This window comes from Somniosus microcephalus, chromosome 2 (genome assembly GCF_052327205.1).
Source record: "Somniosus microcephalus isolate GS21.2 chromosome 2, FLI_Smic_1.0, whole genome shotgun sequence".
Classification (NCBI taxonomy): Eukaryota; Metazoa; Chordata; class Chondrichthyes; order Squaliformes; family Somniosidae; genus Somniosus; species Somniosus microcephalus.
The window spans coordinates 6,028,694-6,095,373 of record NC_140988.1 but is presented as its reverse complement, the minus strand read 5'-3'; the positions used below and the strand labels follow the sequence as shown (position 1 = coordinate 6,095,373).

Sequence of the window (66,680 nt, the reverse complement as noted above, 5' to 3'; positions counted from 1 at the left end):
TGGGGAAAGAGCAGGGGGGGTGGGACTAATTGGAGAGCTCGTTCAAAGAGCCGGCACAGGCAGGATGGGCCGAATGGCCTCCTTCCGTGCTGTGTGATTCTATGCTAAAGACTTACATTATTTTCTTGAGGGAGACCGTATCAAAGTTATATCTGTTGTCATCAGCAATATCTTTTCCCCTGACTGCTGCCGATCTAGTCATGCTCTGTTCATTGCATCATATGACAGGAAGAGGCTCTGGTTCCTGCAGCACTGCGGTCCCTACCCGGGGCTGCAGGAGCAGCTGCTGCCAACCAGGCAAGCAGTGTGCACTGATTTGCCAGGTCGAAGCATCCTTTACCTATTGCTGGGGGGATTTTATCAACGCGTACCCTTGGCACCGAGCTTCCTCCGCAGTTAGTGACTATCAGCAATTTGGGCACAAAGCTGCTTGTGAACTGGGGTGTGGGGGGAGGGGAGAAAATGCACGGACCAATGGGGTCCGTGCCCAGGAGCCCCAGCCCAATATGGGGACCCTGGTTAAACTCACTATAAAGTCGAAAAATGGCACACAACCTCTGGAGCAGTTCCAGTTAAGCGCAGTACATGGCGCTCGCTGACTTACGTTGGCTCCCGGTTAAGCAATGAGATTTTAAAATTGTCATCCTTGTGTTCAAATCCCTCCCTATCTCTGTAACCTCCTCCAGCCCCACAACCCTCCGAGATATCTGCGCTCCCCCAATTCTGGCCTCTTGAGTGTCAGCCGTGGCTCAGTGGGCAGCACTCTCGCCTCTGGGTCAGAAGGTCGTGGGTTCTAAGTCCCACTCGAGAGACATGAGCACGAGATCTAGGCTGACACTCCCAGTGCAGTACTGAGGGAGTGCTGCACTGTCGGAGGTGCCGTCTTTCGAATGAGACGTTAAACCGAGGCCCCGTCTGCTCTTTCAGGTGGACGTAAAAGATCCCGCGGCACTATTTCAAAGACGAGCAGGGGAGTTCTCCCCGGTGTCCTGGCCAATGCTTATCCCTCAACTGACATCAGAAAAAAAAACAATATCTGGTCATTATCACATTGCTGTTTGTGGGAGCTTGCTGTGCACAAATTGGCTGCTGTATTTCCCACATTACAACAGTGACCACACTTCAAAAAGTACTTCATTGGCTGTAAAGCGCTTTGAGACGTCCAGTGGTCGTGAAAGGTGCTATAGAAATGCACGGCTTTCTTTTCTTGAGCAGCCCTGATTTTAATCGCTCCACCATTGGCGGCCGTGCCTTCAGCTGCCTGGGCCCTGAGCTCTGGAATTCCCTCCCTAAACCTCTCCGCCTCTCCCTCCTCCTTTAAGATGCTCCTCACCCCCACCCCTCTCTCCTCTTTTAAGACGCTCCTTAAAACCTACCTCTTTGACTAAGCTTTTGCTCACCTGCCCTAATATCTCCTTATGTGACTCGGTGTCAAATTTTGTTTGACAATCGCTCCTGTGAATCGCCTTGGGACCTTTTTACTATGTTAAAGGTGCTACAGTATATAAATGCAAGTTGTTGATGTTGTGATATGATCTGCTTTATTATGCAGTGCGTAAAATATTGTGGAGCCTTATGTCTTCACGTCTTTTATTACACTTTTGTGTTTTAATGAATTGACTAAGCTGAAGGGTATTAAACAATGAGCATTTATTGGAGAAGTTATGTTGGGGTGGGGGTGGGGAAGTACTGAGTGAGGCCACTTGCTGTTTCTAATCTACATTAATGATGGATTCAGAGACTCAGTGTATAGTGATCAAATTTGCAGAAGACAACAAACTAGATGGGGCAGTGGGACAAAATGTGTACGTGAGCCAATAAAATTTAAATCATGATGTGTGTACGGTGCTAGGAAGCAAAAATGAGCGACATGGAGATGCACTCCATGAATGGTGCTGAAGAAGCGAAGGATGAGGTTGAAAGAGACCTAGAGGTTTCAAGCAAACGCAACATGTCCAGCCAATGCAGAAGAGCATTTCAATAAACCCAATAGAATGCTGTACTACCTCAGGACATCCCAAAGCATTTTACAACCAATGAGGTACTTTTCAAAGTGTAGTCATTGTTGTAATGTAGGAAACACAGCAGCCAGTTTGCACACAGCAAGCTCCCACAAACAGCAATGTGATAATGACCAGATCGTTTGTCTTAGTGATGCTGGTTGAGAAAACTCCCCCTGCTCTTCTTCCAGTAGTGCTTATGGGATCTTTTACATAAACCTGAGAGGGCAGACGGGGCCTCGGTCTAGCGTCTCATCTGAAAGACGGCACCTCCGACAGTGCCGCGCTCCCTCAGTACTGCCCCTCCGACAGTGCGGCGCTCCCTCAGTACTGCCCCTCCGACAGTGCGGCGCTCCCTCAGTACTGCCCCTCCGACAGTGCGGCGCTCCCTCAGTACTGCCCCTCCGACAGTGCGGCGCTCCCTCAGTACTGCCCCTCCGACAGTGCGGCGCTCCCTCGGTACTGCACTGGGAGTGTCAGCCTGGGTTTTTGTGCTCGAGTCTCTGGAGTGGGACTCGAAGCCACTACCTTCTGACCCAGAGGCGAGAGCGCTGCCCACTGAGCCACAGCAGCTGTTTGAGCTCCCACCTTCTGTGGGGTGGGCTGAAGCCTCCCCAGAGTTGAGGTAGACTGCCACGTACTGATGTCGTGCGACAGGTAGCCACACAAGGTGGAAGTGGTCTCTGTTCACAGGTCAGTCAACTTCCTTCCTTCTCTGGTTCACAACGAGACTCTTCGAGTAAGCACATGACACTCGATGGTGGAGTATACGGAACAGACTTTATTCATATCCAGTAGAGGTGGTCGGCCTTACTGTAGCCAGTGGCTTTCGGTTTCTGGTTCTATCTTTCGAGCCCTCTTGAGACCTGTTGAAAACCATGTTCCTTTATAAACCATATTTTCCCTACATCAAAGGTACACGTCACAGATAAGACCTCATGACGTATCTGTTCCTGAATCCTTTAAAGAACGTCTATTCATGTAAACAATTGTAGTTGTTTACGCCAAAGCTACTTCCCTCAAACAAGACTTCCCGACCCAACTGTTCTCAAACACTTTGAAGAACAGGTTTTATGAACCATTATCTTTCCATACTATAGTTAATGGATCCCTCTACCTATAATTATCAACCTAGCCACTAAAGTTATACCTTGATCATTCATGGCTGACGTCGTTGCTGTCACTTATTCCCTCGCACAAGCATTTCTCGTAGAGAACACTCAGACACTAAAAGCAGGAGAATAGCCAGGCTTTCCTCTCACAACACTTCAAAGCCATCCTGTTTAACTTGGAAAGTTAATTGCTCCAAGATACAAATAAGTTTGACTATTAACACTTAATACCCCAAGATGTCCAACGCACATCTCTCCAGGATGTCCAATAGTCTCCTCCAGACTTTCAGTGAGGGTGTGGGATCTCCTTGGCAGTGCCATCCAACACCTGGTGTAATGGCATGTGTGACACAAGCGGTTTTCTTTTCAAGACTTGGGTTCCCCGAAGTCAACGTCTCTGTCCCGCTCAGCAGAGCTGGGGCAAGAACTGGCTCTCCAGCGAGCCGTCTCCTGGGCTTTCCAGCGAGCCGTCTCCTGGGCTCTCCAGCGAGCCGTCTCCTGGGCTCTCCAGCGAGCCTTCTCCTGGGTTGGCCTTGCCACCACTGTCCGCTCCTCTTTACTCATGCTGGGAGCTTCACCAAGTGCAGACTCCTCCAACTCATGCTCTATGACACCCGGGCATCCGTGCCTGCGCTTGGGAGGGCTGGAGCGTGTGACGGTGCATCCTCAGGAGAACTGTCCTCGACAACAACAACTTGTATTTATATAGCGCCTTTAATGGAGTAAAACATCCCAAGGTGCTTCACAGGAGCGATTATCAAACAAAATTTGACACCGAGCCACATGAGGAGATATTAGGACAGGTGACCAAAAGCTGGGTCAAAGTGGTCGGTTTTAAGGAGCATCTTAAAGGAGGAGAGAGAGGCGGAGAGGTTTAGGGAGGGAATTCCAGAGCTTGGGGCCCAGGCAGTTGAAGGCACGGCCGCCAATGGTGGAGCGATTAAAATCGGTGATGCTCAAGAGGCCGGAATTGGAGGAGTGCAGAGATCTTGGAGGGTTGTAGGGCTGGAGGAGGTTACAGAGATAGGGAGGGGGTGGGTTACATAGATAGGGAGGGGGGTTACAGAGATAGGAAGGGTTGTAGGGATGGAGGAGGTTACAGAGGTAGGGAGGAGGTTACAGAGATAGGGAGGAGGTTACAGAGATAGGGAGGAGGTTACAGAGATAGGGAGGAGGTTACAGAGGTAGGGAGGAGGTTACAGAGATAGGGAGGAGGTTACAGAGATAGGGAGGAGGTTACAGAGGTAGGGAGGAGGTTACAGAGGTAGGGAGGAGGTTACAGAGATAGGGAGGAGGTTACAGAGATAGGGAGGAGGTTACAGAGATAGGGAGGAGGTTACAGAGATAGGGAGGAAGTTACAGAGATAGGGAGGAGGTTACAGAGATAGGGAGGAGGTTACAGAGATAGGGAGGAGGTTACAGAGATAGGGAGGAGGTTACAGAGATAGGGAGGGGGGTTACAGAGACAGGGAGGGTTGTAGGGCTGGAGGAGGTTACAGAGATAGGGAGGTGGGTTACAGAGGTAGGGAGGGGGGTTACAGAGACAGGGAGGAGGTTACAGAGATAGGGAGGGGGGTTACAGAGATAGGGAGGAGGTTACAGAGATAGGGAGGGGTTTACGGAGACAGGGAGGGGGGTTACAGAGATAGAGAGGGGGTTTACAGAGATAGGGAGGGGGGTTACAGAGATAGGGAGGGGGGTTACGGAGACAGTGAGGGGGGTTACGGAGACAGTGAGGGGGTTACGGAGACAGTGAGGGGGGTCTTCCACCAGGTTTTGCTGCTGTGAGGGACTGAGAGGACAGAGCAAAGGCACAAGAGTGAACCAGGCACCGACAGGCTGGACGGTAACAGATGACAGGATTCACGATGCAACTAGAAGTTGTCAAGTTGGCTGAATGTGCAATTTTACAGGTAAATAAAGAAAGAACTTGCATTTAATTAGCGCCTTTCACAATCTCGTAGGACTATAGGAACATAGGAACAGAAGGAGGCCATTCAGCCCCTCGAGCCTGTTCCGCCATTCAATTAGATCACGGCTGATCTGTATCTTAACTCCATCTACCCGCCTTGGTTCCGTGGCCCTTAATACCCTTACCTTAAAAAAAAATCTAACAATCCCTGTTTTGAAATTTTCAATTGACGCCCCCAGCCTCAACAGCTTTTTGGGGGAGAGAGTTCCAGATTCCCACCACCCTTTGTGTGAAGAAGTGCTTCCTGACATCACCCCTGAACGGCCGGGCTCTAATTTTAAGGTTCTGCCCCCTTGTTCTGGACTCCCCCCACCAGAGGAAATAGTTTCTCTCTCTCGACCCGATCAACTCCTTTAATCATCTTAAACACCTCGATTAGATCACCCCTTAATCTTCTAAACTCGAGGGAATACAAGCCCAGTCTGTGCAGCCTGTCCTCAGAATTTAACCCTTTTATCCCTGGGATCATTCTAGACCTCAGGACGTCCCAAAGCACTTTATAGCCAATGAAGTACTTTTTGAAGTGCAGTCACTGTTGTAATGAGGTACATAAAGGGGTAGAATGAATAGACAGACACTTTGCTCAGATATGCCGCCAACCTCACCATCTCCAAAGCTCTGATCTCCAGAGCTTCTTATAGAGTCATAACGGCACAGAAGGAGGCCATTCGGCCCATCGAGTCGGTGCCGGCTCTCTGTAGAGCAATCCAGTCAGTCCCATTCCCCCGCTCTATCCCCGTAGCCCTGCAAGTTTATTTCCCTCAAGTGCCTATCCAGTCTCCCCTTGAAAACATGGAGTGTCTCCGCTTCCACCCCTTCCGTCGGCAGCGAGTTCCAGGTCCCCACCACTCGCTGCGTAAAAATGTTTTTCCTCACGTCCCCCCTGTATCTCTTGCCCAAAACCTGAAATCTGTGTCCCCTAGTCCTTGTACCATCAACTAGTGGGAACAGCCTTTCCCTGTCTAGCCTGTCCAAACCCGTCATAATCTTGTACACCTCAATCAAATCACCCCTCAACCTCCTTTGCTCTAATGAAAACAAATCCAGCTTCTCCAACCTGTCCTTGTAGCTAAGATCCCCCATCCCCGGAACCATTCTGGTAAATCTCCTCTGCACCCTCTCAAGGGCCTTCACATCCTTCCTAAAGTGTGGTGACCAGAACTGGACGCAATACTCCAGTTGTGGCCTAACCAGCGCTTTATAAAGGTTCAGCATAACTTCTCTACTTTTGTACTCAATACCTCTATTTATGAAGCCCAAGATCCCATATGCTTTGCTAACCACTCTCTCAATATGTCCTGCCACCTTCAGGGACCTATGCACATTAACTCCCAGGTCCCTCTGCCTCTGTACACTCTCTAAAACTGTGCCATTAAGTGTATATTGCCTCTCCCTGTTCCTTCTGCCAAAATGCATCACCTCACACTTCTCTGTATTAAACTCCATCTGTCACTTGTCTGCCCATTCTGCTAGCCTTTCTATGTCCTGTTGCAGTCGATTGGTATCATCATCACTGCTTGCCACACCCCCAAGTTTGGTGTCATCGGTAAATTTAGAAATTCTACTCTGTATTCCAATATCCAGGTCATTTATATATATATCAAAACAAGCAGTGGCCCCAGCACTGACCCTTGGGGAACACCACTGTCTACCATCCTCCAGTCTGAAAAACAACCATTTACCACAACTTGCTGTTTTCTGTCCTTAAGCCAATTCCTTATCTAAGCTGCCACTGACCCATCTATTCCAGGAGCCTCAATTTTGTTAACCAGCCTTCTATGTGGTACTTTGTCAAACGCCTTCCTAAAATCCATGTAGACAACATCCATTGCATTCCCTTCATCAATCCTCCCTGTTACTTCATCAAAAAATTCAATTGGATTAGTCAAACACGATCTGCCTTTTACAAATCCGTGTTGGCTCTCCTTAATTAGTTTAATCCTCTCCAAGTGCCTGTTAATTTTTTCCTTGATTATTGTTTCTAAAACTTTACCCACCACTGATGTTAAACTGACCGGCCTGTAGTTACTAGGATTGTCTGCACACCCTTTCTTGAACAATGGTGTAAGCTTCTTGCTCCACCTCGTTGTGGGCCATGATGTTGGGTATTCCTCTCCTGGTCTTAATCATGATGATTAAGATGTGTTGTGTGTGTTGTGTGTCATCTTCTCCTGCAGAAAGAGTTAGTGATTGGCTACTGAAAAGGAATGTGGAGATGGCAAAAGAACCAGAGGGGGAGATGAGGAGAAGTTTTTTTACACAGCGAGTTGTTGTGATCTGGAACGCGCTGCCTGAAAGGGCGGTGGAAGCAGATTCAATAGTAACTTTCAAAAAGGAATTGGATAAATACTTGAAAAGGAGAAATGTGCAGGGCTATGGGGAAAGAGCAGGGGGGAGTGGGACTAATTGGAGAGCTCGTTCAAAGAGCCGGCACAGGCACGATGGGCCGAATGGCCTCCTTCTGTGCTGTAAGATTCTATGCGTGGGGCTTCTGTGTGATGTGCATGTGTTGAGAGGTGGAGAGGAAGTAAGAGGCAAGCAGGATGGGGAGGTGTTGAATGAAAAGCAAGTAGCTAGCGTGTGAAGTGATTTCCTGGTTCTGCAATTGCTACCATGTGAGAAGAGGATGCTGAAGGCAGCAAGCAAACGGTGAGTGTGTGTTTGGAATGAGCACGAGAGGGGGTATAGTGCGTCCATATGATTGGTGTGATGCAGAGGAGGGAATTGTTCAGAGTGTGATGGAGGAGTAGAAGGACTGTTGCTAGGTGTTATTGTGAGAAATGGAGACATAGAGAGAGAGCTGTAGTGAACTAGAAAGTGTCAGCCGTTGCTCAGTGGGCAGCAGTCCCACCTCTGAGTCAGAAGGTTGTGGGTTCAAACTCCCACTCCAGAGACTTCGGCACATAATGGCCCAGTAATTCCTCTCCCAACGCGCGAGTACGGACGGGGTACTCACGCGTGTGCCCGGAGGAATTGCCGGTTTTCAGCATGCACAGCGCATGCGCTGAAAACCGGCATTTCCTGTCCTCTGACCCAAGGGGTTAAGAGGCAGAGCGCGCGCGACTGCACAGGCAGCGCGTGCGCAGTGAAATTCCTTTTTTTTTTTCCAGAGTTGCGCGCGTGTAAAGGCCACCGGTCTTTATGCGTGGAAAAACCAGACGTTAAGTATTTAGTTTTTCAGGTAAGTGGGCTTTTAGTACAATGTAGAAATTTTTTTTCCACAGGTTTGTTATTTTTAAAGAATTTACAAGATGGTAAGTTTAGTTTTAGACCCTATTTTTAATAAATTTATTTTTTTCAAAAAATTGATTAATTGTTTAAAACATTTTTTAAAACTTATTTATAGTTAATATAATCAGTGGGATGTTTTTTAAAATTTTATTTAAAGTTAAAGTAGTGTTTTGGCAGCCCATACTTTTCATGAGTTTGACAGCTCTTACTGTCAAACTCATGAATGAGTTTCCCCTCCCCTGATTGGCTGCACAGTGCTCACCTGATCCCAGCCAGCACATCGCACTAACTACGCCGCTGGATCAGGTAAGCACAGCGCGCCGACAGCTGAACCGGGCCAGTGACAGGAAATGCGAGCAGGCCCAGGCTTCAGATGTCGGCGCGCAGGGTGAGTGCAGATCGGGGGCTTGCACGCGCGGCAAGCCCCCGGTCCTAATTTCAGGGCCAATGTAGTCTGACACTCCAGTGCAGTACTGAGGGAGCGCAGCACTGTCAGAGGCCCCATCTACCCTCGCGGGTGGATGTAAAAGATCCCACGGCACTATTTCAAAGAAGAGCAGGAGAGTTCTCCCCGGTGTCCTGGGGCCAATATTTATCCCTCAACCAACATCACTTAAAACAGACGATCTGGTCATTATTACATTGCTGTTTGTGGGAGCTTGCTGTGCGCAAATTGGCTGCCGCATTTCCTACATTACAACAGTGACTACACTTCAAATAAAAAGTACTTCATTGGCTGTAAAGTGCTTTGGGATGTCCTGAGGTTGTGAAAGGCGCTACAGAAATGCAAGTCTTTCTTTATTTTCTTTTACTCTTGTCAGGTCATTGACCGGGTCCTGGAGGTGCTGCTCCCTGAAATGACCATCTCTGCCAGCTCTCGCCAAGCCTGGCGAATGTTGGTCTTGCCAATCTTCTGCCCATGTCTGGCGAACAGACCGATCCTCTTTGCCACTCGCCTCTTCCACTAAGCTCTCTCGGGAGGGGGGGGGTTGGGCATTGGAGAAGCAGGTGAGAGATCCCTACATTCCCGCAGTATCAACAGGCCTATTCTGGCTCAGTGAGAGCAACCTCCTTTTAAAAGGTGCATTCACGCTTTAATAACAGACCATTGGCGGGAGAAAACACACTCTGAGTTGGAATCCCGCCCCCCCCAGTGTATGGTGCAGGATCAATTCGAAATCTCAATGCTTATACTGTGGTGCCCTCTGGTGGTGTGACTCAGATGATCAATGCTTTGTGCGGCTGTAATGGGTTGAGCTCTGGCTGTGTGACATCAGTGATTAATTCAATAAAGTGTTTCCATGCCTCAGCTATGACTCATTTTAACCCTATTTATTTGAAACTAGAAAATGCAGACGTCTTAATGCATTCTTAATAATGTATCACACAGGCCAATTCCATCCAAAAATACGCCTCTGAAGTGTTTGCAATATGTCTGTCCCTATCTTTAATCCCCTTAGCTCCCTTTTGATCAGCTGATGACTGACTGACTAACCCTTGGCTCCGAAAGAAAAAAGAAAGACTTGCATTTCTATAGCGCCTTTCACGACCTCAGGACGTCCCAAAGCGCTTCACAGCCAATTAAGTTATTTTTGAAGTGTAGTCACTGTTGTAATGTAGGAAATGCGGCAGCCAATTTACGCACAGCAAGCTCCAACAAACAGCAATGTGATAATGACCAGATAATCTGATTTAGCGATGTTGGTTGAGGGACAAATATTGGCCAGGACACCGGGGAGAACTCCCCTGTCTACTACAAAATAGTGTCATGGGATCTTTTACTTCCACCTGAGAGAGCAGACGGGGCCTCGGTTTAACGTCTCATCTGAAAGACAGCACCTCCGACAGTGCAGCACTCCCTCAGCACTAGACTGGAGTGTCAGCCTAGATTTTTGTGCTCAAGTCTCTGGAGTGGGCCTTGAATCCACAACCTGCTGACTCCACTGGCTGACACAGTAGTAACACTCTTCCCCTCTACGAACATACAAAATTGGCGGACTTAAAATGACCAGCTGGTCCATCAAGCCTGCCCCGACACTCATGATGGCCGGAGCATCGTGACTGGACACTGCCCCCCCCCCCCCCTCTCACTCGCCCCCAAAACTCTTGGGAGAGGCAAAAAAACAGAGAAAAACCCCAGGGCCAATCAGAGGTAAAAATACAATGGAAAATTCCTCTCCAACCCCCTCGGGCGATGGAAACCAGTCCGGGAGATCGCACGGGACCGTGTGTTGTCTCTAAAGACACTGACCTTCTCTATGATGGGCTCTCGGCCCCAGTCAGGAACCGGCCCAGCTCCCTCTCGAAGGCCGAGAGTCAGCACCCACCGCACCAGCCCGCAACACATTCCAGAGGCTCGCTGCTCTCTGGGGAAAGAAGAACCGCCCAACAATCCAGTCTATTTTTCCACTCCAGAGACTTGTGCACATAATCTAGGCCGACACTCCAGTGCAGTACAGAGGAAGTGCTCCACGCTAGCAGGGGACATCAAACCGTGACAGTGTCACACTCCCTCAACACCCCGCTGATTGAACACATAAGAACATAAGAATTAGGAGCAGGATTCGGCCATTCAGCCCCTCGAGCCTGCTCCACCATTCAATAAGATCGTGGCTGATCTTCTACCTCATCTCCACTTTCCTGCCCGATCCCCATATCCCTTGGTTCCCTTAATATCCAAAAATCTATCGATCTCTGTCTTGAATATACTCAACGACTGAGCCTCCACAGCCCTCTGGGGTAGAGAATTCCAAAGATTCGCCACCCTCTGAGTGAAGAAGTTTCTCCTCATCTCAGTCCTAAATGGCCGACCCCTTATTCTGAGACTGTGACCCCTGGTTCTAGACTCCCCAGCCAGGGGGAAACATCCTCCCTGCATCCACCCCGTCAAGTCCTGTAAGGATTTTGTATGTTTCAACATGGTTTGGTCCATCAATTCAAGGATGTCAGCTATCAAATGATCTATTAAAGCGCGTAAAGCAACAATTTGATAATGAACAACAACAGCTTACATTTATATAGCGCCTTTAACGTAGTAGATTCACAGGAGCATAAATCAGGCAAAATTTGACACCGAGCCACATAAGGAGATATTAGGCCAGGTGACTAAAAGCTTGGTCAAAGAGGTCGGTTTTAAGGAGCGTCTTAAAGGAGGGGAGAGAGGCGGAGAGGTTTAGGGAGGGAATTCCAGAGCTCGGGGCCCAGGCAGCTGAAGGCACGGCCGCCAATGGCGGAGCAATGGAAATCGGGGATATGCAAGAGGCCAGAATTGGAGGAGCACAGAGATCTCGGGGGGGCGGGGGGGTTGTTGGGCTGGAGGAGATTACAGAGATAGGGAGTGGCGAGGCTATGGAGGGATTTGAAAACAAGGATGAGAATTTTGAAATCGAGGCGTTGCTTAACCGGGAGCCAATGTAGGTCAGCGAGCACTGGGGGTGATGGGTGAACCGGACTTGGTGTGAGGTAGGACACGGGGCAGCAGGGCTTTGGATGACCCCAAGTTTACGTAGGGTAGAACGTGGGAGGCCGGCCAGCAGTGTGATAGAATAGTCAAGTCTAGAGGTAACAAAGGCATGGATGAGGGGTTCAGCAGCGGATGAGCTGAGGCAAGGGTGGAGACGGGCAATATTACCGAGGTGGAAATAGACGGTCTTAATGATGGCGCAGATATGTGGTCGGAAGCTCCTCTCGGGGTCAAATATGACAGAAAGGTTGCGAACAGTCTGGTTCAGCCTCACTGAGCACACTGTGATACACCGAGGGCAGCAAGCCTCAGAAATCAGTCTTTTAATATTATTTCTTTAACCTGAAAAAAAACTGTGACTTTGTCTGAAACCTTCCTTATTTAATATTCATGAGATCATCAGGTGAAGTCATCTATGTCCAATTCAGTGCATTGTTCACAGAATCATAGAGCACTTAAGGTGGCCATTCGGCCCATCGTGCCTGTGCCGGCTCTTTGAAAGAGCTCTCCAATTAGTCCCACTCCCCCTGCTCTTTCCCCATAGCCCTCCACATTTCTCCCTTTCAAGTATTTATCCAATTTCCTTTTGAAAGTTCCTGTTGAATCTGCTTCCACCGCCCTTTCAGGCAGCACATTCCAGATCACAACAACTCGCTGCGTAAAAACAATTCTCCTCATCTCCCCCTCTGGTTCTTTTGCCAATTATTTTCAATCTGTGTCCTCTGGTTACTGACCCTCCTGCCATGGGAAACAGTTTCTTCTCATTTACTCTATCAAAACCCTTCATAATCTCCCCTTAACCTTCTCTGCTCCAAGGAGAACGACCCCAGCTTCTCTAGTCTCTCCGCATAATTGAAGTCCCTCATCCCTGGTAGCATTTCGGTAAATCTCCTCTGCACCCTCTCCAAGGCCTTGACATCCTTCCTAAAGTGTGGTGCCCAGAATTGGACACAATACTCCAGCTGAGGCCGAACTATTGATTTATAAAGGTTTAGCGTAACTTCCTCGCTTTTGTACTCTACGCCCCCTATTTATAAAGCCCAGGATCCTGCATACCTTATTTTAATAAAACAGCTTCATCAACTTGTCTGGCCACCTTCCAAGATTTGTGCATGTGAAATAGCTCTAATGTGCGATTATCTTAACTCCAACCCCCTTTTGCAAACCTGGATCAGAGCTGTGCAAAATGGCCCAAGTGCATTACGACATAAAGTGAGAACATGCTCAACAGGCTCTGTACAAATTATGCTGAGTTTCAAATTATTTTGGCATCTGTGAGGGAACAGCGCTAAACGTTGTCTAATTAAATTCACAGTGTAAGTCTTAATTAGCAGATGGGGACTAGTTGGCTGAGTTACAGTTGATTCCAGAGAAAGGTTTACCTAATGTAAGAGTATTCTAGTCTATGCAAACTGCTCCAGTCTACTAAAAACTGTTTGCAATCACTGCTGTATAATTTGTGATTAATGCTTTCATGTTCAATGAGTGAAGACTGAGTTGAAGCATTTCGAATAGCGTTCACCGATTCAGCAGAGGAGCGAGGGAGAAGAGCTTGACCTCAAGGCAGGAGGGAAATTAAAAAGGTCATAATCTCAAACAAATCAAAGCAGAGAATGTTAAGGGGAGATTTAACAGAGGTGTTCAAAATGATGAGAGGTTTTGCTAGAGTAGATAGGGAGAAACTGTTTCCCGTGGCAGGAGGGTCGATAACCAGAGGACACAGATTGAAGATAATTGGAAAAGAACCAGAGGGCAGAAGATCAGGAGAATTTCTTTCACGCAGTGAGTTGTTGTGATCTGGAACGCGCTGCCTGAAAGGGCGGTGGAAGCAGATTCAATAGTAACTTTCAAAATGGATTTGGATAAATACTTGAACTGGAAAAATGTGCAGGGCTCTGGGGAAAGAGCAGGGGGGAGTGAGACTAATTGGAGAGCTCTTTCAAAGAGCCGGCACAGGCACGATGGGCCGAATGGCTGGAGCAGCGATTGGATACATACTGGACCATTCGCGATGCTGAGGTTGGCACAGGCAGAGAGGGAGCGGGTGACCAACAGGCAAAGTAGCAGGCGCAGGCAGGTAGTGCAGGGGTCCCCTGTGGCCATCCCCCTCTCAAACAGATATACCGCTTTGGATACTGATGGGGGGGGATGGCTTATCAGAGGAAGGCAGCAGCAGCCAACTTCCTGGCACCGGGGGTGGTCCTGCTGCACAGAACGGGAGGAAAAGGACTGGGAGAGCGATAGTGATAAGGGACTCTATTGTAAGGGGAATAGACAGGCGTTTCTGCGGCAGCAAACGAGACTCCAGGATGGTGTGTTGCCTCCCTGGTGCAAGGGTCAAGGATGTCTCGGAGAAGCTGCAGAAATTTTGGAAAGGGAGGGTGAACAGCCAGTTGTCGTGGTGCATATAGGCACCAACGATATAGGTAAAGAATGGGATGAGGTCTTAAAAGCGGAATATAGGGAGTTAGGAGGTAAATTAAAAAATAGGACCTCAAAGGTAGTAATCTCAGGATTGCTACCAGTGCCACGTGCTAGTCAGAGTAGAAATAGAAGGATATTTCAAATGAATACATGGCTAGAGGAATGGTGCAAGGGGGAGGGATTCAAGTTCCTGGGACATTGGAACCGGTTCTGGGGGAGGTGGGACCGGTACAAACTGGACGGTCTGCACCTGGGCAGGACCGGGACCGATGTCCTTGGGGGAGTGTTTGCTAGTGCTGTGGGGGAAGGTTTAAACTAAAATGGCAGGGGGTTGGGAACCTGAGCAGGGAGACAAAGGAAAGGGAAACAAGGATAGAAGCAAAAGACAGGAAGGAGAATAACAAAGGTGGCAATCGGAGAAATCAAGGGTTTAAAACAAACATGGCCACAGTAAATAATAATTCTAAAAGGTCTAAGAGCGTTAAAAAAACAAGCCTGAAGGCTTTGTGTCTTAATGCAAGGAGCATTCGTAATAAGGTGGATGAATTAGCAGCGCAAATAGAGGTAAATGAATATGATATGATTGGAATTACGGAAACATGGCTCCAGGGGGACCAAGGCTGGGAACTCAACATCCAGGGGTATTCAATATTCAGGAAAGATAGGCAAAAAGGAAAAGGAGGTGGGGTAGCATTGCTGGTTAAAGAGGGGATTAACACAATTGTAAGGAAAGATATTAGCTCTGATGATGTGGAATCTGTATGGGTAGAACTGAGAAATACCAAAGGGCAGAAAACGTTAGTGGGAGTGGTGTTTAGACCCCCAAACAGTAATGCAGAGGTTGGGGATGGCATTAAAAGGGAAATTAGAGAAGTGTGCAATAAGGGCACAGCAGTCATCATGGGTGACTTTAATCTACATTATAGATTGGGCTAACCAAATTAGTAACAATACTGTGGAGGAGGAATTCCTGGAGTGTATACGGGATGGTTTCCTGGACCAATATGTCGAGGAGCCAACTAGGGATCAGGCCATCTTAGACTGGGTATTATGCAATGAGAAAGGATTAATTAGCAATCTTGTTGTGTGAGGCCCCTTGGGTCAGAGCGATCATAATATGATCGAATTCTTCATTAAGATGGAGAGGGAAGTAGTTGACTCAGAGACTAAGGTCCTGAATTTAAATAAAGGGAACTATGATGGTATGAGATGCGAGTTGGGTAGGATTGATTGGGTAATGTCACTCAAAGGGTTGACAGTGGATAGGCAATGGCAAACATTCAAAGATCACATGGATGAACTACAGAATTTGTTTATCTCGGTTTGGCATAAAAATAAATCAAAAAAGGTGACGCAACCGTGGCTAACAAGGGAAATTAGGGATAACATAAGATCCAAAGAGAGGGCATATAAATTGGCCAAAAAAAGCAGCAAACCTGAGGATTGGGAGCAGTTTAGGATTCAGCAAAGGAGGACAAAGGGATTAATTAAGAGGGGGAAGATAGATTATGAAAGTAAGTTTGCAGGGAACATAAAAACTGACTGTAAAAGCTTTTATAGATATGTGAAGAGAAAAAGATTGGTGAAGTCAAGCGTAGGTCCCTTGCAGTCAGAATCAGGGGAATTTATAATGGGGAACAAAGAAATGGCAGACCAATTAAATACATATTTTGGTTCTGTCTTCACAAAGAAGGACACAAATAACCTCCCAGAAATACCGCGGAACATAGGGACTAATGAGGGGGAGGAACTGAAAGAAATCAGTATTTGTAGGGAAATGGTGTTGGGGAAGTTGACGGGATTGAAGGCCGATAAATCCCCAGGGCCTGATAATCTACATCCTAGGGTACTTAAGGAAGTGGCCCTGGAGATAGTAGATGCATTGCTGGTCATCTTCCAGAACTCGATAGACTCTGGAACAGTACCCATGGATTGGAGGGTAGCTAATGTTACCCCACTATTCAAAAAAAGGTGGTAGAGAAAAAGTGGGGAATTATAGACCGGTAAGCCTGACATCGGTAGTGGGGAAAATGCTAGAGTCCATTATAAAAGATGTAACAGCAGAGCACTTGGAAAGCAGTGACAGGATCGGACAAAGTCAACATGGATTTACAAAAGGTAAATCGTGCTTGACTAATCTACTGGAATTTTTTGAGGATGTAACTGGTAAAATAGATAAGGGAGAACCAGTGGATGTGGTGTATTTGGACTTTCAGAAGGTCCCACATAAGAGATTAGCTTGTAAAATTAAGGCACATGGGATTGGGAGCAAGGTATTGACTTGGATAGAGAACTGGTTGGCAGATAGAAAGCAAAGAGTTGGAATAAACGCGTCGTTTTCCGAGTGGCAGGCAGTGACTAGTGGGGTACCGCAAGGATCGGTCCTAGGACCCCAGCTGTTCACAATATATATTAATGATCTGGACGAGGGAATTGGATGTAGTATCTCCAAATTCGCAGACGACACAAAGCTGGGTGGGAGGGTATGCTGTGAGGAGGATGTTGTGAAACTCCAGTACGATTTGGACAGGTTGGGTGATTGGGCAGAAACATGGCAAATGCACTATAATGTGGATAAATGTGAGGTTATCCACTTTGGTGGCAAAAACAGGAAGGCAGATTATTATTTGAATGACAATAGATTGGGAGAAGGGGAAGTGCAAAGAGACCTGGGTGTTCTTGTGCACCAGTCGCTGAAGGTAAGCATGCAGGTGCAACAGGCGGTTAAGAAGGCAAATGGTATGTTGGCCTTCGTAGCAAGAGGGTTTGAGTACAGGAACAAGGATGTCTTGCTGCAGTTGTACAGGGCCTTGGTGAGACCGCACCTTGAGTATTGTGTGCAGTTTTGGTCGCCTTATCTGAGGAAGGACGTTCTTGCCATGGAAGGAGTGCAGCGAAGATTCACCAGGCTAATAGCTGGGATGGCAGGAATGACGTACGAGGAGAGATTGGGTCGATTGGGCTTGTACTCACTGGAGTTTAGAAGATTGAGAGGGGATCTCATCGAAACCTATAAAATTCTGTCAGGCCTGGACAGACTAGATGCAGGAAGGATGTTCCCGATGGCCGGGGAGTCCAGAACCAGGGGTCATAGTCTAAGGATAAGGGGTAAGCCATTTAGGACTGAGATGAGGAGGAATTTCTTCACCCAGAGAGTGGTGAACCTGTGGAATTCTCTACCACAGAAGGCAGTGGAGGCCAATTCATTAAATATATTCAAGAAGGAGTTGGATATATTTCTTAAGGCTAAAGGGATCAAGGGATATGGGGAGAAGGCAGGAACGGGGTACTGAATTTGGATGATCAGCCATGATCTCATTGAATGGTGGAGCAGGCTCGAGGGGCCGAATGGCCTACTCCTGCTCCTATCTTCTATGTTTCTATGTTTCTGTGGTAAATGATTCTATCTACGCAAGTGCAAATGTCATTCACACCTCAAGTATATTATTTGACTAGAGGAGTTAAGCAAGTCCCCAGGGTTTTTTCATGGCGCTGAACCAAATAAATTCTTGAAGTGATTTACTTCGCTCATGGATTGCATATTAATCAAAATTTCAATCAATATATCTGAAACCATGGCATTACAATTGTCAAATACCCCACCGTCAACATCCTAAGGGGTCACCATTGACCAGAAACTTAACTGGACCAGCCACATAAATACTGTGGCAACAAGAGCGGGTCAGAGGCTGGGTATTCTGCAGCGAGTGTCTCACCTCCTGACTCCCCAAAGCCTTCCACCACCTACAAGGCACAAGTCAGGAGTGTGATGGAATACTCTCCACTTGCCTGGATGAGTGCAGCTCCAACAACACTCAAGAAGCTCGACACCATCCAGGACAAAGCAGCCCGCTTGATTGGCACCCCATCCACCACCTTAAACATTCACTCCCTCCACCACCGGCGCACCATGGCTGCAGTGTGTACCATCTACAAGATGCACTGCAGCAACTTGCCAAAGCTTCTTCGGCAGCACCTCCCAAACCCGCAACCTCTTCCACCTAGAAGGACAAGGGCAGCAGGCGCATGGGAACACCACCACCTCCAAGTTCCCCTCCAAGTCACACACCATCCTGACTTGGAAATATATCGGCCGTTCTCTCGTCTCTGGATCAAAATCCTGGAACTCCCTCCCTAACAGCACCGTGGGCGCACCTTCACCACACGGACTGCAGCAGTTCAGGAAGGCGGCTCACCACCACCTTCTCAAGGGCAACTAGGGATGGGCAATAAATGCCGGCCTTGCCAGCGACGCCCAGATCCCACGAACTAATAAAAATAGAAGCTCCAGGATTCGGTCGGTGTGATACGACCAAAGCCACTTATGGCAGTGGCCCATTGAAGATGCCCCACCCATCTAATTATCCCATGGTGGGTATGATCAGGCAGAACATCACCCGGTAATCCTGTTATACACGAAAATGTACAATTAATCATAACCTTAATCCACTGTGTGAGGCCAGACTTTGATGTAAGGACCCCTTTGAAGGAAAGTCATATTTATTTTGTTCTTTGTTTCTCTTCATTAAAAAAAATTAAGAAAAAAAATAGCTATTTCATAATCTCTAGATGTAATTCAATTACTAACTAGAGAATTCAAAACTAACGTGGTAAAATACAAACACACGGTTAACAGAAATGTTAAACGTTATTATTTCAGCAGCTCCTTCATTCCCTCACGTTTGTCTACTGGTGCCTGATGTCTTGTTCCACAGAATTTACATACGTTATAAAGAGTGCAGAAATGCCTTGATCTGGAAAAGAAGAACATCAGACCTTATTGAGAGCATTTAATGGGCACAGACACAAGGCTAGAAAGTGGCTGGCAGTGGAGTTTCACTAGATAGGGATAGGGGTCAGAGGTAACATAAGAACATAAGAAATAGGAGCAGGAGTCGGCCATTCGGCCCCTCGAGCCTGCTCCACCATTCAATGAGACTAAGGCTGATCTTCGACCTCAACTCTACCTTCCCGTGCTATCCCCATATCACTTGATTCCCTTTGAGTCCAAAAACCTATCGATCTCAGCCTTGAATATACTCAACGACTGAGCCTCCACAGCCCTCTGGGGCAGAGAATTCCAAAGGTTCACTGAGTGAAGGAATTCCTCCTCATCTCAGTCCTCAATGGCCGAACCCTTATCCTGAGACTATGCCCCCTGGTTCTAGACACTCCAGCCAGGGGGAAACAGCCTCTCAGCATAAGGCTACAAGCTCTGGAATTCCCTCCCTAAACTCCTCCAGCTCCTTTAAAACCCTCCTTAAAACCTACCTCTTTTACCGAGCATTTGGTCACCTGCCCTAATGTCTCCTTCTTTGGCTCGGTGTCAATTTTTGTCCGATAACGCTCCTGAGAAGTGCCCTGGGATGGTTTTACTACGTTGAAGGTGCTATATAAATGCAAGCTGTTGTTGTTGTTACAATATTCTGAGGCTGATTCTGTGCCCCATTCATATATCTAGCAAGACTCTGCACTGGCATTGAAAGCTTGCCTTTTCTGCCCAATAACATACATAGAAATAACATGCTGTACCTTTGTAACATACATTTACCGGTTAGGAATGATAAAGAGAATCTAATGTACCCACATTTCATGTGTAAAATAGGTCTGATTCACACACTGAATATATTTCTCTTTACACATATCCTCCTGGTTTCATAAAGCCAGGACGTGAATATTCTTAGTCATCGGGGAAACTAATTTCTAAAATAACATTATGAACAATATAAAGTGCATGCCCTCCAATTTTTGTGAAGGACATGTGTTATTTGGACAGTTTATTTTGTAACTATTTCCATATCTAAATTAAAATAGGCTTAGCTTTGTGCGGTTTACTCCTTAACCAACATCACTAAAACAGATGATCTGCTCATTATCTCATTGCTGTTTGTGGGAGCTTGCTGTGCGCATTTCCTACATTACAACAGTGACCACACTTCAAAAAGTACTTCATTGGCTGTAAAGCACTTTGGGACATCCTGAGGTTTGTGAAAGGCGCTATAGAAATGCAAGTCTTTCTTTCTAGTGAACTAGAAGAGGGAAAGGATATTAAAGGGTAATGTACTCTGAAAAACTTTAGGTCAAGTAAAAATTAATGATCACAAAACCTGTTTAAAACAGACTTATTTCCTTCAATGTTATTGCGAGACTCCTGACATTATCTGAAACATCCATAACAGGCAAGCTTATTTTTTTCAAATGGATGAATTTTACACTTATCAGCATTCCGGTACCTTTTCAATCAGTTCTTCACACTTGGCTTCATTCCCCTTGAAGTCTTCATTAACATCTAATGTCAAAACCGGAACTTTACTCAGGTAATCAAAGTGAAGCCTGCAATTAGAACGCCGAATTAAACTGAAAGTCAAACAAACCAATACTTTCCCTTCCTATCGTCTTTCAGATGAGGTGTTAAACCGAGGCCCCGTCTGCTCTCTCAGATGGACGTAAAAGATCCCACGGCACTATTTCGAAGAAGAGTAGGGGGAGTTCTCCCCGGTGTCCTGGGGCCAATATTTATCCCTCAACCAACATCACTAAAACAGATAATCTGGTCATTATCAGAATACTGTTTGTGGGATCTTGCTGTGTGCAAATTGGCTGCCGCGTTTCCTACATTACAACAGTGACTACACTTCAAAAATACTTCATTGGCTGAAAAGTGCTTTGGGACGTTCTGAGGTCATAAAAGGCGCTATATAAATGCAAGTCTTTCTTTAAATTGCCAATATTAATAAAAAAATATGAAATCCACACTGAACACAACCTCTAGTCTTCTGATTGGACCACTGGGATTTAGACAGGAAGAACATTTGCATAAAAGATGGCCACCACAGACATCTTACAAAGGCTTGTGCGTGGGAATAATGAGTATTAGCTATTTTTTAAATCAGAAATTCTTTAGCAAATAGTTTCCTTCAGTTTCACTAACTTTCTGGGTCTAGAATCTGTCCTATTTGACTCAATCTCCTCTACAACCTAACATAGGAACAGGAGGAGACCATTCAGCCTCTTAAGCCTGTTCCACCATTCGATTGGCTCATGGCTGATCTGTACCTCTACCCCATTTGCCTGCCTTGGTTCCGTGGCCCTTAATACCCTTACCGAACAAGAATCTATCAATCTCAGTTTTGAAATTTTCAACTGACCCCCAGCCTCAACAGCTTTTTGCGGGGAGAGTTCCAGATTTCCACTGCCCTTTGTGTGAAGAAGTGCTTCCTGACATCACCCCTGAACGGCCTGGCTCGAATTTTAAGGTTCTGCCCCCTTGTTCTGGACTCCCCCCACCAGAGGAAATAGTTTCTCTCTCTCGACCCGATCAAATCCTTTAATCATCTTAATCACTTCAATTAGTTCACCCCTTAATCTTCCATACTCAAGGGAATATAAGCCTAGTCTGTGCAACCTGTCCTCGTAATTTAAACCCTTTTAGCCCCGGTATCATTCTGGTGAATCTGCACTGCACCCCCTCCGAGGACAATATATGCCTTCCTGAGGAGCGGGGCTCAGAACTGAACGCGGTCACTACATATGTAACTTGCCCCTAAAATTCCTTTCTATCACCTCTGTAGTCATTCTCATATAGCAACCATGGCCTAATAACCTGCTCCAAGGTTTGTGCCATTGCATTTCTTTACCTGGCTACCACATGGGAAAGAAAAGTGGTGAGATGTTAAATCTCTTATTTCGATAGAATCATGGAATAGTACAGCACAGAAGGAGGCCATTTGGCCCATCGAGTCTGCGCCGGCTCGTTCGAAGAGCAATCCAGTCAGTCCCACTCCCCCGCTCTTTCCCCATATCCCTGCAATTTTTCTCCTTCAAGTATTTATCCAACTCCCTTTTGAAGGCGACTATTGAGTCTGTATCCACCGCCCTATCAGGCAGCGCATTCCAAATCCTCACCACTCGTTGTCTAAAAACATTTTTCCTCATGTCGCCTCTGGTTCTTTTGCCAAGCACCTTAAATCCGTGCCCTCTGGTTATCGACCCTTCAGTCACTGGAAACAGTTTCTCTTTATTTACTCTGAACCCCTCATGACTTTGAACACCTCTATCAAATCTCCTCTTAGCCTTCTCTGCTCCAAGGGGAACAACCCTGGCTTCTCCAGTCTATCCACGTGGCTGTATTCCCTCATCCCTGGAACCATTCCAGTAAATCTCCTCTGCACCTTCTCCAAAACTTTCACATCCTTCCTCAAGTGTGGTGCCCAGAATTGGGGACAATCCTCCAGCTGGGGATGAAAGACCAGTTACATGGAGAGACTGGAGAGACTGGGATTGTTCTCCTTAGATCAGAGAAGGTCAAGGGGAGATCTGATAGGGGTGTTCAAAATCATAAAGGGCTTTGCTAGAATAAATAAGGAGAAATGAGGGGGAGAAAATTCACAAAGCAGGTTGTTGTGATCTGGAACGCGCTGCCTGAAAGGGCGGAGGAAGCAGATTCAATAGTAACTTTCAAAAGGGAATTGGATAAATACTTGAAGGGGAGAAATTTGCAGGGCTACGGGGAAAGAGCGGGAGGGAGTGGGATTAATTGGAGAGCTCTTTCAAAGAGCCGGCACAGGCACGATGGGCCGAATGGCCTCCTCCTGTGCTGTATCATTCTATGATTTCTAGCGGGTATGGAGATAAAAAGCCCAGGAGCATTTGCACTTTGGTTAATCAAATTATTGGCCCTTTGAAGGATAATCGATATTTAATTTGTAGATTCCAGTCAGACAGGCGAATGAAGCTGACAGTGGTCAAATAATAAAGGTATTAACCCTAATGGTTGAGTTGTAAGTGAGATTTATTTTGAAAGAACCTTGGCTGTGCGTTATGTAAAGCATCAGCAATTCTCAGGCAACACAGACGATTGATGCCAGTTGTTCTTTAACCTGGATTGCAAGTTTCTTAGGGCTGCAGGTCCACTGCAGAGACCTGAGCCCATAATCTAGGCTGACGTTCCCAGTGCAGTACTGAGGGAGTGCTGCACTGTCAGAGGGGCAGTACTGAGGGAGCGCTGCACTGTCAGAGGGGCAGTACTGAGGGAGCGCTGCACTGTCGGAGGATCAGTACTGAGGGAGCGCTGCACTGTCGGAGGGGCAGTACTGAGGGAGCGCTGCACTGTCGGAGGATCAGTACTGAGGGAGTGCTGCACTGTCAGAGGGGCAGTACTGAGGGAGCGCCGCACTATCGGAGGGGCAGTACTGAGGGAGCGCTGCATTGTCGGAGGATCAGTACTGAGGGAGCGCTGCACTGTCGGAGGGGCAGTACTGAGGGAGCGCCGCACTATTGGAGGGGCAGTACTGAGGGAGCGCTGCACTGTCAGAGGGGCAGTACTGAGGGAGCGCTGCACTGTCGGAGGATCAGTACTGAGGGAGCGCCGCACTGTCGGAGGGGCAGTACTGAGGGAGCGCCGCACTATCGGAGGGGCAGTGCTGAGGGAGCGCCGCACTGTCGGAGGTGCCGTCTTTCGGAAGAGACGTTAAACCGAGGCCCCGTCTGCTCTCTCAGGTGATCATAAAAGATCCCCCGGTATTATTTCGAAGACGACCTAGGCGTTTGTCCGGTGTCCTGGCCATCATTCACCCCTCAACCACAAACAGATTATCTGGTCGTTCACATTTTTGTTTGTGAGCCTTTGCTGTCCACAAATTCAGCCGACATATTTGTTTGCACAACAACACCGACTGAACTTAAAAAGTAATCCATTGATAGTAAAACTCTTTGGGTTGCCCCAAGAATGTGAAAGAAAGACTTGCATTTCTATAGCACCTTTCACGACCTCAGGACATCCCAAAGTGCTTTACAGCCAATGGAGTACTTTTGAAGTGTAGTCACTGTTGTAATGTAGGAAACGCGGCAGCCAATTTGCGCACAGCAAGCTCCCACAAACAGCAATGTAATAATGACCAGATAATCTGTTTTAGTGACATTGATTGATGGATAAATATTGGCCCCAGGACACTGGGGAGAATTCTCCTGCTCTTCTTTGAAATAGTGCCATGGGATCTTTTACATCCAACTGAGAGAGCAGAGGGGGCCTCGGTTTAATGTCTCACCCGAAAGACGGCACCTCCAACAGTGTAGCACTCCCTCAGTACTGCACTGGAGTGACGGCCTGGATTTTTGTGCTCAAGTCTCTGAAGTGGGATTTTGAACCCGCAACCTTCTGACTCAGAAGTGAGAGTGCGACCCACTGAGCCACGGCTGACACACAAGGCATCACTTAAATGCGAGTTTTTTCTTAGTCTTCACCTACAAAGGTCCTGAGTACTCCTGGATTTCTGTTTCAGTTTCTCATTTGGCATCTGTGAGGGAACAGCGCTAAACGCTGTCTAATTAAATTCACAGTGTAAGTCTTAATTAGCAGATGGGGACTAGTTGGCTGAGTTACAATTGCTTCCAGGGAAAGGTTTACCTAATCTAAGAGTATTCTAGTCTATGCAAACTGCTCCAGTCTACTAAAAACTGTTCCCAATCACTGCTGTATAATTTGTGATTAATGCTTTCAAGTTCAATGAGTGAAGACTGAGTTGAAGCATTTCGAATAGCGTTCACCGATTCAGCAGAGGAGCGAGGGAGAAGAGCTTGACCTCAAGGCAGGAGGGAAATTAAAATGGTCATAATCTCAAACAAATCAAAGCAGAGAAGGTTAAGGGGAGATTTAATAGAGGTGTTCAAAATGATGAAGGGTTTTAATAAAGTAAATAGGGAGAAACTGTTTCCACTGGCCCGAGGGTCGGTAACCAGAGGACACAGATTTAAGGTAATTGGAAAAAGAGGCAGAGGGGGCGATGAGGAGAGGTTTATTTACGCAGCGAGTTGTTGTGATCTGGAATGCGCTGCCTGAAAAGGTGGTGGAGGCAGATTCAATCGTAACTTTCAAAAGGAAATTGGATAAATACTTGAAAAGGAAAAAAAGTTGCAGGGCTCTGGGGAAAGAGCAGGGGGGAGTGGGACTAATTGGAGAGCTCGTTCAAAGAGCTGGCACAGGCACGATGGGCCGAATGGCCTCCTTCTGTGTTGTATCATTCTAAATCCTTTTAAAAGTCTTCCTATTCCATCAATCCCAGGGCCCCCACTTGCAATCCACCACTGCCGCAGTCTTTTCCCCTCTACCTAGTGTATTTATGTGTTAGGGTCTTGGTTCTGCGTTGAATGTAACTGCGATGGTCGCTTAACATTTACACTTCGAAATTCAGACACTTGGCAAAAAAGGAAATGTGGTCTTACCGCATTGTCCTGTGTTGCAGCCAGCACTCATGCTTGGAGTGAAGCTTCTCCAGATACTCCATTGGAATTCCCTGCTCTTCCTGCCGTCCTCGCAAGATCAGTCTGTTCATACAGTTCTGTAAAGCAAATATAGATATCAGCATGCAAACATTTTTTTCCAAAGTTTTGAAAGTTAAATTCTCACCCTCTTCAGGTTCCAGCCCACTCCCACCCAATATCATGTACCATTCGGCTCAACGCAGTGACAGCACCATCTGCTTTCACCCCTCTGCTGGTGCCCGTCCCTACCGAGTAGGAATTGACTTGTCTTCCCAATTTCCCTTCTCTCTGTACATAACCCTGATGAGATTGGTAGCTCACTGTGTGGGAGGAGGAATTGTGTCTGGTCACTTCACGGTCCAACACGTTCCTAACCCAAAGCAATGGATCCACTGAGCGAACGCATTTATACATTCCTCCTTTAGCTTAAAGCAAATCTTCAACTCAGTGACCGAATTGTGCATCGAGTTAGTCTTTAAACCTCTGAGAACTGGGTTTGAGTCCAGACCAAATCTAATGGGATTAAGCCTTCGGTTTCTGTTGACTACAAGGCCCGATGTGGAATGGGTTTCGGCATTTGGACCCTGTAGATGGTGCAAATAATGATCACTGAAAATGGCACTCAGGAACCCTTCCCCCCTTTCACAAAAATGGCTCCCCCACCCAAAGTGTCAGCTGTGGCTCAGTGGGCAGCACACTCTCCTCTGAGTCAGAAGGTTGTGGGTTTAAGTCCCACTTCAGAGACTTGAGCACAAAAATCTAGGCTGACACTCCCAATGCAGTGCTGAGGGAGCGCTGCACTGTCGGAGGTGCCGTCTTTCGGAAGAGACTTTAATCCAAGACCTATATTTTTTCACTTGGGTTTCTGTCCCTTTTTTTTATTGCCTCTCCCAGGAGATCACTTGGATGGGGGGCGATGGGGTTAAGAAGTGTCTAGTCGTGATGCTCCGGGCATCAGGAGAGTTGGGGCAGGCTTGTTAGACCGGCTGGTCTTTCCCTGCCCCCCCATTTTGGGTATGTCCATGTATTGTGGGACCGGAGTCGTGTGTGAACCAGAGCAGGTCGGTGTTGGCAGGTTCCCTGCCCTGAAGGACATTCGAGAACCAGTTGGGGTTCAATCCAGCAACTTTGCACGGTCATTTCCCTAACGATAGCCCATAAATGGGCCAGATTTATTGAATCACAGAATCATAGAATAGTACAGCACAGAAGGAGGCCATTCGGCCCATCGAGTCTGCGCCGGCTCTTTCGAAGAGCAATCCAGTCAGTCCCACTCCCCCGCTCTTTCCCCAAATCCCTGCAATTTTTTCTCCTTCAAGTATTTATCCAATTCCCCTTTGAAGGCTACTATTGAATCTGCATCCACCGCCCTATCAGGCAGCGCGTTCCAAATGCTAACCACTCGTTGTGTAAAAAAGTTTTTCCTCATCTCGCCTCTGGTTCTTTTGCCAATCACCTTAAATCTGTGTCCTCTGGTTATCGACCCTTCAGCCATTGGAAACAGTTTCTCTTTATTTATTCTATCTAAACCCTTCAGCATTTTAAACACTGAGTTCAGTTTCACCCCCTTGCCATGACTGGCATGAACTCACGACCTCTGGACGACAAGTCCAGCACCGTAACCGTTGGCTACCAGACTATCGGACAATCCCAATGGTCGCTACCAGACTATCGGACAATCCCAATGGTCACTACCAGACTATCGGACAATCCCAATGGTCGCTACCAGACTATCGGACAATCCCAATGGTCACTACCAGACTATCAGACAATCCCAATGGTCGCTACCAGACTATCGGACAATCCCAATGGTCGCTACCAGACTATCGGACAATCCCAATGGTCACTGCCAGACTATCGGACAATCCCAATGGTCGCTACCAGACTATCAGACAATCCCAATGGTCGCTGCCAGACTATCGGACAATCCCAATGGTCGCTACCAGACTACCAGGCAATCCCAATGGTCGCTACCAGACTATCGGACAATCCCAATGGTCGCTACCAGACTATCAGGCAATCCCAATGGTCGCTACCAGACTGTCAGGCAATCCCAATGGTCGCTACCAGACTATCAGGCAATCCCAATGGTCGCTACCAGACTATCAGGCAATCCCAATGGTCGCTACCAGACTATCGGACAATCCCAATGGTCGCTACCAGACTATCGGACAATCCCAATGGTCGCTACCAGACTATCAGGCAATCCCAATGGTCGCTACCAGACTATCGGACAATCCCAATGGTCGCTACCAGACTATCGGACAATCCCAATGGTCGCTACCAGACTATCGGACAATCCCAATGGTCGCTACCAGACTATCAGGCAATCTCAATGGTCGCTACCAGACTATCGGACAATCCCAATGGTCGCTACCAGACTATCGGACAATCCCAATGGTCGCTACCAGACTATCGGACAATCCCAATGGTCGCTACCAGACTATCAGGCAATCCCAATGGTCGCTACCAGACTATCGGACAATCCCAATGGTTGCTACCAGACTATCGGACAATCCCAATGGTCGCTACCAGACTATCAGGCAATCCCAATGGTCGCTACCAGACTATCAGGCAATCCCAATGGTCGCTACCAGACTATCGGACAATCCCAATGGTCGCTACCAGACTATCGGACAATCCCAATGGTCGCTACCAGACTATCGGACAATCCCAATGGTCGCTACCAGACTATCAGGCAATCCCAATGGTCGCTACCAGACTATCAGGCAATCCCAATGGTCGCTACCAGACTATCGGACAATCCCAATGGTCGCTACCAGACTATCGGACAATCCCAATGGTCGCTACCAGACTATCGGACAATCCCAATGGTCGCTACCAGACTATCAGGCAATCCCAATGGTCGCTACCAGACTATCGGACAATCCCAATGGTCGCTACCAGACTATCGGACAATCCCAATGGTCGCTACCAGACTATCGGGCAATCCCAATGGTCGCTACCAGACTATCAGGCAATCCCAATGGTCGCTACCAGACTATCGGACAATCCCAATGGTCGCTACCAGACTATCGGACAATCCCAATGGTCGCTACCAGACTATCGGACAATCCCAATGGTCGCTACCAGACTATCAGGCAATCCCAATGGTCGCTACCAGACTATCGGACAATCCCAATGGTCGCTACCAGACTATCGGACAATCCCAATGGTCGCTACCAGACTATCGGACAATCCCAATGGTCGCTACCAGACTATCGGACAATCCCAATGGTCGCTACCAGACTATCGGACAATCCCAATGGTCGCTACCAGTCTATCGGACAATCCCAATGGTCGCTACCAGACTATCGGACAATCCCAATGGTCGCTACCAGACTATCAGACAATCCCAATGGTCGCTACCAGACTATCAGACAATCCCAATGGTCGCTACCAGACTATCGGACAATCCCAATGGTCGCTACCAGACTATCAGACAATCCCAATGGTCGCACCTCAGGCGTTGCCCGGAGATAGATGATGCCATCCAGTTCGATCTTTTTACCAAAACAGCTATGTATCCAGCCGTGCCAGTCCTGGTACATTATCCATTCAGTCTCGCTGATGCAATCGGATTCGTACAAGTTAGAGGCAAAGACATATCTGTCATTAAAAAAAAACAAAATTCAAAAGTAGCTTAGCATTAGTTTTTCCATCTGCTGTTATTGTTGATAGTGAAAGGTTACATGAAGCAGCACTGCTTAAGTTAGAGATTTATATCACATCGATTATCTCAGAGAGGCTGGATAGCTGAAGGGAAGATTTGCTCACAGTCAATAACAATGGCCCAGAAATTCGGGTCAGGGGCTTCCCGCGGGTGCAAGCCCCCGACCTGCACTTACCTTGCGCGCCGGCAGTTGAGCTGTAGGGCCCCGTGGAATTCCGCTCCGGGGCCTGGCCCAGCTGCTGGCGTGCTGTGCTTGTGTGTCCCAGGGGCGTAGTTAGTGCGATGCGTCCCCTGGGATCACGTGAGCCATGGGCAGGCAATCGGAGGAGGGAAAAGCCCATTCATAAGATTGACAGGAAGACCTGTGAAAACTTATGAATATACGGGCCCCAAAATAGCAGTAAACCTTCAAATAAATTTTTTTTAAATCACACTTTTTAAATAAACTATAAATTACATTAAATAACTATTTTAAACAATAATTTAAATTTTTGAAAAAAATAATGTTATAAAAAAACGGGGCTAAAAATAAACTTACCTTGCTTTAAAGTATTTAAAAATAATAAACCTGTGGAAAAAATGTTTTAATTTTAATTGATTGACCACTTACCTTGTAAAAAGCAGGCCTTGCGCCTGCTTTTTAAATGTGTAAATCCTGCAGGCTTAACCTCGCGTGAAAACCTGCAAAAAAAACCTAAGTTCAAAGCGCACGCGCAGCCTCCCCTGCGCGCACGTTCGACCTCTGAACCCCTTCGTTCAGAGGATCGGAAGTGCCGGTTTCCCGTGCATGCGCAGTGCATGCAGGAAACTGGCATTTCCATTGGGCCTACGGGTGAGTACCCCGTGCGTACTCACCCGTGGAGACCCGGTGTTTACAGCACAGAAACAGATCATTCAGCCCAACTGGTCCGTGCCGGTGTTTATGCTCCACACCAGCCTCCTCCCACTCCTCTTCATCTCACCCCATCAGCATATCCTTCTATTCCTTTCTCCCTCACGTACTTATCTAGCTGCCAACACCCCTGTGCTCGCTGACCTACTTTGACACCCGGTTCAAACCCCCTCAATGGCCTCACCCCCTTTTGCGTGGGTTTTCTCCGGGTGCTCCAGTTTCCTCCCACAGTCCAAAGATGTGCGGGTTAGGTTGATTGGCCATGATAAAGAATTGGCCCTTAGTGTTAGGGGGGATTAAATACGTGGGGTTACGGGGATAGGGCTTGTGTGGGATGGCTGTCGGTGTAGGGACCGGGTGCTAGGGTTTGGATGATCAGCCATGATCTCGTTGAATGGCGGAGCAGGCTCGAAGGGCCGAATGGCCTACTCCTGCTCCTATCTTCTATGTTTCTATGTTTCTATCTCTGTAACCTCCTCCAGCCCTACAACCTCTGACATCTCTGCGCTCCTCTGATTCTGGCCTCTTGCGCATCCCCGATTTTAATCGCTCCACCATTGGCGGCCGTGCCTTCAGCTGCCTGGGCCCTAAGCTCTGGAATTCCCTCCCTAAACCTCTCCACCTCTCTACCAATCTCTCCCCCTTTAAGACGCTCCTTAAAACCTACCTCTTTGACTAAGCTTTTAGACATCTGCCCTAATATCTCCTTATGCAGCTCAGTGTCAAATTTTGTTTGATAATCGCTCCTGTGAAGCGCCCTGGGACGTTTTACTATGTTAAAGGTGCTATATAAATACAAGTTGTTGTTGTTGTTCCCCTTAAATGCAATAACATAATGTTACTGTCACTGAGTTACTGTAAATCCTTGCTTTTTCCCTTCCTTAATTCTCTTCCCACCTCCCCCTGAAGCTACAACATAGCCCTCCTACGGGTGGCCATTCCTCAGTGCGTTCAGCCAGCTATTCAACCATGGGGGAAGGGGTGGCGCATTCGCTGATTTCTGCTCTCGCCCGACTTCCTCACACGCACAGCCCAACAGCAGGAGACACTGAACAGCGTTCACAAGCAGAGCCAATACTACTTCAGCAGACTGCCTCATGCTGGTTTGAGTTCCCAAAGTTTACAGCAAAGAACCCCAAATTCGCTTAAGATTCTACTATAAAGATAGAAAGACTTGCATTTCTATAGCACCTTTCACAGCCTCAGGATGTCCCAAAGTGCTTCACAGCCAATGAAGTACTTTTTGAAGTGTAGTCACTGTTGTAATGTAGGAAACACGGCAGGCAATTTGCGCACAGCAAGCTCCCACAAACAGCAATGTGATAATGATCAGATCATCTGTTTTAGTGATGAATATTGGCCCAGGACACCGGGGAGAGCTCTCCTGCTCTTCCAATAGTGGCCGTGGGATCTTTCACATCCACCTTAAATGTCAGACGGGGCCTCGGTTTAATGTCTCATCCGAAAGACGGCACCTGAGACAGTGCGGCGCTCCCTCAGTACTGCCCCTCCGACAGTGCGGCGCTCCCTCAGTACTGCCCCTCCGACAGTGCAGCACTCCCTCAGTACTGCCCCTCCAACAGTGCAGTGCTCCCTCAGTACTGCCCCTCCGACAGTGCAGCACTCCCTCAGTACTGCCCCTCCGACAGTGCAGTGCTCCCTCAGTACTGCCCCTCCGACAGTGCGGCGCTCCCTCAGTACTGCCCCTCCGACAGTGCAGCACTCCCTCAGTACTGCCCCTCCGACAGTGCAGAGCTCCCTCAGTACTGCCCCTCCGACAGTGCGGCGCTCCCTCAGTACTGCACCTGCGACAGTGCAGCGCTCCCTCAGTACTGCCCCTCCGACAGTGCGGCGCTCCCTCAGTACTGCCCCTCCGACAGTGCAGCACTCCCTCAGTACTGCCCCTCCGACAGTGCGGCTCTCCCTCAGTACTGCCCCTCCGACAGTGCAGTGCTCCCTCAGTACTGCCCCTCCGACAGTGCAGCACTCCCTCAGTACTGCCCCTCCGACAGTGCAGCGCTCCCTCAGTACTGCCCCTCCGACAGTGCAGCACTCCCTCAGTACTGCCCCTCCGACAGTGCAGTGCTCCCTCAGTACTGCCCCTCCGACAGTGCAGCGCTCCCTCAGTACTGCCCCACCGACAGTGCAGCGCTCCCTCAGTACTGCCCCACCGACAGTGCAGCGCTCCCTCAGTACTGCCCCTCCGACAGTGCAGCACTCCCTCAGTACTGCCCCTCCGACAGTGCAGCACTCCCTCAGTACTGCCCCTCCGACAGTGCAGCGCTCCCTCAGTACTGCCCCACCGACAGTGCAGCGCTCCCTCAGTACTGCCCCACCGACAGTGCAGCGCTCCCTCAGTACTGCCCCTCCGACAGTGCAGCACTCCCTCAGTACTGCCCCTCCGACAGTGCAGCACTCCCTCAGTACTGCCCCTCCGACAGTGCAGCACTCCCTCAGTACTGCCCCACCGACAGTGCAGCGCTCTCTCAGTACTGCCCCTCCGACAGTGCAGCACTCCCTCAGTACTGCCCCACCGACAGTGCGGCGCTCCCTCAGTACTGCCCCTCCGACAGTGCAGCACTCCCTCAGTACTGCCCCTCCGACAGTGCAGAGCTCCCTCAGTACTGCCCCTCCGACAGTGCGGCGCTCCCTCAGTACTGCACCTGCGACAGTGCAGCGCTCCCTCAGTACTGCCCCTCCGACAGTGCGGCGCTCCCTCAGTACTGCCCCTCCGACAGTGCAGCACTCCCTCAGTACTGCCCCTCCGACAGTGCGGCTCTCCCTCAGTACTGCCCCTCCGACAGTGCAGCGCTCCCTCAGTACTGCCCCTCCGACAGTGCAGCACTCCCTCAGTACTGCCCCTCCGACAGTGCAGTGCTCCCTCAGTACTGCCCCTCCGACAGTGCAGCGCTCCCTCAGTACTGCCCCACCGACAGTGCAGCGCTCCCTCAGTACTGCCCCACCGACAGTGCAGCGCTCCCTCAGTACTGCCCCTCTGACAGTGCAGCACTCCCTCAGTACTGCCCCTCCGACAGTGCAGCACTCCCTCAGTACTGCCCCTCCGACAGTGCAGCGCTCCCTCAGTACTGCCCCACCGACAGTGCAGCGCTCCCTCAGTACTGCCCCACCAACAGTGCAGCGCTCCCTCAGTACTGCCCCTCCGACAGTGCAGCACTCCCTCAGTACTGCCCCTCCGACAGTGCAGCACTCCCTCAGTACTGCCCCTCCGACAGTGCAGCACTCCCTCAGTACTGCCCCACCGACAGTGCAGCGCTCTCTCAGTACTGCCCCTCCGACAGTGCAGCACTCCCTCAGTACTGCCCCACCGACAGTGCAGCGCTCCCTCAGTACTGCACTGGAACGTCAGCCTGGATTTGATGCTCAAGTCTCTGGAGTGGGACTTGAACCTTCTGACCCAGAGGCGGGAGTGCTGCCAACTGAGCCACGGCTAACACGATGTGTTACTTTACTCAGTCTGTGAGATACAGAGAAATGTTAAAAGTGTCAGTCGTGGAGACTTGTGAAATATTATAGGAGCCTCATTACCTGTCACTGTACAGAGATCGCTCAAAGAACTGAACTGGGCGGGTAGAATCTTTCACCTTGTCACTGAGAGATTTGAGCTGTGATCGCACCCTGCTTAAACAGGCATAATTCTGGAATGTATAGGACCAGCGTTCTGGCTTATCGTACATCATCTGCAGGAGGTTCCCTCCACTCTTCTGGGATACAGTCAGCTCCTTGAACATACAAGCAGGGTGGAGTTTGGTTTAAGCGAATGTGACCATTCGCCACAAGAAAGAAAACACCAAAAAAAGCAAAGGCTTCAAAAAAGTATTCCACACAGGTCCAGAACCACCCAGCCAATCCCCACTCCACCCCCACACAGAAGTGCCAGCAGGGATGACTAGATCGAGAGATGGGAACCTTGGATAATTTATTCTCCTCTCTAGCCCTGTCGGAGGTGCCGTCTTTCGGATGAGACGTTAAACCGAGGCCCCGTCTGCCCTCTCAGGTGGACGTAAAAGATCCCACGGCCACTATTTCGAAGAAGAGCAGGGGGAGTTCTCAATCAACATCATTAAAACAGATTATCTGGTCATTATCACTTTGCTGTTTGTGGGAGCTTGCTGTGCGCAAATTGGCTGCTGCGTTTCCTACATTACAACAGTGACTACACTTCCAAAAGTACTTCATTGGCTGTAAAGCGCCCTTGGGACGTCCTGAGGTCGTGAAAGGTGCTATAGAAATGCAAGTCTTTCCCTTTTTTTCCCCAGTGGGGAGCGACACTCGAAAAGAGGTCAGAACAGAGATAGGGCTACAACACGACTGCTCAAAATCTACGTCTCCCCTTCACGGGAAGGAAGCACAGGAGAGAGAGCGACAGGATGGCAGGACTTTCCGTCGCATTATGAAGTTAATTGCTGGTATGGACCGAAGTTGCAAAGGTCTCTGGCACAAGAGCTGCTGACAAAGATTCAGCGCTATTCCGTCGTCACTAAAGCCAGACCACCTGTTAAGCAACCTTACAGATCAGCCTTGACAAAGCACTGCTGCTGATAAAAGACTAGCCAACAGATGGATGCCAACATTCCAGACAGGCAGTGGATTAGTCGCACTGTGTATTAGCTGATGTCCCACTATATTGCTTACGGGTAGTCTGGGATCAGTGCATGGTTTTGCTGTATATCTGTGCAACCGGCCTGCCCCTTCAAAGCCATTGCTTACATATTGCTTAAACCCGCGACCTCTACCACCTAGAAGGACAAGGGCAGCAGGCGCATGGGAACACCACCACCTCCAAGTTCCCCTCCAAGTCACACACCATCCCAACTTGGAAATATATCGGCCGTTCCTTCATCGACGCTGGGTCAAAATCCTGGAACTCCCTCCCTAACAGCACTGTGGGAGCACCTTCACCACACGGACTGCAGCGGTTCAAGAAGGCGGCTCACCACCACCTTCTCAAGGGCAACTAGGGATGGGCAATAAATGTTGGCCTTGCCAGCGACGCCCACCTCCAGAGAAGTTTTGCAAATTTCCAGCTGCCTTCCTTTCTCTCTTATTTTAGATATTTTGATATTATAAAGTGTGATTAACACTCTTAAAACTCCTCAGCCCCAACCGTGGTCTTGGAGGAGCAGGTGGAGGCCATTCAGCCCCTCGAGCCCTGTTCCGCCATTCTATCAGATCAGGGCTGATCTATATCTTAACTCCATCTCCCCACCTTGGTTCCCTAACCGTTAATACTCTTACCCAACAAAAATCCATCGATCTCAGTTTTGCCATTTTCAATTGACCTCCAGCCTCCACAGCTTTTTGGGGGAGAGAGTTCCAGATTTCCACCACCCTTTGTGTGAAGAAGTGTTTCCTGACATCACCCCTGAACGGCCTGGCTCTAAGTTTAAGGTGATGCCCCCTTGTTTTGGACTCTCCCCATCAGAGGAAATAGTTTCTCTCTCTCCACCCTATCGAATCCTTTAATCATCTTGGACACCTCGATTAGATCACCCCTTAATCTTCTAAACTCGAGCGAATGCAAGCCTAGTCTGTGCAAACTGTCCTCGTAATTTAAACCCTTTTAGCCCCGATTGGTGGGCGTGATCATCACCAGCTCATTGTAACCCAACTAAATCATACTTGGGTCCGATATAATTTGATAGCACTGATTAGCTTTTGTAAAGGGAGGTCAAGACTTCCTCTAAAACACCGCCATTGGCCAAAATGAACCCATTTTCACTGTGGTGCCCTTAGCTACTCAGTCAACTAAAGGGAACGTGCAGACATTTTGAACGGGAGAAAGGTTGTTAAGATCAGTATATAAGAGCATAAGAAATAGGAGCAGGAGTTGGCCATTCGGCCCTTCTCCACCATTCAATAAGATCATGGCTGATCTTCTACCTCAACTCCAATAAAGACTTGCATTTCTATAGCACCTTTCACAACCTCAGGACATCCCAAAGCATCTCACAGCCAATGACCAGATAATCTGTTTTTGTGATGTTGATTGAGGGATAAATATTGGCCAGGACACCGGGGAGAACTCTCCCCTGCTCTTCTTCGACATAGTGCCATAGGTTCTTTTACGTCCACCTGAGAGGGCAGACGGGGTCTCAGTTTAACGTCTCATCTGAAAGACAGCACCTCCGACAGCGCAGCACTCCCTCAGCACTGCACTGGAGTCTCAGCCTGGATTTTTGTGCTCAAGTCCCAGGAGTGGGGCTATGAACCCACAACCATTCTGACTCAGAGGCGAGGGTGCTACCCACTGAGCCACAGCTGACACTTTCCTGCCTTATCCCCATATCCCTTGATTCCCTTAGTGTCTAAGAATCTATCGATCTCAATCTTGCATATACTCAGCCCTCTGGGGTAGAGAATTCCAAAGATTCACAACCCTCTGAGTGAAGAAATTTCACTTCATCTCAGTCTTGAATGGCCGGCCTCAGTCGAAGAGACAAAGGCAACAAGCACCTTACCTCAGAATCTCCTTTCTCAGTTTGCACATTACACCAACGGGCAATGGGCTCGGGCACAGCATCCCATTCCTCACAGGCTTGCCCCAATATCTGAACCAACGTCGATTTGCCAGCAGCTGTAAATATATTTTAAAATAGCCATCGATGTAACAGTTCCTCATTTAAACAAGCAATTCCAAGGTAAAATGTAATTGAATGGTGGAACAGGCTCGAGGGACTGAATGGCCGACTCCTGTTCTTTTGCTTTTTTTATTCGTTCATGGGATGTGGGCGTCGCTGGCAAGGCCGGCATTTATTGCCCATCCCCAATTGCCCCTTGAGAAGGAGGTGGTGAGCCGCCGCCTTGAACCGCTGCATTATATTTCTTTGTAGCAATTTGGTACAACTGAGCTGGGCCATTTCAGAGGGCGGTTAAGAGTCAACCACATGGGTCTGGAGTCACATACCGGCCAGACCGGGTAAGGACGGCAGATTTCCTTCCCGAAAGGACATTAGTAAACCAGATGGGTTTTTACGACAATCCGATAGTTTCATGGTCACCATTACTGACACTAGCTTTTTTTAAATTCCAGATTTATTTAATTAACTGAATTTAAATTCCCCAGCTGCCGTGGTGGGATTTGAACTCACGTCGAGACCAGTAACATAATCACTATACTACCGTACCCATTGAAAAGGAGAAATTTGCAAGGCTCTGGGGAAAGAGCAGGGGTGAGTGGGACTAATTGGAGAGCTCTTTCAAAGAGCCGGCACAGGCACGATGGGCCGAATGGCCTCCTTCGGTGCTGTATCATTATATGATCGCTCTGGAGAGTTTAACCTTTCATTAAAAATTAATTTTATAAAGTGCCAAGCTTAAGTAACTGGTGTAATCATAACAACAACTTACTTTTATCAATCGCCTTTAACGTAGTGTAACCGTCCCAAGGCACTTCGGATGAGCGAATATCAGACAAACATTGGCTCCGAGCCACATAAAGAGTATTCAGGGCAGGTGATCAAAAGCTTGGTCAAAGAGGTAGGTTTTAAAGAGCGTCTTAAAGGAGGGGAGAGAGGTAGAGAGGCGGAGAGGTTTAGGGAGGGAATTCCAGAGCTTAGGGCCCAGGCAGCTGAAGGCACGGCCGCCAGTGGTGGAGCGATTAAAATCGGGGATGCTCAAGAGGCCAGAATTGGAGGAGCGCAGAGATCTCGGAGGGTTGTAGGGCTGGCGGAGATTACAGAGATAGGGAGGGGGCGAGGCCATGGAGGGAGTGGAGCACAAGGAAGAGAATTTTAAATTCGAGGTGTTGCCGGACCGGGAGCCAATGTAGGTCAGCGAGCACAGGGAGCGATGGGTGAACGGGACTCGGTGCGAGTTAGGATACGCAGAGTTCTTGGAGGGTTGTTGGGCTGGAAGATGTGTAGGAGTCAATCTCACACCCCAGGGTCCACTTACCCAGTGGGGAGTGGGCAGGACATAAGTAATATTTGAGGTCTTGCTCTTTTTTTTTAAGTTTGGGTGATGAGAAACCGCCTCGTCTTGAAACAAAGCACGGTATTTTATAGAGAGGGACTGTCCCTTTCAATGCAATGCAGATTAAACCATGCTGCATACGGCTCAATTCCACGACTAAAATGCGACAAGAAGGATTATATTAACAGCACCCCACCCGAATGCGACCAAATGCAAAGAGGAATCAGGCTGCAAGCGGCAGCTGGTGTCTGTGGAGCTGTCCCAGGGGCCAGGGGCTGGTCTGCGGCAGTCTGTGCGATGCTCAAAAGGAGCTCCATTGTCTGGGAGGGGGGGGGGTTTGTAAAAAGCTCCTCCATCACTCACCTATATTCCCCTCGACGGAAACTTTCCTGGCTGTGTCGTTGCAAGAGTGAGCACGGCTCCGTTTGCTGGGGGGGTTTGCCATGGTGTGTGGTATTGGGACTGAGAAGTGGAGTGTGGGAGGTGATTTTAACCTCTCCCCCTTCTCTCTCTCTCGCTCTCTCTCCACTAAGTGCAATCGAGCTGGCTGAGTGAGAGTTAGTGACAGGAAGCACTATCTCTCTCTCTCTCTCTCTCGCATTCATTCATTCTGCACCAGCTGTGTGTGTGCCCGTAACTTCAGGAAATCGTTTCAACAGTTTTGCAACCAACACCCCCCCCCCTTAATTTTCTCTTCTGAACTGAGTGACAGCAGGTGTTCTAATTCACACCCATTTCTGGAAACTCATCTGCATATGAGAAAAACACATTGACAGCTGGGGGTTGTTTTCCTTTGAGAAGGTTAAGGGGAGATTTAATAGTGGTTTACAAAATTGTGAAGGGTTTTGATATTTTGGCGGGGGGGTTCGGCAATGTTCCCTCTAAAATTTTTTTACTGCGCGGTCCCTTTAACTGGGCGCGCGGTCCATTCAGATTTTCGCGCTTGCGCGGTTTCTTCCCTGTGGAAGCCGGTGAGCGGCCTGCGCGGGACCTCCAGACCGGCGTGCGGCCGCGCAGCTTAACGGGGACGTTGGGGATCAGTAACCAGAGGACACAGGTTCAAGGTAATTGGCAAAAGAACCAGAGGGGGAGATGAGGAGAATTTTTTTTTTTTACACAGCGAGTTGTTAAGATCTGAAAGAATAGAAAGACTTGCATTTATAGAGCGCCTTTCACAACCTCAGCGCTTTACAGCCAATGAAGTACTTTTGAAGTGCAGTCACTGTTGTAAGCCGTGGCTCAGTGGGTAGCACACTTGCCTCTGAGTCAGAATGGTTGTGGGTTCAAGTCTCACTCTGGGGACTTGAACACATAAAGCCAGGTTGACAGTCCAGTGCAGTACTGAGGGAGTGCTGCACTGTCAGGAGGTGCCGTCTTTCAGATGAGACGTTAAACCGAGGCCCTGTCTGTTTTCTCAGGTGGATGTAAAAGATCCCACGGCGCTATTTCAAAGAAGAGCAGGGGAGTTCTCCCCGGTGCCCTGGGGCCAATATTTATCCCTCAACCAACATAACAAAAACAGATTACCTGGTCATTATCACATTGCTGGTTGTGAGAGCTTGCTGTGTGCTAATTGGCTGCCTCGTTTCCTACATTACAACAGTGACTACACTTCAAAAAGTGCTTCATTGGCTGTAAAGTGCTTTGGGACGTCCGGTGGTCGTGAAAGGTGTTGTAGAAATGCAAGTCTTTCTTACTTTCAGTGGAATGCACTGTCTGAAAGTGCGGTGGAAGCAGATTCAATAGTAGCTTTCAAAAAGGGATTTGGATAAATACTTGAAAAAGAGAAATGTGCAGGGCTATGGGGAAAGAGCAGGGGGGAGTGGGACTAATTGGAGAGCTCTTTCAAAGAGCCGGCACAGGCAGGATGGGACAAATGGCATCATTCTGTGATTCTATTCTCAGTGTGCTTTCAGGTGAGGCACTAAACTAAGGTCTCTCTGCCACTCTTAGGTGAATTAAAAATATCTTGTGCCATTTATTTGAAGAATAGGGAGTTCTCCCAGCAACCTGGCCAACATTCCTCCTGAACACCGCCTTAACAGATTATCTCGTGCTTCAGTTGTTGTGCGAGATCTTGCTGTGTGCAAATTAGTCGCCACATTTGCCTATAAAACAATAGTCTGCACTTCAAAAGTAATTCAGGGTTTACAAAGTGCCTTGGGACATCTTCAGATCTTGAAAGGTGCTATATGAACTCAAGTTTGTTTTCTCTTTTTTACAGAACACAGTCACTATTTGAGAATTGAAGATTGAAAGAGCAAGGAACCAACTTGAAAGTTACAATATTGCCCTGGTTATACTTCAGTGTAAGCTTATCCGAAACTCGGCTGCACGTGTCCTAACTCGCACCAAGTCCCATTCACCCATCACCCCTGTGCTCGCTGACCTACATTGGCTCCCAGTTAAGCAATGCCTCGATTTAAAAATTCTCATCCTTGTTTTCAAATCCCTCACCCCTCCCTATCTCTGTAACCTCCTCCAGCCCCACAACCCTCCGAGATATCTGCACTCCTCCAATTCTGGCCTCTTGAGCATCCCCGATTTTAATCGCTCCACCATTGGCGGCCGGGCCTTCAGCTGCCTGGGCCCCGAGCTCTGGAATTCCCTCCCTAAACCTCTCCGCCTCTCTCTCCTCCTTTAATTTGCTCCTTAAAACCGATCTCTTTGACCAAGCTTTTGGTCACCTGTCCTGATATCTCCTTATGTGGCTCGGTGTCAATATCTGATAACACTCCTGTGAAGCACATTTTATTAAGTTAAAGGCGCTATATAAATGCCAAGTTGTTGTTGTTGAGATCTCTACGCCTTCAGTACGTGTATTCACATAGGATGTAGAGTGACGTTCAGTAGAGCAAAAACGAAAGACACAAAAGGTTAATTTTGATTAACTTTAATTTTCTTTATGAACAGCCTCACAACATGGATCCTATAACTTTGAATATTTCAACATTTTTCAAACCCATCACATAACAACAAGCTGTACACCGTATTTACATATCTGAAGGACAAGTGAAATGAATGTTGAAAGTAACTCTAGAAAAGTTCGGAACGCAAAGAAAATTCCCTCAAATTTGTGAAGCAGGCAGCTTCCTTAGCACAATTGGAGAACATCACAGCTCCCAACATTCCCAATTTCACTATACTTGCACAGGAAGAAACTGTTTTCCAAAGGCAATCTCCAGTTTAGGTAGGCTTTCCAAATCTTACTTCTTCTCCTCTGGTCCAACTCTACACCCAGGTCTTATCCTTCCAGTGACCATCGTGTAGGTTAACAAAGGCGTGAAATTCACTACATGGCTGGAGATAGCCTGGATTTCACTTTCAATTCCCTGCCCAAAGGGCATTTCTTTCTAATAACCATTCCGCCTCGGAGATCTGGCTACAAATTAATCACGAGTCAAGCAATTACATAAAACATTTTTATTTTGTTAGTTTCAGGGGGGGCCAGCTCAAAAGCGAAGGCACGCTGTATCTGCTTGGAGACAGGATGTGAAAACGGAGTCTCGTGACACATCAAAGTCTCACCGTGTAAACTGCTGTCCAATTAGGGTGTTCTTCCCATTTGGACTGTGGCCACGTGACGGAGATTACACAAGAGGTAGTTAGAACTGCAAGCGTTGCTCACTCTATTAGCGGGACCGTGGAGAGCACACACAGCATAACCACCTTAAACTGAGATTTGAAAGACATGAGTTTTTCTTCACCCAGAGGGTGGTGAACCTGTGGAATTCTCTACCACAGAAGGCTGTGGAGGCCAAGTCACTGAATATATTTAAGAAGTAGATAGATTTCCAGACACAAAAGGCATCAAGGGGTATGGGGAGAGAGCGGGAATATGGTATTGAGATAGAGGATCAGCCATGATCATATTGAATGGCGGAGCAGGCTCGAAGGGCCGAATGGCCGACTCCTGCTCCTATGTTTCTATAGTACTATGTATGATTCATAACTCATCTTTGAAACTGTAATGAGAACTCACAGGAAGCACATACTGTATTACATCGAACTTACAGCACAGAAACAGGCCATTCGGCCCAACTGGTCCGTGCCGGTGTTTATGCTCCACACCAGCCTCCTCCCACCCCTCTTCATCTCACCCTATCAACATATCCTTCTATTCCTTTCTCCCTCATGTCTTTATCTAGCTTCCCCTTAAGTGCACCTCAGCTCAGCCATTCCATGTTGTAGCAAGTTCCACATTCTGACCACTCTCTGAATTCTCCTGAATTCCTTACTGGATTTATTTGTGACTTTTTATATTTATGGCCCCTAGTTTTGGATTCGCTCGCAAGTGGAAACATCTTCTCTATGTCTAACCCTATCGAACCCTTTCATAATTTTAAACCCCTCGATCAGGTCACCCCTCAGTCTCCTCTTTTCTAGAGGAAAGAGCCCCAGCCTGTTCAGTCTTTTCCTGATAGTTATAATCATGTAAATGTTATCTGCCCTGCAAGTCAGCTATTGCCTTTAAAGCCAGTCAGAACACATTGGTCCGTGCAGTTTTTAATTTTTAGATGCCAAATGGTTTGACAGACGAACTGTGAATAGCAATAAATACCATTAACTGTACTATGGCTGGACTTTTGTCTCTGTGGCAATTTCCTAAATACTGCTGCTTCTGCATAACCTGCAGATATTCCTAGGCAACAGCAACGTTCCCTCTAAACCGCGTGGCCGCACAGACCAGGACCGACTTTTCCAATGTGAAATTTCGCACGTGCGCAGAACTGTGAATGGCCATTAAAGGGGCCGTGCACCTAAAAAAATTAAAGGGAACACTGGGCAACAGGAGTCCAAATTTTCATTTCCAAAATTCTCACAATTTCCAGTTTATGGTCCAAATGACAATTCTTCAAACAGAATGTGACAATTGCACCTTCATTTTATTTTTTTGAAATGCCACTTGAAGTGGTTTCCTGACCGAGGGAAAACAAACACAACTCCAACAACACTCAAGGAGCTCAACACCATCCAGGATAAAGCAGCCCGCTTGATTGGCACCCCATCCACCGCCTTAAACATTCACTCCCTCCACCACCGGCGTACCGTGGCTGCAGTGTGTACCATCTACAAGATGCACTGCAGCAACTCGCCAAGGCTTCTTCAGCAGCACCTCCCAAACCCGCGACCTCTTCCTCCTAGAAGGACAAGGGCAGCAGGCGCATGGGAACACCGCCACCTCCAAGTTCTCCTCCAAGTCACACACCATCCTGACTTGGAAATATATCGGCTGTTCCTTCATCGTCGCTGGGTCAAAATCCTGGAACTCCCTCCCTAACAGCACTGTGGGAGCACCTTCACCACACGGACTGCAGCGGTTCAAGAAGGCGGCTCACCACCACCTTCTCAAGGGCAATTAGGGATGGGCAATAAATGCTGGTCTAGCCAGCGACGCCCACATCCCGTTAATAAATACAAAAAATTCCATTCCTCACCACCAAAAAAATCCTAGCAGTAGCTTGTAATATAAATGTTTTAAAATGCAACTCTTTAGAAACCAGAAGAAGCCTTTTATCCCAGTCCCTTGTCCTTTCCCTCTATTATCAGCCATGGTTCAGTGGGCAGCACCCTCGCCTCTGAGTCTTTAAAATTCTGGGTTTGAAATCCCACTCCAGAGACTTGAGCACAAAAATATCCAGGCTGACACTCCAGTGCAGTACTGAGGGAGTGCTGCACTGTCGGAGGTGCCGTCTTTCGGATGTGACATTAAACCGAGGCCCCGTCTGCCCTCACAGGTGGACGTAAAAGATCCCATGGTATTATTTCAAAGAAGAGCAGGGGAGTTATCCCCGATGTCCTGGGGCCAATATTTATCCCTCAACCAACATAACAAAAACAGATGATCTGGTCATTATCACATTGCTGTGCTTGCTGTGCTCAAATTGGCTGTCGCGTTTCTGACGAAAGTGACTACACTTCAAAAAGTACTTACTGTAATTGGCTGTAAAGCGCTTTGGGACGTCCTGAGGTCATGTAAGGCGCTGTAGAAATGCAAGTCTTTCTTTCCCTCTATTATTCTAGTTTTATGGGAACTAAAAGGCAGTGAGGGAGCTTTCTACAAGCTGAGGTCGACAGTATCCAAAGCATTTTGTCCGACTGACGTTTAACAATTAAATGCAACATTTTTTTGTTAAGTACATTAGCCTTCTTGTAAGTGTGCTGTGAATATGAACTACAGTATCTGGCCAACAATTCTGACAGTTCATATTAAAGGTATTGCAGCATCAAACTCAATTTATTTGCTTCAAAGTGGAGTTCACTGTCAGAAGGTTTAATATAAACAACATTTTAGTCAGGTGCTGACGTTGCTTATGGAGGGGGGGGAGAATCTAAGCAGGTCATTTAAGGGAGCAATACATAACAAATTGGAGGAAATTACAATTTAACATTCAGAGACTTGAGCACAAAATCCAGGCGGACACTCCCAGTGCAGTGCTGAGGGAGTGCAGCACTGTTGGAGGTGCTATCTTTCAGGTGAGACGTTAAACCGAGGCCCCATCTGCTCTCTCAGGTGGAGGTAGAAGATCCCACGGGCACTATTTTGAAGAAGAGCAGGGGGGAGTTCTCCCCGATGTCCTGGGGCCAATATTTATCCCTCAATCAACATCACTAAAAAAAAAGATTTTCTGATCATTATCACTTTGCTGTTTGTGGGAGCTTGCTGTGCATAGATTGACAGCCGCGTTTCCTACATTACAACAGTGACCATACTTCAAAAGCACTTCATTGACTGTGAAGCGCTTTGGGACGTCCTGAGGTTGTGAAAGACGCTGGAGAAATGCAAGTCTCTTTTTCTGGATATCGCGCTCGTTTTAAGAGGTGACTTGTTAGTTGCATAGTTAGTCACGTGACAAATACAAGGTTCATGCACATTAAGGTTCGAGTTTGCTTAACTAATTAAAACTTCTTGGCGGAACACCGTCATTTTCATTTCAAAGGCAAGTGTTTGTTTATTTATGTTACAAACCTTTGAAAGTCTTGCATATATTTGGCAGCAACACTTTTCAGTATCAGGTGCCAGAAAAAGTTTTTCTGAAGAAAATCTTGTAAAGCAAGATTATGGGGAAGAGAAAAATCATTTCTTAACAATTTGAGATTCATTCCCCCCCCCCCCCCCCCACTACACTCAGATTTGCTGCTGCGAATGGGAGGCCTGAGTCACCGGCTAGGCAGCTTGTTCAACACCCAAGTCTCAATATGAGACACGACGGAAGGGACATGTTTGAAGTATCCGACGAGACATGTTTAGAAGCTGAGCTCGCATTCCAAACAGCCAGCAAAAAAAAAGCCCACGAGTTTGGAAAATCAAAGTGCACTAGGGCGTTGCCAGTACTGAAAGTTATCAACACCCATCTTGTATTCCATCCTCACTGGAAGCCTCGTACCAGTCCTACCAAATTTGGTAACATCAACAACACGCATTTATATAGCACCTTTAACGTAGTAAAACGTCCCAAGGTGCTTCACAGGAGCAATTATCAGACAAAATTCGACACCAAGCTAGAGAGATATTAGGACAGGTGACCAAAAGCCTGGTCAAAGAGGTGGGTTTTAAGGAGCGTCTTAAAGGAGGAGAGAGAGGCGGAGAGGTTTAGGGAGGGAGTTCCAGAGCTTAGGGCCTCGGCAGCTGAAGGCACGACCGCCAATGGTAGAGCGATGGAAATTGGGGATGCTCAAGAGGGCAGAATTGGAGGAATGCAAAGATCTCGGAGGGTTGAAGGGCTGGAGGAGGTTACAGAGATCTCAGAGGGTTGAAGGGCTGGAGGAGGTTACAGAGATCTCGGAGGGTTGTAGGGCTGGAGGAGGTTACAGAGATCTCGGAGGGTTGAAGGGCTGGAGGAGGTTACAGAGATCTCTGAGGGTTGAAGGGCTGGAGGAGGTTACAGAGATCTCGGAGGGTTGTGGGGCTGGAGGAGGTTACAGAGATCTCGGAGGGTTGAAGGGCTGGAGGAGGTTACAGAGATCTCGGAGGGTTGAAGGGCTGGAGGAGGTTACAGAGATCTCGGAGAGTTGAAGGGCTGGAGGAGGTTACAGAGATCTCGGAGGGTTGTGGGGCTGGAGGAGGTTACAGAGATCTCGGAGGGTTGAAGGGCTGGAGGAGGTTACAGAGATCTCGGAGAGTTGTGGGGCTGGAGGAGGTTACAGAGATGTCGGAGGGTTGTAGGGCTGGAGGAGGTTACAGAGATCTCGGAGGGTTGAAGGGCTGGAGGAGGTTACAGAGATCTCGGAGGGTTGAAGGGCTGGAGGAGGTTACAGAGGCTTCATAGACAACCCTTGGTCCGTGTGACCTCCCGGACTGGTTTCCATCGCCTGAGGGGGTCAGGGATGAATTTTCTGGAGTATTTTTTCCCTGAATGGCCCTGGGGTTTTTCTCTGGGTTTTTCTGCCTCTCCCAGGAAATTATAAGGCTGCGGGTGGGGGGAGGGGGTGAGGGGTGGGCGGGTGTTGAATGTCTAGTTAGGATTCTCCGGCCATCATGGTGTGTGGGACAGGCTTGATGGACCAGCCAGTCTTTTCCTCTCGTCTATTTTGTATGTTGGTAACTGTACTGTGGAATCGGCCTTCCTGTTCATTCTCTCCTGCCCAGAGCTTAGTTAATTTTTGTTTTGCCAATTATCTCTGCATTGCCTATTATGGTAAAAAGGAAACCGTACCCTGATACAGTACCAGAATCATAAAATCATACAGCACAGAAGGAGGTCATTCGGCCCATCGTGCCTGTACCGGCTCTTTGAAAGAGCTCTCCAATTAGTCCCACTCCCCCCTGCTCTTTCCCCAGAGACCTGCAAATTTTTCCTTTTCAAGTGTTTATCCAATTCCCTTTTGAAAGTTACTATTGAATCTGCTTCCACCGCCCTTTCAGGCAGCGCATTCCAGATCACAACAACTCGCTGCGTAAACAAATTCTCCTCATCTCCCCTCTGGTTCTTTTTCCAATTATCTTCAATCTGTGTCCTCTGGTTACCGACCCTCCTGCCACTGGAAACAGTTTCTCCTTATTTACTCCATCAAAACCCCTCATAATTTTGAACACCTCAATTAAATCTCCCCTTAACCTTCTCTGCTCTAAGGAGAACAATCCCAGCTTCTCCAGTCTGTCCACATCACTGAAGTCCCTCATCCCTGGCACCATTCTGGTAAATCTCCTCTGTAGCCTCTCAAGGCCTTGACATCCTTCCTAAAGTGTGGTGCCCAGAATTGGACACAATACACCAGCTGAGGCCTAACCAGTGATTTATAAAGGTTTAGGATAACTTCCTTGCTTTTGTACTCTACGTCCCATATTTATGAAGCCAAAGAATCCCGTACGCTTTCTTTAACAGCCTTATCCTGCCAGCGACAAATATTTGTGTAGCGGTCATCACTAATGTGCAGCGATGGCCTGTTCAATCCCTAGATTCGTGAGGAGGATCTATAAAGCCTTGCTTGTTAACTACACAAAGCTACAGAAGCACAAACACCTGCAGTACCACAAAACTACTCAGCGTCTCCGAGGAGTGTGCAAAGGCTTTGCCGTGAGAATTTCAAGAAACAACAGCGCTTTTCAGTGAAGACTTAAAAAAAAAATTATATAAAATAGAACAGAGCTTATAACCAATGCTTTCTTCCCTAGTTAAGCATCAGCCCAGGGCATTATTTAACACTTTGCCAAAAATGTTGAAAAGGGAAAGAAGTACAGATTATGAACCAACCCAGGCACTTGGATCAAGTAACGCGGCTTCTAATGGGTGCCAGTAAATTACATCCTACGGGGATAGGAGGATCTTGTGCTGTGCGCAGTCTAATAGTGCGCCACAACTAAAGCTACCTGTGCATGTGGTGACCTGCTTAATGCAAAAACCTGAAAAGTCCATAATCATCCTGACATGAATCAGTCATTCATGAAAGAAAGACTTATGAAATAATACTGAGCGACCTACGGGTGGCACTGTCCAGGGAGAGTATAAATACTCGGGCATGGGCCCAGCTTGCGCAGGACATTCTTAACAGGAACTAGTGAAGGACACAACTAGACCGCCATGTTGTAAAACAGTTGATTAAAGCTTTGTTTAACGCTTAGACCAAGTGCCTAGTAGTTTTCTTACGTCACATCCCATTTCAAGCCTTGAAATAAGGACTCGAAGTGTCATCGGTGCTAGCACAGAATGCACTTTATACAGAACCCAGGCCAGCGGTGCACTAGTTTGCTGTGGGGTTATTTTTTAAAAAAGAAAGAAGAAAAATGGATTGCGTTTCTCCTCATCCGCTTCTTTTTATTTGTTTTTATCTGTCCTTTGTGGTCAGTTTTTCAATCAGTTCCTGAAGTGGGGCCAGTTCCTTCCGGTCTATGAGGTTAAACTCCTGGAAAAGGGAAAAGATGTGGCACGGTTATCAAACTGGTACCCGGTTTGGCGACACATTGCAGGAGCACGACAGGAAAGAATGGTTGGCGTCACGTGTCAACACTGTACATAGAATTACATCGACTTTACATCGACTTTACAGCACAGAAACAGGCCGCTCGGCCCAACTGGTCCGTGCCGGTGTTTATGCTCCACACCAGCCTCCTCCCGCCCCTCTTTATCTCACCCCATCAACATATCCTTGCATTCCTTTCATGTGTTTATCCAGCTTCCCCTTAAATGCATCTCTGCTACTCGCCACAACCACTCCCTGTGGTAGCGAGTTCCACATTCTCACCACTCTCTGGGTAAAGAAGTTTCTCCTGAATTCCCTATTGGATTTATTAGTGACTATCTTATATTTATGGCCTCTAGTTCTGGTCTCCCCCACAAGTGGAAACATCGTCTCTACGTCTACCCTATCGAACCCCTTCATAATTTTAAAGACCTCGATCAGGTCACCCCTCAGCCTTCTCTTTTCTAGAGAAAAGAGCCCCAGCCTGTTCAATCTTTCCTGATAGTTACAGCCTCTCAGTTCTGGTATCATCCTTGTAAATCTATTTCCACCTTCTCCAATGCCTCTATATCCTTTTTATAATATGGAGACCAGATCAGTTCACAGTGCTCCAAGTGTGGTCTAACCAAGGTTTGATACAATTTTAACAGAACTTCACTGCTTTTCAATTCTATCCCTCTAGAAATGAACCCCAGTGCTGTGTTTGCTATATTTATGGCCTTATTAACTGGCGTTGCCAATTTTAGTGATGTGTATCTGTGATCCCCCCAGATCTCTCTGTTCCTCTACCCCATTTAGACACTTATGGAGCAAAATTCCCCTCGTTTGATCCTCCAGTGAGAGGTGCTAATGGGGCGCAAATGGCTTTTCGCCCCCCCCACCCCCGATACAATAACCACACCTCCCGCGAAATTCCACAGGAGGTTAGCGGCAGCGCTACCGGGTATCGCCCCGATCTTCTGCGCCCGGAGATCATGACATCATCTCCGGGCGCAGCGCCCCGGTAGCGCCTCGGGAGAAAGATTCCCCCTCGCGCCCCGCGGCAGCGCCGGGCGATGTTACCGACTGCTGCGGGGGTCGCGGACAGTGAGTCTGGCCGCTCGCGGGGTGCGACTCAAAGGCGCGGTGGGCGGCCGGCCTCTCCCCCCCTCAAAAAAATGCCAATTTTAAAAAAATGTATTTTACGCAACCGGTCGCAGCGTCCGTGCCGCGATCGCTCAGCCCAGCACTCCCGTTCCCCGGTGGCCCAGAAATCTACACTGAAACCTGCGGCGCTCGCAGCGTGAGGCTCCTTCCCGTTAATGTAGCGTGGCTGAACACATTGCCCCGGATCGGAACATTCCCCGCCTCTCGCACTCCAAGAGGCAATTGGCACACTTGATTTAGCACCCCACTTCCCTCTTGCAGCAAAAAGGGGGAATTTAACAAACATCTAAAAAGGTTAGCGCCTGGTGCTAACTTTCCAAACATTTTTCATTTAGCGCCCCAAAGTCGACTAGTCTCAGAGATTTGCTGGACTGTGAAAGTAGATTTAGCCCATTAACAGGGGGTGGAGCTGTGTGTTTTAATAATTTCAATGTTACGAGAAGCATTATAAAATAGATTAAAGATCACTTTATTGCTTTAAATTAATTTCGACAAGTGCTGAGTTAAAACTGCATGACATACGAGCTCCTGGGAATGTGAATTCGCTTGTGACTGAGTGACTGTTCGGAAAGGTGTTTGTCGCGTACTCTGCCAATGGGCCGTGTCGCTACATTTCAGTAATGAATGAATGGAGTCATTCCAGTATATTGGGCCACAGTTTGCTGTCAAAATGGCGCTCGCCGTTATTTATGCGCAAAGTCACAGCAACTTCAGGCGAGGGGCAGAGGCACGGTTAAACGTGGAAATCCAAAAGTTCCTGTCCGAGTCGCGCCACTCCGCCGTTAGCCTCACGAAAAACGTCATCTCGCCATCTGCCTCCCCACTGAAATACATTGAACGGCGTGAAGTTGCTGTATTTACGTGGTAGATACAAACTAAAGTCGCCACAGAAAGTTAAGTCTTGTCATTTCAGTCTAAGTACCCTTTTAACGATGTAATAAGTGTTAATTACTGACAATCAACGACGCTGGCACCGAAAGTTAACCATTACAAGTGTTGGGTCTCATTCCTTCAGGATTAAATTGTTGGAGATTGTTTTTTTAATTTAAATTTAACTTTTCCTTTCTGTCCCTCTTTTTCGCTCTCTCTTAATCCAATCTTTCTTTCCCTCTCGTTATTTCTCTTTCTGTACCTGATTTGGCATTAAATTCGTCCACTCTAAGTTACACAGACCCGATACGATTCCTATCAGAGGCTCTTACAATGTAATCCGCGTTTGAATTCCACAACCTCTTGCCGAAATTCCGCAATTACCTGAATAAAAAAGATAAAGTGCTTGAAGGAGGTATTGAGATGAGCCTCTTCCTGCAGCTGGATCACGGAATCAAAGTGCTGATGGTAAATGTGGGCATAAACTCGAAACAGGCGTTTCAGGATGGTTTTTGCCACCGACATGAAATTCCTGGGAAAAGGAACACCTAGAGAGAGAGAGAGAGAGAGAGAGAAGACTCGTAATTCTACTGCACGGTGATGATGTTAAAAAGAAAGATGTGCATTTAACAACCTCAGGACGTCCCAAAGTGCTTTACAGCCAATTAAGTACTTTTTGAAGTGTAGTCACTGTTGTAATGTAGGAAACGCGGCAGCCAATTTGCGCACAGCAAGCTCCCACAAACAGCAATGAGATAATGACCAGGTCACCTGTTTTTAGTGATGTTGATTGAGGGATAAATATTGGCCCCAGGACACAACTCCCCTGCTCTTCTGTCGAAATAGCACTATGGGATCTTTTATATCCACCTGAGAGAGAAGACGGGATCTCAGTTTAACGTCTCATCTGAAAGGCGGCCCCTCCGACAGAGCAGAGGGTCAGTCTAGGTTTTTGCACTCAAATCTCCGGAGCGGGATTATGAACCCACAAATCCTCCTAAGAGGCGAGGGTGCTACCCACCGAGCTACGGCTGACAGTCATGAATCTAGGGAAACAAGGAACCCCCACTCTCATTTCTCTGAATCATCATCTACGTAAATCCATTAACGCAGAAAACATCCCCAAGGCACCTTAGATGAGACGGGGGTTAGGTGGAAGAAGAAAAAAAAGATAAAAAGATTGGAGAGCTCTTTCAAAGCAGGCACGACGGGCCAAATGGCCTCCTTCTGTGCGCTCTGATTCTAACCAATAGAGATTCATTGGTGATTCGCCTCACTGCTCTTTGCAGAGTCATAGGGGGAAAAATTTGGTGGCACCCCCGTGCCGTAAATTGAATGGTAGCGCCCCAAGCAGGAGGCGGGGCTACTAGAAGCGCTCCCCCTCCCCCTTGGGGCACTCACATTCAATATCGCGGCACTACGTGCAATAGCGCCAGGCACGTCGGCACGTAGCGCCGTGGTACTGCAGGCCTCTCTCCCCGCAGGAGGCGAGAAGGGGCAGGTGCTGGCAGGTGGGCCAAATAAAAAGGCCGCCCGGCACCTGACCTTTAATTATCACCGCCGTGGCCGCAAAAACGCAGCCCCCTGACCCTGTCGGACACAGCGTCCGGCGGTAGGCCAGGGGGCGCGACCAAAGTTTGCAGCCGGGGCGCTGTGCAGGAGGCACAGTTCCGCGGGGCGCTACTGGCTACCGCCGCCGCTAACCTCCCGCTGAATTTTGCGGGAGGCGTTAGCGGCACTGCACCCGGGCACTAACGGGAGGCACAAAGCAACCCAATTTTTCCCCCATAGTGTCTGCAAAATGGTAGGTGGCCACCTTTTCATACACAGCCACAACAGCCACTGCACATTTAAAAAGAATTAATTGTATGCAAAGCGTTCTGGCATGTTTCAAAGAGGTGATAAGTTGCTTGATAACAGAAACAAAAAATGTCAAATATTGTGACCTTTAATTAAATCTACAAGGGTATTGTGAAGCTTAAAGAATATACATCGCAGTGGCCAAAACCGACCTTTCCCCTCTGGTTTAAACTTTTACCTATTTTGGACGGGAAGAGTGTCTCATCGTCCAGCTGGTCCTGTACCCAGGTCATCAGGTAATCAATGTATTTTGGTGCTGAACATTTAATCGGTTTCTTAATGTTTGTTCCATCAGCCCAGTGATACTCGTATCTGGAGAATGGCGAGGAAAGACAGACAGACAGTGTCACTAATATACAAGATAATTACATCAAATGTACAGCCCAGAAACAGGCCATTCGGCCCAACTGGTCTGTGCCGGTGTTTATGCTCCACACCAGCCTCCTCCCCACCCCTCTTCATCTCACCCCATCAGCATATCCCTCTATTCCTTTCTCCCTCATGTGTTTATCTAGCTTCCCCTTAAATGTATCTATACTATTCGCCTCAACCACTCCCTGTGGCAGCGAGTTCCACATTCTCACCACTCTCTGGGTAAAGAAGTTTCTCCTGAATTCACTATTGGATTTATTAGTGACTATCTTATATTGATGGCCCCTAGTTCTGGTCTCCCCCACAAGTGGAAACATCTTCTCTACGTCTACCCTATCGAACCCTTTCATAATTTTCAAGACCTCTATTAGGTCACCTTTCTAGAGAAAAGAGCCCCAGCCTGTTCAGTCGTTGCCGATAATTGTACCCTCTCAGTTCTGGTATCAACCTTGTGAAATGTGTTGCAAAATCGTGTAGTACAGCTTTTATACACTCAGAAGTATTATAACCGAATGAAAATGCCACCCAGTCACCTTGATCTAGTGTGCTAAAGAAAGACTTGCATTTCTCCAGCGCCTTTCACGGCCTCAGGACGTCCCAAAGCACTTCACAGCCAATGAAGTACTTTTTGAAGTGTGGTCACTGTTGTAATGTAGGAAACGCGGCAGCCAATTTGCGCACAGCGAGCTCTTTCAAAGAGCTGGCACAGGCACGATGGGCCGAATGGCCCTCCCTCTGTGCTGTATCATTCTATGATTTTATGAGGCAGCAGCGCTAAGAACAGCCCTTTCCCCAAATCTCCAGGCCCATAAAATTCAAACTGGACAACTCAGCGAATGAGAAATGCAAACCAGAAAGTGATCGGAGTTGCCCAGGCTCCGTGGGTCACAGTGAGGGGTCCATCTGACCACAGTAATAGCGTGCAACAAATTAAACTGGGTGACTGCAGCGCTAAATGTACAATAGGGAACGGTAGCATAGTGGTAATGTTACTGGACTAATAATCCAGAGGCCTAGACTAATAATCTTAGTAACAAAAGTTCAAATCCCACCAAAAAAAGCCAGCATCAGTAATGGGAACCATGAAACTATCGGATATTGTTGTAAAAACCCATCTGGTTCACTAATGCCCTGTAGTGAAGGAAATCTACTGTCCTTACCCGGTCTGGCCTATCTGTGACTCCAGACCCACAACAATGTGGTTAATTCTCAATTGTCTTCTAATAATGGCCCAGTAAGCCACTCAAGGGCAATTAGGGATGTGCAATAAATGCTGGCCTTGCCAGTGATGCCCACATCCTGTGAATGAATACAAAATAAATAGGTCTTAAATTCTGCTTTTATGATTTGGTTTTGCTTCGAACAGTCATCACTCAAAGGTTTCAGTTTAGATGAACAAGGGCCAAAAGCAGAACCAGCTCATTTTTTGGGGGGTTTGTCACAAGACTGCACACACCAATGTCAGTGCAGTCATGCGGAGAAAGGCATTCGACATCGTCAATGAGATTTTTTGAGAATTCAGAATTGTGCAATCTCCTGTTTCAGACAGTGTTTGAACCCTGAGCCCCAGTAAGTCATTTCACGGCACTCTTTTGTGAATTACACAATTACTTTACAACAACTTGCATTTGTATAGCGCCTTTACCGTTCCAGGGTGCTTGACAGGAGCAATTATCAAACAGAATTTGACCCCAAGCCACATGAGGAGATATTAGGACAGGTGACCAAAAGCTTGGTCAAAGAGGGAGGTTTTAAAGAGGAGAGAGAGGTGGAGAGGTTTAGGGAGGGAATTCCAGAGCTCAGGGCCCAGGCAGCTGAAGGCACGGCCGCCAATGGTGGGGGCGATGGAAATCGAGGGATGCTCAAGAGGCCAGAATTGGAGGAGCGCAGAGATCTCGGGGGGTTGTGGGGCTGGAGGAGGTTACAGAGATAGGGAGGGGGCGAGGGCCATGGAGGGATTTGAACACAAGGATGAGAATTTTAAACTCGAGGCGTTGCCAGACCGGAAGCCAATGTAGGTCAGCGAGCACAGGGGTGATGGGTGAACGGGACTGGGTGCGAGTTAGGACACGGGGCAGTGAGCACAGGGGGCGATGGGTGAACGGGACTGGGTGCGAGTTAGCACAGGGGGTGGTGTGTGAACGGGACTGGGTGTGAGTTAGGACACGGGGCAGTGAGCACAGGGGGTGATAGGTGAACGGGACTGGGTGTGAGTTAGGACACAGGGCAGTGAGCACAGGGGGTGATGGGTGAACGGGACTGGGTGCGAGTTAGGACACGGGGCAGTGAGCACAGGGGGTGATGGGTGAACGGGACTTGGTGCGAATTAGGACACGGGCAGCAGAGTTATGGAGGAGCTCAAGTTTAAGGAGAATGCAAGGACACCTCACCGAACGTGGCTCATAAAGAAACTGAAGGCCAGAAATCATTGTCGGTATGAACATTTGACATGTCCCTATTGTAAAGTCTGTGGGTTGTGCAGTTAATAAATACACAGACTTCAGAATAACAAACAAAACAGGTCTTTACTATTCGAAGGTCCGGGCGAATCTGCCCCAGCAATCCTGCTACAACACTTAGATACTGGTGTGGTCACTATCGGTATTACAGTATACAGAAGCCAAACAAATAGTGCCACACCTAAAGTAGTTCCCTTAAAGGTGAACGGTTACATTCAATAGTTCCCTTAAAGATAGACGGGTACATACACTACAATCCTCCCTTTTTAGCTTATTACTTACAGAGTCCCCGTTAAACATACATATCTTCAACTTTCTATAAAACAAATTACAGATATAATCTCGGTGGAGTCAATGTCATATAAAACAATTTACAAATATAATCTCGGTGGAAACAGTTCACAGGTTCAGTCTCTGCGGAAACAGTTCATAGATTCAGTCTCTGATCTTGACTCATTCCGAACAACATTTCTTTGGTGTAGCCGGATTACCTGGCTAGCGTGACTCCTCCATAGCCTTTTTCTTGACGTAACAGCTTGAACCTTCGTCCTGTTGAACCAGCAGTGCGGACTTTTACAACCAACTGGCTGTCTTGACATTTTCCAGTTTTTCAACTAATTTAGCTCCTTTCGTAATGTCCCGCCTGGAATGGTAGAAGTGCTAATATTTTAGACAGTTATTATCTTCTGCTTCTTCTTTTTCTTTTCTGCCTTTTTGAAACTCTCGGAGCTCCTTTCTCGGCTGCCAGCTGTAGCGCCACCAACTCTCTATGTTCCTTAGACCTTAAGTGCTTCCTCCGGATTTCAGCACTTTGAGAGTTTTCATCACAAGCTGGGCAGACCACATCCTCGTAATATTCAGTGTCACTCAACAGGTCATGGTAATATTCGGGTTCGTCCTGAGTTAGGCCAGCGAGAGAGACTTCTTCTTCCTCCTCACCCGTCTGGACGTTAGCTGACGGTGGTTCCTTCCCTAAACATCTTTCTTGAAAAGCCTTCTTCATGCATTCATATTCATCCCGCTCTTCCTGGGTTATCTGCCATTCCTTCACGACGGACCTCATTTGTGAGTTCAATACCTTCCTTTCCATCGGTAATTGCGTTATCAGGCTATTTAACCCTTCTACTGAAGTAACGGTTTCCACATTCTTCTGTTCACCTTGACGTGATTCAACGTACTTTTGGCATCCTTGTAAAATTTGTGTTGCCACCTCAGCTATCTCCGTGACCTTTGAGAGCTCCGAACTCGTTCCCCCTGAAGATTGAAGCTCGTGTTCAGATTGTTCCCCTTGCAGAGTCTTGTCCTTCAGCATATGAAGGAGTTGGCTGACCGTTAACTCTTCCCTGGGAACACGGTGGATCAGAGTCTTCTCCATTTCCTCCACCTCTTTCTCCAATACTTCCACCTTACGTTCCTCTTGAACTTTGGCTTTCAGCGCTCGGAAAAGTTGCGCCCTGATGCTCTCTAGTTCATGTTCAGGGACCATTCTTACAGTGTCCTGTTCTTCCACTGAAAGGATTCCCAGTTGAATCTGTTCTTCAAGTTGTTGAACCTCGGTCATTGCCGCCTCATATTTGTCTTGGGTGTCCTTCAATGTTTTTATAAGTTCTTGGACATCCTGTCTTTCATGCTCTGCCATGAATTTCACCTCTAATTTCTCATCTATGGATGGAGCTCCTACCGATGAGTCTGTCTTGGCCTTGAGCTCATCAAGAATTTCCTGCAGCCTTTGGACTTCTTGCTCATGTTCAACCTTTAGTTGTTCATATGCTTCTACTGAAACTAGCTTTTCGGAGGCTGCCGAGTTAACCCCCTCCAGAATTGTAGCCTGGGCCTGTTCATACTGTTCTTTCAACTTCTCACACTCTGCTTGTAAGGAGTCGTAGAGAAGAACTGGAATAAAATCCTGGCTCCCTGAAGATTCCTCTTCCTTTGGTTCATTCTGTAAATATTCTAGTTCCTGACCAGCATCAGGGGAATGTGATTGGTATTTGACCACGATGGCTCTATGGTCGCTCTCTGCTTGAGCTAGCTGTCTCTGTAGTCTTTCCAGGTTCCCCCATTCGGTGTCCCAGAACCTTTCCATATTTTTCATCTCTTGTACGAGACGGTCACTCAACTGTTCCAATTGTTGTCGTACTTTGACATACGTTTGCGTCCGAGCTCGGTGTTCTTCCGTCATGGATGAATCCTTTGCTTGAACAGGCTCAGAATTCTCTGTCAACCTGGAGTTCTGCTCTGTAGCTTTATTTTTCTTGGTACCATAAGTCCTTCTGCATGTCTTAGTTTTCTTTCCCATCGTCGGCAAGTCCCTTTTAGCCTTGTCTTCCATATTCGACTTGGTCTTATCATCATCCATTTCAGAATCTGAGCTAATAGCTTGCACCGAGTCCTCCCTCATTATGGCTTTTAGGTAATGCCATTCCATGTCTATTTTCTTAATCCACTCCCGCCCTAGAAGTGGTGGTCCTCCCTCAGGTAATACGTACAAGTTCATTCTTGGGTGTTCTTTACCCCTATCTCTCACCTTGACTCTTATTTTCCCCACGGGGTATACGTTATGCCCCGTGTATGTCTGTAATACGAACTTGGTATTTCTTAAAGGTATGTGAGAGAATAGCCGGTGGTAGTCCCTTCGGTTGATGACTGATAGAGCTGATCCAGTGTCCAGCTCCATTCTTACTTGGACTCCAGCTATTTTTAGTATGACCCAGATGGCCTGTAGATCCGTTTCTTTACCCACATTGTGGATTCTCAGCCTACCCAGCTCCTGGTTGTTTGGGTCTGAGTCTGAATTCTGTTCGTCTGAACTCTTCTCAGCCACCTTGTGTACCTTGTTGTACTTTTCTTGTGGTGGCTTCCTTTGATTATTGGTCTTTTTCCCGGACCGGCATACCTTCGCGATGTGACCCAGTTTGCCACATTTCCTACACTCTTGGTTCTTAAACCAGCATTGATTCTGGTCACGCGTTGTCTTCCCACAACGGTAGCATTTTGTTGTGCTTGAAGTAATTTGGTCCACCCCGAGTGCCGCCGCCTTTAGTTGCATTTCCGCCGTTCCTTTCGCTGCGGCTTCGTGCGATGCAGTTATAAGGACAGCCCTGTCCAGTGTGAGGTCGTTCTCTTCCAGTAGTCGCTTCTGCGTCCCTTCTTTGGACAATCCGCATACGAACTTGTCCCGCAGCGCTTCTGTCAGATTCCCTCCGAACTGGCAGTATTTCGCTAGCCTACGCAGTTCGACCAAGTATTCCGCATTGCTTTCGTCTTTCTTCTGCGTTCTTGCGTAGAATTTGAATCGTTCAGCCAGCATCAGCGGTGTGGGGTTCAAGTGGTCCTTCAGCACAGCCACAATCTCTTCGAAGGTCTGATCCGCTGGTTTATTTGGTGCTATTAGATGCTTCAAGAGCCCGTATGTTTTTGCCCCCATCGAGTTTAGCAATGTTATCGCCTTGTCGTCTTCCTCTATTTTGTTGGCTTCGCAATAGATCTCTATGCGTTCCACGTACGTGGCCCAGTCTTCTATTTCAGAATTAAAGTCGTTAATATTCCCTCGCTTAGGCATTTTTCTTCCCTTGGGAGCAGCACCAGTATTTCTTTAAGTATTCTTATTTATTTGTTTGTTTCTAAGATGGCGGTTTTCCCGCGAAATCGGCGGTTTCCCGCTCTTTCCTTCTCTCCCCGCCCACTTCAATGGCGGTATGTCAATCAAGATGGCGGTTTTCCCGCGAAAATGGCGGTTTCCCGCTCTTCCTTTCTCGCCCCGCCCACTTCAATGGCGGTTTCCCGCTTCTGGCGTCTTCTCCGCCTAATGGCGGCTTCCCGCGTTTCTTCCCGGTGGAAGGGGTACGCTTCCCCCACAGCGGACAGGTTCAGCCGCTGGCTGGCTTCCGCACAGCTCCCCTTACTCGGCTATGTCTTTTCCTCCCGCCCGCACGGCTCTACCGGCGCTGGGTACACCCCGTTAACGGAGGACAGTTCAGCCGCTGGACTGGCTCTCGCGCAGTCTCTCTCTCCGTACCCGGCTCTGTCGCTCTCTCACCCGCACGTTCGGTGCTACCGGCCCTGGGTACCCCGTTGGTGGAGAACAGTTCAGCCGCTGGACTGGCTCTCGCGCAGTCTCTCACCCTGTTTTCGGCTGTGTCTCTCACCCACTCCCGCACGTTCGGTTTTGCCGGCTCTGAGTACCCCGTTGGTGGAGAACAGCTCAGCCGCTGGACTGGCTCCTCGCAGTCTCTCTCTCCGCACCCGGCTCTCACCCGCACGGTTCCCGTTCGCCTCCCCAGCCCTCTCGCAGACCGGTGTTTCCCTCCCCGGCTGCGGCTGGGTTTCTCCTCCCGCGCCTACTCGCAGGCTCAGCGCTTCGTGGCTGCGGTCGCTGCCCGGATTTTTCCCGCCGATCACGGTCCGGCTGTCACCCGACGCCGTTGGACCCGACTTTTGGCCGGCACAGCTCCCCCTCGACCGAGGTCGAGTGCTCTGCCCTTATCCTCCGGATACTTCTACACCTTCCCCTACTCACAGTCTCTTCGGCCGCCTTGTTCCCTGCTGATCGGCTCACTCCGCACCGTGGTAGAAGGGTAGTCAGTGCCTGTTGCAGACGGAAGCTTTTGTTGCTAAAGTCTTCCACCTTTCTCCTGCTGCAGCCTCGTGTTTTCTTCCAGCAGCACGACGAGGGCGGTTGCCTCTCTTCGACGCTCTTCTTGCTTTGGTAATCTTGCCGCAGGGTACGATCGGACTCGTCGCCACTGTAAAGTCTGTGGGTTGTGCAGTTAATAAATACACAGACTTCAGAAATAACAACAAACAGGTCTTTACTATTCGAAGGTCCGGGCGAATCTGCCCCAGCAATCCTGCTACAACACTTATATACTGGTGTGGTCACTATCGGTATTACAGTATACAGAAGCCAAACAAATAGTGCCACACCTAAAGTAGTTCCCTTAAAGGTGAACGGTTACATTCAATAGTTCCCTTAAAGATAGACGGGTACATACACTACACCTATGGCATTCCTCTTTGTGTGTGCTCTGTTAACAGTGAATCGAAACCCATGTATTATGAATGGGTTAATGCCTCTTTTAAACCAGCGATCAGGGGAATGTCATAAAACGATGTCAGGCCATTGTACGCTAAAACTACAAACAATAATTTCCAGGCTAGTAAAACACTGGTATTGAGGGTTACGGAACCAAGCTAGATGGAGTTAAGATGCAGACCAGCCATGATCTAATTCAGTGATGGAACAGGCTCGAGGGGCTGAATGGCCTCCTCCTGTTCCTATGTTCTTCCTGCAATTAAAAGACAAATCTTTTAATGTTCAAACCCAAATTATTTCCACCCAGCGCTACACATCACTCTAACCATAAGCCAATCAAGATGTCAGCTGTGGCTCAGTGGGCAGCACCCTTGCCTACCGGTCAGAAGGTTGTGGGTTCAAATTCCCCTCCATGCAACCTAAGATCAATAATCCAGGCTGACACTCCCAGTGCAGTGCTGAGGGAATGCTGCACTGTCAGAGGTGCTGTCTTCAGATGAGACGTTAAACCGAGGCGCCTTCTGCTCTCTCAGGTGGATGTAAAAGATCCCATGGCACTATTTCGATAGAAGAGCGGGGGGAGTTCTCCCCGGTGTCCTGGGGCCAATATTTATCCCTCAATCAACATCACTAAATAAAACAGATTATCTGGTCATTATCACATTGCTGTTTGTGGGAGCTTGCTGTGCGCAAATTGGCTGCCGTGTTTCCTACATTACAACAGTGACTGGACAGTTACTTGGCTGTGAAGCACTTTGGGATGTCCTAAGGCTGTGAAAGGTGCAAGTTCTTTTTTCTAAGTCTCATGTCACAGCCAATGCCATTCTTAAGAGGCCCTGCCATATTTAATGAGCTTATTAATCGTATACTTCTAAAGGATGTAGTCAAATTAGTTACTTGGGCTCAGGGATCAAACAATATCTGAAACAAAGTTTTACGCAATTCTGAATTTCACATGATGGTCTCACCCTCAATGTCCTATGAATGTCGCCACACAGATCTGCTGACCATTGCGTGCAGTCATCTGACAAACAAGAAAAAGGTTCTGCTTTTGTCCCTTTTTCTGTTAAAACTAAAACCATTTAATGATGACAATCCGAAGCAAAATCGACATTCTTAAAGAAGTTACTTTTTAAAATATCAATTGAAAAGACTTGCATTTCTCCAGCGCCTTTCACAACCTCAGGATGTCACAAAGCGCTTTACAGCCAATGAAGTACTTTTTAAAGTGTGGTCACTGTTGTAATGTAGGAAACACGGCAACCAATTTGCGCACAGCAAGCTCCCACAAACAGCAATGTGATAATGACCAGATCATCTGTTTTTAGTGATGTTAGTTGAGGGATAAATAAATATTGGCCCCAGGACACCGGGGAGAGCTCCCCTGCTCTTCTTCAAAATAGCGGCCATGGGGTCTTTTACATCCACCTGAGAGAGCAGACAGTAGTCTTGGTTTAACGTCTCATCCAAAAGACGGCACCTCCAACAGTGCTGCGCTCCCTCAGTACTGACCCTCCGACAGTGCAGAGCCCCCTCAGTACTGCCCCTCCGACAGTGCAGCGCTCCCTCAGTACTGCCCCTCCGACAGTGCAGCACTCCCTCAGCACTGCCCCTCCGACAGTGCGGCGCTCCCTCAGTACTGCCCCTCCGACAGTGCAGCGCTCTCTCAGTACTGCCCCTCCGACAGTGCAGCGCTCCCTCAGTACTGACCCTCCGACAGTACGGCACTCCCTCAGTACTGCCCCTCCGACAGTGCTGCGCTCCCTCAGTACTGCCCCTCCGACAGTGCGGCACTCCCTCAGTACTGCCCCTCCGACAGTACGGCGCTCCCTCAGTACTGCCCCTCCGACAGTGCTGCGCTCCCTCAGTACTGCCCCTCCGACAGTGCGGCACTCCCTCAGTACTGCCCCTCCGACAGTGCTGCGCTCCCTCAGTACTGCCCCTCCGACAGTGCGGCGCTCCCTCAGTACTGCCCCTCCGACAGTGCAGCGCTCCCTCAGTACTGCCCCTCTGACAGTGCGGCGCTCCCTCAATACTGCCCCTCCGACAGTGCGGCGCTCCCTCAGTACTGCACTGGAGTGTCAACCTAGATTATGTGCTCAAGTCTCTGGAGTGGGGACTGTGAACCCACAACCTTCTGATTCAGAGGCGAGAGTGCTACCCACTGAGCCACAGCGACACCTTGAATGTCACTCAGCTTCTCTGAAGGACTCAAATCTGTTCAGGAAGTGAACGGTTAGTATTTAGAGCCCCAACATGTTTTTCTACCAAGTGTAGTGAGGCACAATCCGGCGAGAGGGAGAAATACCATCTTGTACTGCAGAACTTTCCACAGAATATCAAACTAAATTGCCTGCTTTGTGAAGCATGTTCCATTCTCCTTCATAATTAACACAAAAATTATAGCTTTTTAAAAATATTTCATTTGACAGGAGAATCCGTGGATTCCTGACCAACGCTCCCCCTGTGCTGCAATCGTGAGGTTCCGCCCAGGCCACTCGCCAGCTCCTGTCACAGGAAGAGTGACCGCGCAAACACGGCCGCGCATCAAACTTAAAGGGAACGCGCACAAAAATCAATTAGAGGCAACATTGTTCCTGACTTAACCAAGTTTATCTCTTTTTTGCTCCACCCACATGGTCATTGACGTAAGAAAACTACGAGGCACTTGGTCTAAGTGTTAAACAACTGTTTTACAACATGGAGGTCTAGTTGTGTCCTTCACTAGTTCCTGTTAAAGAATTTCCTGCGCAAGCTGGGCCCGTGCCCGAGTATTTATACGCTCCCTGGACAGCGCCACCAGCAGGCCGTCCAGTATTACTTCATAAGTCATTTCCACAGGAATGACAAGATTCATGTCAGTCATTTTGGTTAAAAAAAATCCCAGCGAATCAAAAAACAAACATTGAGAGCTACAGAAACTACTCGAAGGATGTTAGACACTGGGCCATGGGCCATGGACAGGGTCTTTGTTGGTGTGTCAAAGAACCTGGGGGTGGCGGGGGTGGGGGGGGGGGAGTAATTGTGGGGCGGGTAGCAATGGCTAGGGGTGGGAGGTGCGGTTGGTGACTGGTGGCCGAGGGGGGGAGGGTAAGGAGGAGGGGTGGGGGGAGGTGCTGGTCGAGGGGGGTAAGGAGGAGGAATGGGGGGAGGTGTTGGTCGAGGGGGGGTAAGGAGGAGGGGTGGGGGAGGTGCTGGTCGAGGAGGGGGTAAGGAGGAGGGGTGGGGGAGGTGCTGGTCGAGGAGGGGGTAAGGAGGAGGGGGGGAGGTGCTGGTCGAGGGGGAGTAAGGAGGAGCGGTGGGGGGAGGTGCTGTTCGAGTGGGGTAAGGAGGAGGAGTGGGGGGAGGTGTTGGTCGAGGGGGGGGGGTTGGAGAAATGGTGCCTGGGGGTGGGGGGAGGAGAGCTGTAAGAAGGGAGTTGAAGTCATCGAGTCCAGAAGTAATGTAATTGTGCCCCAAAGGTTTTGTGTGGGGTGGGGTGAGCGTGAGGTGCGAGCGGGGGGTGTTAGGGTGGGGGGGGTGAGCGGGGGGTGTTAGGGTGGGGGGGGTGAGCGGGGGGTGTTAGGGTGGGGGGATGCGAGCGGGGGGTGTTAGGGTGGGGGTGTTAAGGTGGGGGGTGTTAGGGTGGGGGGTGCGAGCGGGGGTGTTAGGGTGGGGGGTGTGAGCGGGGGGTGTTAGGGTGGGGTGTGCGAGCGGGGGTGTTAGGGTGGGGGGTGTTAGGGTGGGGGTGCGAGCGGGGGTGTTAGGGTGGGGGGTGCGAGCAGGGGCTGTTAGGGTGGGGGGTGCGAGCGGGGGGTGTTAGGGTGGGGGGTGCGAGCGGGGGTGTTAGGGTGGGGGGTGCGAGCGGGGGGTGTTAGGGTGGAGGGTGCGAGCGGGGGGTGTTAGGGTGGGGGGTGCGAGCGGTGAGGAATATGAAGGGGGAAGTGAAGGGGGGGAATCTGAACCCTGAGAGTTAGTGAAGTGTTTGCCTGAACCCGAGCGAGGGATTGGGAAAGGGAATGATTTGCTTTGACGTTGTGTGACTCCAGCCTATGGATAATTATGAAGGTCAACATTTAGACGAGGAAAATACCGGGACAATGGATGGAAACTTTGTTACCTCCAGACTCGACTATTCCGACACTCTCCCGGCCAGTCTCCCACCTCCACCCTCCATAAACCTCAGCTCATCCTAAACTCTGCTGCCCCGTGTCCTAACTTGTACCAAGTCCTGTTAGCCCATCACCCCCTGTGCTCGCTGCCCTACACTGGCTCGTGGTCCGGCAACACCCTGCCCCCCCACCCCACCCCCACCCCACCACAAAAAATTTCTATCTTCGAATCCACTCTGCCACTCATTTTCACTTCCTCCCTCCCCCAATTGTAAATGATATACTTGCAGACGAATGAAAAAGCCAGCTGAAGCTCACTGCAATCTCAAGCCTCGCTGGAGACTGTGCACCTGTTCACTGCCAAACACCCACACTCTTCGAAACCTTACAAATAAAACAGCTGCTACCAAAAGGTCACCGCTCCCGCTGGCCCAAGTCAGCACGGAGGTGAAGTGCATGTCAAAGCGACTCATGGTGAAGCTCTTCGGGCCCTGAGATAGGGCACTCTACTAAGGCAAAGACTTTCTTTCTCTCAGTACGAAGCGATAAGACGAAGCGAGTAAGGAAATACTTCCGACCAGAAGGGCCATCCAAAGATAAGCTGCTGGGTTTCACAGCATGCTAGCGCAGGCCAACTTGTTCAGTAATCTCTTACATTGCAACCAGCACCAGGGCGCCAGTGCGAAACCAGCCGGCTATTTAAACATCAGAAATAATAACAGGCTAAGCAAGAACGCGGATAATGCATATCGGAGCACAAAGGTTTTAAACCTGAGACGCACTTCGGGCCGGCAGACATGACAGGGCAGCTCTCCTCAGTACAGAAGTCCGTTATTGTCCCGTACAGCATGTTGATCTGATTGAAGAAGTCCACAGCTGGGGGCGGGGGGGGGGTTTTGTTGAAAAAAGAGACAACGCAAGTTACAAAATTTACAACGTTAATATCCATCAGTCTAACACGCTTTCACAAACAGCAAAACAAAAGCAAAATTCTGACAAAGGGTCATCGACCTGAAACGTTGATTCTGTTTCTCTCTCCACAGATGCTGCCTGACCTGCTGAGTGTTTCCAGCATTTTTCTGATTTCACATTCAGTAATTAGAATCTCACAGCACAGGAGGCGGCCATTCGGCCCATCGTGCCTGTGCCGGCTCTTTGAACGAGCTCTCCAATTAGTCCCACCCCCCCCTGCTCTTTCCCCACAGCCCTGCAAATTTATCCCCTTCAAGTATTTATCCAATTCCCTTTTGAAAGTTATTATTGAATCTGTTTCCACCGCCCTTTCAGGCAGTGTGTTTTTATTCAGTATCTCGGGTGAGATGTTGAACCCTGTCCTCCTGTCCGTGTGTTCGTAAAAACTCCCGCAGCATCTTTTTGAAGAGCATTGCGTTCTCCCCGGGTGTCCTGGTCAACATTGATCGCTCCAGCAACACCATGAAAACAGGGCAACTGGTCATTTATCGCGTTGCTATTTGTGGGATCTTGCTGTGCGCAATTTGGTTGCCGAGTTTGCCAACATTTCAAAAGTAATTCACTGGCTTTGAGACACCTTCAGGGCATAAAAGGCACTACAGAAATGCAAGTTACAGTCGTTCCTGTTTAAAAACTTGCAACTTAAAAATGGATAGCAATGGATAGAGAAAAGAAAGAGAGAAAGAGAGAAAGAAAGAAAGAGAGAGAGAGAGAGAGAGAGAGAGAGAAAGAGAGAAAGAAAGAGAGAGAGAGAAAAAGACAGACTTGCATTTCTATAGCGCCTTTTACAACCGCCAAACATCCCAAAGCGCTTTACAGCCAATTAAGTATTTTTGAAGTGTAGTCACTGTTGTAATGTGGGAAACGCGGCAGCCAATTTGTGCACAGCAAGCTCCCACAAACAGCAATGTGATAATGACCAGATAATCTGTTTTAGTGATGTTGATTGAGGGATAAATATTGGCCCCAGGACACCGGGGAGAACTCCCCCCTGCTCTTCTTCGAAATAGAGTCCGTGGGGGAAAATTCATGCTGAAACCTACAACCAACATGTGGCTGTGGTCCAGATGTAGCACTTTACCTCACACACCCTTTGTAGCCACATTGTCTACAGGACTTTACCTACACCGAATGTCCTGTGTGACCCCACATTGATCTGTTGCAGCAATTGTCAAATTGACCATTTTCAGCGAGACAACCCCTTTCCCCACCCACAAGAATCACCACATTTACATTCTCTTTGATTAATTTTATTCAATGATAAATCAGAAGTCAAAAGGTGAAAAATAAACTCCTGAATGTGATTAAATGAACAAGTCTTTTCTACATCACTTACTATTGACGGCAACCCATTCATTCAGGTCTTCGCCATCGGGCAGCATGACAGCCATTCGCAGGTTGCCACTGCCCAGAGTGGCCTCCGCATGTTTCAAAAGCTCATATTGGTGGGACCCTTCTGGAATGTTCTTCTTTGGTTTGAAAGTCCTAGACGAACGGTTTCCGCTGTCAAACAATG

General features: G+C 48.3%; 2 protein-coding genes across 2 annotated transcripts in view; both read right to left on the bottom strand.

Moving 5' to 3' along the window:
• Positions 1-18,667: 18,667 nt before the first annotated feature.
• dck (deoxycytidine kinase) lies at positions 18,668-38,597 on the bottom strand. Its single transcript, XM_086006088.1, has 7 exons — positions 38,322-38,597; positions 36,506-36,621; positions 33,573-33,766; positions 28,923-29,070; positions 25,423-25,538; positions 20,436-20,535; positions 18,668-18,956 (listed from the first exon to the last, which is right to left on the bottom strand). Exons 1-7 carry the CDS (start codon positions 38,401-38,403, stop codon positions 18,930-18,932), a joined length of 783 nt encoding a protein of 260 aa, XP_085862214.1. The 5' UTR covers positions 38,404-38,597; the 3' UTR covers positions 18,668-18,929.
• Positions 38,598-48,188: 9,591 nt separating this feature from the next.
• LOC147122514 (MOB kinase activator 1B) overlaps positions 48,189-66,680 on the bottom strand; it is a 33,096-nt gene continuing 14,604 nt past the window's right edge. The window contains exons 2-6 of the mRNA XM_086006079.1: positions 66,501-66,667; positions 64,975-65,068; positions 52,414-52,547; positions 50,760-50,923; positions 48,189-48,302 (exon numbers count right to left, since the gene is read on the bottom strand). Of these exons, the coding sequence (XP_085862205.1) occupies positions 48,225-48,302; positions 50,760-50,923; positions 52,414-52,547; positions 64,975-65,068; positions 66,501-66,667 (637 nt within the window). The 3' untranslated portion in view covers positions 48,189-48,224. The remainder of the gene's footprint in view (positions 48,303-50,759; positions 50,924-52,413; positions 52,548-64,974; positions 65,069-66,500; positions 66,668-66,680) is intronic.

What these genes read in the sequence shown, in the direction of transcription:
- dck (XM_086006088.1), bottom strand. Translation starts at nt 38,403, where the DNA reads ATGGCAAACCCCCCCAGCAAACGGAGCCGTGCTCACTCTTGCAACGAC. An exon ending in CTGCAACACAGGACAATGCG is followed by an intron (nt 20,536 to 25,422) that starts GTAAGACCACAT and finishes TTCTAATTGCAG; the next exon opens with GCTTCACTTTGATTACCTGA. An exon ending in GTGAAGAACTGATTGAAAAG is followed by an intron (nt 18,957 to 20,435) that starts GTACCGGAATGC and finishes CTTCTTTTCCAG; the next exon opens with ATCAAGGCATTTCTGCACTC.